The sequence below is a fragment of the Phaseolus vulgaris genome, chromosome 2, assembly GCF_000499845.2.
Source record: "Phaseolus vulgaris cultivar G19833 chromosome 2, P. vulgaris v2.0, whole genome shotgun sequence".
In the NCBI taxonomy this organism is placed as follows: domain Eukaryota; kingdom Viridiplantae; phylum Streptophyta; class Magnoliopsida; order Fabales; family Fabaceae; genus Phaseolus; species Phaseolus vulgaris.
The window spans coordinates 30189902-30261990 of NC_023758.2; the positions used below are offsets into that span (position 1 = coordinate 30189902).

Sequence of the window (72089 nt, forward strand, 5' to 3'; positions counted from 1 at the left end):
GCCAAACCTTTAGCTGCAATAAGGAACAAAAACGGAGCTAGCGAGTCACCCTGCCTGAGTCCCTTCTTTGGCAGAAATTCCTTAATCGGACTACCATTCACAAGAACTGACATTGAGGCTGATTCTAGACACCCCTTAATCTAATGAATCCATCTACTACAGTTTCCAACCCTTTTTAACATATAGTAAATGAACTCCCACCTCACAGAGTCATATGCCTTTTCAAAATCCACCTTAAAGAAAATGCCCCTATTCTTCTTTCTCTTCACCTCATCCAAAACTTCATTGGCTACTAACACGTTATCCAGCAAACCCCTTCCTTCAAGAAAAGTAGACTGCCAGACATCAATGACCTTACTAATCACCTTTTTCAACCGTATAGACAACGCTTTCGAAATGATTTTATACAGACATCCAACCAGCGAAATAGGTCTAAACTCACCAAGCTGTTGTGGATTTTCAACTTTAGGAATCAAACATAAGAAAGACGCATTTTGACCCCCTAGGCCATTTACCGTTAACCTCGAAATCTTTCACTGCTGCCATAAAGTCCATCTTAATGAAATCCCAACAAAACTTTATGAAACCCATATTAAAATCATCTGGCTCAAGACTTTTCGAACTATCACAACTCCACACTACTTCCCTAATTTCCTCTTCTGAAAAAACACCTACCAACTTCTGGTTATCTTCTCCAGAGATAGATTTAAATTTGATGTTGTCTAGCTTGAGCAAAAGCTCTTCATTTCTAACGAATCTGACTTCAAAGAATTCTCTGACCTTGTTTTTGACCTCATTCTTATTCTCACACCACTGACCATTCTCTAAGACTCCATGTAACTCGTTCTTAGCCCTCCTCCATTTAACTGACGTATGGAAAAACTTTGTATTGAGATCTCCTTGCTTCAACCACTTTTATCTTGCTTTTTTTTCCAAATCGCCTCTTGCTTGAAGAGATTTTTGTTAAGATCTGCTAAGAGAGACCTTTTTTCCTCCCTTTCGTACATATCGAGCTCATTTTCTTCATCTTTTATGTCCAACTCATTAATCCTCTTTTGCAACCCTTCACCTAGTTGATTCACATTCCCAAATATCTCTTTATTCCAAAATTTTAAATATGCTTTAAGTTTTTTCAGTTTTTCTTTGAAAATGTACATTCCACCACCTTGCACCTCATATCTGGGCCATCTTTCTCTTAGGAACACCTTAAACCTACTATCACTTTGCCAAACATCCAAACTCCTAAATGGTTTCGGGCCCCAGTCAACATACTCATCTTTAAGAATTATTGCGCAATGATCATAAACATATCTACTAAGAACGAAATGTTTACAATGCGGCCAAACATCACACATTCCTTTGACACTAGAAACCTGTCAAACCTGCTCTTCACTAACCTGTTTGGTTTATACCAAGTAAACTTTCTGTCACTCAACAGAATATCTACCAATTCAGCTTTCTCAATAAAGGCATTAAAGCCTTGTATTTCCCTATTATACTCGAATATTGACATCAAACTCTTCCTCTCCTCTTTTCTTCTGATAGAGTTAAAATCCCCCATAACACACCAAGCCTTAGATAATTGTGTCAACCTGTGAACACTAATCTCCTCCCAAACCAACATCTTCTCCCGCAACGAACCAGGGCAATATACATTCGCGATTATGACAAGAACCCCCAACCCGACCTTCCAAAGCCCCTCAATAATAGAAAAATTCCTACCATTAATAAACCTGGACATTTGAAAGCAATTTTTTCTCCATAGTGTAATAATCTCACCAGCACTATTGCTTACTCCGTTTTCAACCCAATCAACTTCATTAGATCCCCACATAAGAAAAACACTCTCCTTACTTAACTTAGAGCATTTTGTCTCTTGTATACACACTATATCTGTCTCCTTTTACATAAGCAATAATACAATAACTTTGAGGTGGATTTCACAATAAGGTTTCTCGTCGGGATTTTTTTTTCTAACTCAAAAAAATCATTGAATAAAATCGATGTGTTTAAATAGAAAAACTATAAAAGTTAGTCTTGATCATTATGAATAGAGACTAAAAAACTATAAGAAAGTTTAAATTTAAGGGGATTTGAGGTCACTTATGTTATGTTGTAAGAGTTGATTTGGAATCATGTTAAAGTTTGAATCTATGCTTGGCCAAGTTCTCAATTGAATGTTTTTTAAGCTATCCTTGTTGGGTTCCTTTGAAAACTCAAAAAGAGTGACCAATGTAAAGCTCTTCAAGAATCCAATATAAAAGAAGTAAAACACATTGATGTCAAATTTTATTTTTTAAGAGATCAATTGGAATAATTAACTTAAAGTTTTGACAAAGTGATGAGCCAACCTATTTACTAAACCTCTCAGGTTTCAGTTTTTGGAAAGTTGCTAGGAGTTTGCGCTCTTTAAAATATTAAACTATTGAAAAGGATATTCAATACGTAATGGTTTCTGTCCTTTAAAATAAACAAAGGAAAAAAGGATTTTTTTTCGCAATGATTCGCTTCTATTGTTGCTTTTATTTTATTGTTGTTAGTGAAGGTTTAATTGTGTGTGTTGAGATACTTTATCATCTCTTTTTGAACTTTGTTTTCGAATATTTGACCTAAAACGTTGACAATTGTTGTATATGCCACTTCCTACCAAATTTTTGTAAAGGAAAACAGACATTATTGTGTTTCCACAAATCCAAATAAATAATCAAATATCCAAATTTAAATATTGGGATTGGATTCCAAATCTATATTTTTATAAAATAAATTTGAATTAAGTTTTAAATTCAAATTCATATTTTTTAAAAAATAATATAATATGTAAAAAGTTTTAATATTATGTAAATATTAAGGAAATATAATAAAATTATAATTTAATAATACCAAAAATTAAAAATAACATAATATTATATAAATTCTTAACATTCAAAATACACCATCTATGATACTTCACTTAAATTTAAAAATATTATATCCATTTATTATTTTTATTCCACTTTTTATTATTATTTTTTTAATTAGATGGAGGGATAATGCATGCCAAAGCTTAATAATACTGGAGTAAATAAAATTCAAAAACGTGTATAGAAAGTGATCACTACAACAAAATAATTGATTCTATAATGACCAAATTAAAAATTATTTTGGATACTTAAAAAAAATTGTTTTTAAATTAGTTTCAATGATGGTTAAATAGTTTTATCTAATTAACTACCAAGGTTTTAACTACTAATTATTTAGTTTCTAAATTTATAAAAAAACATTGATAACTAATTAAATACTAATATAAAAACTATTTATAAAAAAAATTATTCTTCAAAATGGTTTTTAATTTGTTAAGTATAATAACTAATCAATGATTTTTTTAGTGGATATTTTGCCATAAATGATAGAGAGAGAAATGACGTTCATGGATTAGATTTTGGAAAATCCCAACTCAAATTCAATCTAATCCAAATTTTTAGTCTTAGATTCTAAATTCAAATTTATATTTTCTAAAAAATAATTTAGATTTTTATAAATTCAAATCTAAATATTTGGATTAGATCACATTTTATAAAAGAAAAATTTATTGGATTTTATATCCAAATGTATATTTTCTAAAAAAATTTAACATAATGTTAATATATAAAAAATTAAATATTTTATAAATATTAAGAAAATGTAATAAAATTATAATTTAATATTACTAAAAATTAAATATATTTTCAAATGCCTTATATTTTAAATTATATAATGTGTAATTAATATTTGTAATTAATTTTATAGTATAGTGTATATGAAAATATATTTTGAATTCAAAATTAATTTTTTGAGTTTCAGAATTTGCATACAATTTCTAATTAATTTTTCTATTTTCCATTAAATAAAAAATAATTTTCTCTTTTGAACTATGCATTCCAAAAATACATTTCCATTTCAAATTCTGAAATCCCAAAATTTAAATAACTGAATCCAAAAGTTTATTTTCTTTTTGCAGGTTGCATCTCAAATACGTATTGTTCTCGAAGAATTGTGTGATTGAAGTATGCCAATATTCATCGCTCCCTCTATCAAATTACGTGCCCCAATCTAACGCCATGAGCCATGAGATTGTGGAAAGAAAGTTTAGAAGTATAAAATAGAAAATTTAATTTTTTTAATTTCTAAATTCTGTATAATTGAAATATGACGAAAAAGTGTTTGAAGGAAAAGCACAAATGAAAAGAAGTGTTGTCATAGAGACTGCTTCCAAAAGTTTAGATTGAAAATTTATATTTTCTAATTTCTAAAATTTATATAAACATAATAGAATTTTGATTTGAAAATATTAGAAATTATGAATTAAAATTAAAATTAAATTTAAATCAAAGAAATTTTAATGCATTAGAAACAGTAAAAAATAAGCCGTTTGATTCAATCACATCTTTTGTCCACCCTAAGATATGCGTTCTACAAAATTATGTATATGTTTGAGAAGAATGAAAGAAAAAATGGCTATTAAAAAATTTGTTGATATTTTGGAATTATTAAAATAGTTAATTCTTATTTTTAAGTGATTAGAAATATTTAGTGTTCCTCGAATAATATTTGTAAATACAAATAAGAAAAATGACAACAACAAAAAAAGAACAGTGGATTTTCCTGTGAAAAAAGCAAAGGAGATGGTTTGACTATTGACCCGTGTCAAATTGAGTGCGAAATTGTTACTACCAAATAACGTAAAACAAACTGTCACTGCGCTTTGGTGGGGGTGGGTGAGTATCTTGAATATGAAAAGGTAAAGACCAAGAAAAAGCTTAAACTACAAAAAAAAAAAAAAAAATAGCTTGTTGAGGCCATGCAAACAAAAGGAATGAGAAATTGTTTATTAATAGAATGGAACTATCTAGTGTTCCTTCCAAATTATCACACTTGAAAACAGAAAAAGATACATATCATAAAGAGTATTCAGTAACTACCAAGTTTAAAAACATAAAATAATAAAAGAGAAATAACTTACAGAAATCAGAAATCATAGAACAACAACAATGGAACACTTATGCTTTGGGGGCTATGTAGTCTGACGTCTAATTCCTGCCCTAAAGCTGAGTTCCCAACCACTGTTTGATAACCGAAACCTAATCTGGAAAATTATGAAGCCACAGATAAAGCAAATAACTGCTAAAACGCCTCCTGTGTATTTTAATAGCTTCTTTTCTGAATGCACTTTGTTGTGTCCCTTCATCCAACTGCACATAATTCAAAACCAAACTAAAGATGACAAACGTTTTTATTATATATCACAATATCAATTCAATATATTAAATTAATATAACTTATTTTATATAATAAACACTTACTTTTTGTCATCTTCACACACACAATTATATAAAAACATATTTGAAGACTGTATCGGTGCCGCGTTATATATATTTACACGTCAAACAGGAAAAATTAAGAAGAGGACATAAGATACATTTTTTTTTTAATTCTGAAATATTAACACCTTGTACCCATTTTTTTTTTCGAATATATTAACATAAGACAATTTTTTTTTGGGATATGTTAAGATACATGCACTTCACATACTAATAACACCACTTCACAGCCCCAAGTCATTTGAAAGCGAAAATAATTACCTTTTCGATGTGTAACAGAAAGTTACAGAATAATTTGAAGATGATGAGCAAGGGAAGGAGTTTTGATTATCGAGAGTGTAGATGCTCGAGCATGGTTCAGTTCGGCAAGAGCTACTTTTGCACGCTACGGTCAGTCCGTTCCATATTACACTGAGCTTCATCGGACACGCGTTCGTCAAGCAACCCGTCGCCGAGCAATTTCGACCACTGGCACTCACCGTCACGGGAAAATTGAACCCACCCACAAGGATGATGTTGTATAAGTTGAGACCGCTGCCGTCGAACACTACCACAGTAACTGGGGCCGGGATTCCGCCTGCGCATTCTACCCTCGAGGTACCGGTGGTAGAGAACAGTGCGCTTCCGTTGGCGGGTAAAAAAGCAGCCCACACCGTGTATGAACACTCATTCCGGATGGTTAAAGTGGCTGAGTCTAGACCTGTGACAGGGAACCAATTTTAGACAAAAAGAAAAGGTAGGAATATAATATATATGAGACATATAAGTAATATATAAATCAGTATGTACCTAATGGCAATAGAAAGAGAAAAAAAACAATGCAACTTGATGAAACCATTGTTGATCTGAGTGGAAGGTGGAAAAAGAAATGAGGAGGAGGAAGGAAGTCTGGCAGCAAGGTAGAGTTTGAGAAAAAAGGAAGTTGATCGACGAGAGATGAGAGGGATGTTTTATAGGGAATAACAAGGATAAAAAATATAAAAACAACACCTTTACTTTTTACTTGGGTGATGGTTCTGATAAAAAAACAAAAGAAATTTAACTCCTTTGAATGCGCAGGTAATTGAATCTTGTCTCTCCCATCCCTTTCACCATGTTAACACTAGTTGTCAAAGGAGATTGACTTACTTTTTAGGGTCAAATGGATCTATTTTTCATTATATAATTTATCGAATAATCCATATTTTCTCTTTATTTTTTCTAACTTATATACCTAAATATAGACTAACTCTTTTCTGTGAAAAATATAGTACCTATAGAATATAAATATAAGACTTGCTAATATTTTTGCGAAGCAATTTTTATTGACATTGCTAACCTTACTATTACATGTTGTGCTCTCTTTTTTCAATTCAAAATCCTTCCATAATTATTATTATTTTTATCAAAAAATTTCAAATACAATCCAATAAATATTAATTATTTATAAAAAGTTATAATTTTATTAATTTTGAAAACAAATTAAATTTTTTACATTTTACGTGTATATTTCTATTAAGGAGATTTTTTCTTCTTTTATATTTTTATATTATAGATATTAATATTTATTGTAATTGTAGGGTGGAGAGATAGTTAAAATATAGAAACTCTATTCTTATATCTTAATTATTTATAAATTTATTTGATACATTATAAGAAATTAAAAATTAATTTAATTAGTTATTATAGTAACTAAATTGGAAATATTTTGAAGATTAAAAAATAATTGGTGTAAATTAGTTTCTATTATCTTTAAATAGTTTTTAAATTAATACGTAATTAGACACCAAATTTTTGCTAGTTTAGGGTTTAGGGTTTAGGGTTTACAGGTCATGTGATATTATTTATATGTAATATTTTGTAAAAAAAAAAAAAATTACCCTAGAAAAATTAATATTTAAAGTAATAATATAAAAATTGTAAGGGTTAGAAAAGTAAGTTAAACATTAAAATTAAAGTCTATGTAAAGTACTTGTTACTTATAAAATAAACATAAACTAAATATTACTTATCTTTTTCTAGCTATTAATATTTTAAAAAATAGCAGTACTCAACACCTCATTTTCTAACACGTCTCTCGACAAAAATAAAAAGAAATTTTTTATTGTGTAATGAAGAGAAACACAACAAGACAATAAATTATAAAAAATACGAAAACAGTTATACTTTGAAACTTCTTTCTTTGCCTTGTAGAAAAGATTTGGGAATAGTCAAGATTTGGAAAGAAAATTATGATACTACCTTTGAAACTAAAACCAACTGAAAAGATAATAAGAAAACGATTCTCACACGGGCACCCTCAGTCACATAGATCTCCACTTTGAGGTGACTAACTCACCACTTTTAACTTACTTGGGGATAAAAAAAAGTGACAAATAATTATTTTAGTCCAGTAACAATTTAGCCTCCCATGATTTTTATTTAAACAAAGAAGAGAGAGAAGTGTCTAGAAGAACGGTGCCTTGTATAGGTTTTAATTACAATAAAAAAAACAAGATTGGGAATTAGCCACAACGCACGTGGTGCCCCAAACTAAAGTGTGCTGCTGCTCCAACTCTTTTGATAGAAGTTCTTTAAACTTAAATAATATTATTCATATGAACGCTCTTATTTATATATCTTCTTACAATTTGCATTGGAGAAATTAATAATGCTTAATGTTCTTATAATTTATGTAAGACTTAATTTATATAAGGCTGAATATCTCTTTTAAGTTTTTTATCTCTTTATTCCTTTAATCACTTTTTTCGTATATGTTCGGATGAAGTATATGTAAAAACAGTTTAACGCGTGTTTATTAAGTTTATAAATTTAAAATTAAAATTGTTATTATCTTTTATCATAATCTTCTTTATTTTTATATATATATATATATATATATATATATATATATATATTTTATTGAACCTTGTATTGTGTAAGGATAAATGTTAATCTAATGATCCCTTAATTATATTTATATTCTTTAATTAGACTTAATATATTTAATCTGCAAATTAACACGGAGAGTTTGGTCAAAAGACCGTATTGCGGTATAAGGTGATTAAAGTATTCATATAAGATTAATTGTAGGAGTTAGAAAATTAAGTTAATCAAACACTGCATTAAAGCCATTTTCATAAAATTGGAAGAGTGAAAGTATTTTTATTTTAAAGTAATAATTTTTGTTTATTATTTCGGCATTGAAATTCATAATTATGTATATTCTTTTTTTTTTCGAAATTCTATAATAAATAGCTTGAAGCTATTGAATTTATCGTAAACCTTAAAAATGTTAAAAAAATTATATAGGTGGACACCTTTCCACTTTATTTTCTGGAATAGACCTATTCACTAAAGCGTAAGGGAATTCGGTTTTTCGAAAACCAAATTTTGCAACTGCATTTTACGTTTTCGGTTTAAAAAAGAATTCTAGGAGAATGAAGAACTGCACCAAAAAAAAAACGAAAATCCCAGATACTATTCCAGAAAAAAATTCTAAAAATATATATAAAAGGTTTGAAAAGTTATCAAACTGAAGACGATTTCTTCCAGCACCTTCGTATATTCTTCTGCAACCTCTATATAAAACTAAAAATATTTTTTTTATCTTTCTTCTATCATTCCATTGACTAGTTTTGGAATTATGTAATCTTGATACACTTTTAAAAATAAATTTTTGAATTATTATATAATTCATAAGTTGAAAAAAACTTTCACATTTGTAATCTATAAATTAATCATGCATTTAAAAATATGTAATTCAAAAACTAATTACGAATTTAAAAAAATATTTTTAGAATATAATCCAAAAATATTATAGAGGAATATTTTTTTTAAATACGAAAAGTTATTCAGGCTAAAGAATAACATATGCAAGTGAATGAATAAATAGTCCAAACTGAAAACACTGATTTGAGCCGAGTTTACCCATGAAATGGGTTATATCTGGGCTTTTATTAATTACACTTCTCCTATTGGCTATTTACACCACTTTCCTTTATTATTTTTTAAACTCTAAACCCTATTGTATTCCCCAATTCTGATTGTTTCTCTTGATGCTTACCAATTTTCTATATTCTCTCTATTGAAGATACACAATATTTACCTTAATTTTGTTCCAATGTGATTTTATTGAATTTATTTTTTTCTAAAAAATATTTTTGTTAAATTCTTCATTCAGTATGCATAGAAATAACTTGATTTTTTTTATTCATTTTAGAAAAAATAAATAAATTGAAAGCTACTTCTGACAGCGATTCTAGAAAAATACTTTTTGAAATGTTTAGAAAAGTGTTTTTGTGAAATTATTCCAAAAAGTTATTTTTCATATTATTTAGTTGGTAGTTTGTTTCTGCACCCCAATAATATTATACAAAGACCAAAATGTCCCTATTATTTTTAAAAATCTTGAAATGTACTTGTATTTATTTATTTATTGTATTTCGGATTATGAAATCTGGAAAAAAATTTGGATCGACGCTTCCAATAAAATTTTGGATCCACTGATCCATAATTCAAAATATGCATTTCAAATTTAGAAATTCATAATTCAAAAAAAACATTTCAAATCTACCAATATGTAACAAAAATATATGCATTCCAGATTCAGAAATTCATAATTCAAAAAAAGTATTCTAGATCCATCAATCCGTAATAGAAATTAGGCTTCTGAATTCAGTAATATAGAAATCAACCATTTATGCAAAATTTGTTTATAGAACACCCTCTCATCTAGAAAAAAAAATGATACAGTTGTAGATTAATGAATCCGTAACATACTCTCAGATTCTCGATTTTTGGTAACCACAAAAATACCATAACCATCAATCCTCATAAAAAAAAACTTTAATTCTTAGCTTTTGAAGCAGCCAAGCAAAGATGATAAAAGATGACGATTTTAAAGTATAATACAAAACTATTGTACAAGAATCTCCTCATCACTCAACCATGAACCTTTGCGTTTTGAGTAATTATTCATATATTTCACAGTTAGCAAGCTGGGTTAATGTTAGTTGTGTAAAGTGGATAAGATAATGCAAGCTATGAGAACAATCATAAGAAGCTTCAGCACACAAAGCTTTATATTATTTGTTAGCATTTTTCCATGTTAAAGGCTAGGAAAGCTGCGTTAAATTTAAATCTAATGTATTGTTTGTAAAGAAATACTGTTCACAGAAAATTATATCCCACTTAAAGATATACTATTATATTGTTTTAAAAGTGTATATTTTCATATAGTTATAATAAATCAGTAACATGTTGGGTATCAGATACTAAGCAACTTCCAAACATAAACAAGTTGAACACTAGAATTCTAGTGAATACAAAATTACCATGTAAGAAAACACATATAGAGTAAGAAAAGATGGAGATAATCCCCATAAATGTTATTGGTACATACAAGAATAAACTCACTAATTACAAAAATTAAAGTAAACAAGCTCAAATTGGAATGAGAAAATTATCAACAACGAATTACATATACACCCTAGTTAAATTTGTGTTTATATAGAATAGTTATAATACACTAACTCAGTTCAAACAGTGAAAAAATAATTTTTGTCCCCCACACTCTTCTGACAATATTTCTATGATTAAAGTTCTTTATTCTAATTATACATATTAAATTTATTGGATTTGTTATCTGCTTTCTTTTTTTTCTTATTCTTATTTATTGGATTTGTTATCTCCTCTGTTGAGACGATTAATTTGCGTGTAAAATTATATATTTATAAGTGATTGAATAATAGTTCAGATTTAATAAAATCAACAAACTTTTGTTAATATAAATTTTAAATGATTATGATTTAATTTTAAGAAATGAACTTATAATGATAAGATTTGAACTCATTATATATTAGATATTATGAAACAATTTGAGAATCCTTTCTAATAGTCTTGTGTCGAATTGAAGTTCTCTGTAATTTAATTACAGAGTTATTAAAATTAATGGAAATCAGATATCGTTTTGCGCACTAGTGACTTTACTTACTTTCCTTTCATTTTTATTTATTTATTTTTACTAAAGGGAAAATATGCATGTTACCCTGGATCCAACTCTTGTTTTGTCCAAATATGTATACAATTGGATCCATTCAAGTAAGAAATGAGAAGGTTCCCTTGAATAGGGCAAATTCTTCCTCCACCCAACATTTTTTAACATGCATCCAACACAATTTTAAATTTTTTTGAAAATGTCTTTTATTCTAAAAATGAAAATCTATAATTAAAAGTAATACATTCCAGAAAAATAAATCTGGAATAAAATATTGTGTTCCAGAAATAAAAACCCTGAAACAAAGTTAAATTCCATTCCAGATACAAAATCTATGATAAAAAAAAATTCATTATGGAAAAAAAATCCAGAAAGATATTATGGAAAAGGAGGTCAGGAATGTATTTTCATATTCTATTTATTTAAGGGTATTTTCGTCATTTCTACTGAAATTGTTGCATTGATATGGTGCAGAAAGCATTGCCTTTGAATAGTGAGCCTTTGGTTACTTCTTTTCAAACCCAACTAATACGCCCATAAGTTCAAATCCAATCCACCTTATTGTCGCAGTTCTCTTTGTATCAGAAGTTCAACCCCATATTATCATGCACCGTTCTCTAATTTTACATGATTTTCTTGTAATAACATTCTAATCAATTAAAAATAAATTTATGAATAAATGTTAAATTAAGTTTTAATCTACGTCCTGAAGAATTATATAACTTTAATTGGTAAATTACGTTGAAAAAGTGTTGTTTTTTTTACAGTAAAAAATTATTACTAAAGAAAATATTAAAATCCATTTCTGAAAATTTTGATTGAGTTCGTTCGTCTTTGATACAAAAACTCCTAATTTCATTCCTAAGAATCACATTAGTTCTTCTTCATTGTTCAATAACTAACTTGATGAAAATTTGCAACTTTTTAGATAAGAAAAAGTGATCTATGTAATTTAAGAGACTAACGTGAAAATGTGATAGTAATTGTTTAAGGCAAGAAAATAAAAATATTCTTTAAAAAAAACAAATTGTATAATATACTAAAGTTGAAAAAAAATAAACAAATGAATAAAAGTAATTTTTAATATATTAGCTACTTGTTGATTACTAATAGCTTGGTTGGTGGTTAATAATACAAGGCCCTTTGATTAATTACATTTAATAATTGGATGAGAGTTCTTGTAAAATTAATTTTATGTAACTTGAAAAGAAAGCAAAGGAAGTTTGATGAGAAGCTTATGGAGTGAAGAGTTTGTGAAAGTACGTTTCCAGCGGTATATCAAGCACAATTTAATGTCCATTAAAAATATTCTCTTATATTAGTAGCTTTTCTACTTCGATGGACCATCTTATTAGTGTAGCATTTTTAAGAACAATCTCTATCTATGATTCCTATACCCTCATTTTTCCCAATCTTATGAATCAAACATAGCCACAACTCAATGTCCTATATAACTTTTTATTTTACTTTTTATTTCATTTCATTATTTTTCATTTACTTTTCACTGCCATCCCATTCAAATCGTAGTAATACTTCGTTTTGATGTTGTTTCTTTGTTCTTTTAAGCAAAAAAATAATGTTATATTATCCTTTTTTTTAAATTAGTTTAATATTTACAAAGTAAGTGTATGCAAAACAGTATATTTAATATATTTAAAATAAATTAATATTTATTAACATCGTTTTCTATCTAAAATATTAAAGGGTATCTATCAAGCCTCTTTCTACAACTTACAGATAAGATAATGGAATAGAGGATGTATCTCTAACTTATTTTTACTTTATAAATAACTAAAGATTTTTTTTTAAATCTAGTAAACTAAATATGGCATCAATCTTTTGTAAAGTAAACATGCAATGGAAACTAGAGTGCATATTATTATTACTTGACAAAAGTGTAACACTATGTAAAATTATTGAATTATTGATAAGGATAAATTTATAACGTATAAATTAGTATATATTAGATATAATATATATAACATCAAAATGTCCTAGAACTATTTAGTAAATTTAAAGTTGGTTTGCTTGTATAACATCAAAATGTCTTAGAAGTATTTAGTAATTTAAAGTTGGTTTGCTTGTACACAACCATCACTTGCAAGAGAATATACTCTTGTATTAAGTACAATCATAATAATTTATACACAATAAACAAGATGATTAAAAAAAACTCAAAATAAAATAATAATGAATAAGAAATTTTATCACATATACAAATATTTTCATATTTTATTCGTTATACACATGTAAAGATAATGTATATGAATAAAAGAACTCATTTAATACATATCCATGAATGATTAAATTTCAAACATATTTTGAAAGACTTCTAAAATGTTATGATAAATAAGTTCTACTAAAGACTAACATTTAGATATTTTAAACCTACCAAACCTTAGTTGACATTTGTTCTTCATATTATACTATTTGTTAACAAGTCAAATGTACACATGTTACCAATATAAAGTAAGTCTCCCTTACCTTCTCATCATCAAAAAATTTATCTACATGAGTAAACAACAATAAAATCAGAATACCTCTTAACAGAACCACCAAAGACTTAATATCATTCCGAGTAAGTAATTAGATTATAACCAATCAAATCAAGATTATCCATTTAAGATCAAACATTATCTATATATGTATATAAGTCATGCATCATGATCCATCACCCATGAAAAAGTCATCCAAAAATGGCATGTGTCATACATAAGTCCAATGCATCTTAATGTCAATTATATATATATATATATATATATATATATATATATAATTTTATTAATAATAAAAATTATTTTAGATACCAATAATTTTTTAATCTCTAAAGTAATATATAATTTAGTTACTACAGTGATTAACTATTTTTTTGTATTTGGAGTTATTTTTGTTTAATTATTTTCTTGTAATGTCACATTGTCACATGAGTGATAGCAAAAATCGGAGTTGGAACATTTCAAAATTATAATGTTATTTTTTGAAAATATAATATTTAAAATTATAATTTTTTAGATAATTTAAATATTTTTATTTTTCCAAAGATATTATAAGGCAAAAAAACAATAGTAAAAAAATAAAATTAAAAAATTTTATTTAAAAGGCAAAAAATAATTAATGCAAATCTCTACAGAGATAAAGGAAGAAATGAAAAATAATAATGTAATTTAATAATTTTTTAATAGTGTAATTTATTTTAACATTTATTCATAAAATATTTTTAGATATTAATAAGAAAAAAATATTTTCTTTCTTTTAATTAATTAATTTTAGTATTAAAAAAATATTATAGTAGTGATATAAAGTAAGAGATATTATATAATAAAAATTTGACAAGCGTGCATGGGAGTGAGAAAGGTGTATCGTATTTGTGAAAGCCAGGAGGAGGGAAGAGAGAGCATAGCGTAGCATAGAATAGGGAAATTCAAAGTAGGTCATTATCACACTTTGTAGTTTCGAGAAACCCTTTTCTATCTTCACCTTCTTTCTATTCTCAAACCATACCCCTCCTCATATCACTCTCATCTCAACATTTTTACTATCAAATCCCACACTCTACACTATCCTCTCTTTTTTCTTTTCTTTTCACTAAAGATTCATAAAAATGAAATATTTCTAAATATAATTAATTAAAAATTATATGTGAGATGTTAAGGCTGGAATGTCCAAAATATTAATCCAACCTCGTCTTTAAAATACATAAATTTTATATTTTGAAGTTCAACTGGGAGAAAAACATACAATTTAACCAAATCAATTATATGTTTGATTGGAGGGGTCAAGATGAAAGAAAAGAAAAAAATCAATTTTTTTTACTTATTTTTTGTTTACTTTCTTATTATTTTATGTTAAATCAGATACTTTATATTTTATTTTTGCCATTTTTATTTCTTTTGTTTCCATTAATTATTGTTTTTTATAGTTATTTTATGGAGTGCAGAATTTGGCAGATAAGAGATTGAAGCAGTGACGACAAAACAGTGGTGACGGCAGAATGCGGAGCTTTTGTTATGTTTTCTGTTCTGATAGAGTATAAGAGATGAAGAGATACCATAGCTTCCACATTTTTGAATGACGCAAAGGTAGAAGAACAGAAAAATGTTTAATTAAATTCTCACTTTTATACTTCAGTTTTAGTTTTTATTTGATTTTTTAAATCTTTTTTCAATCTTTGTTGTCCATTTTTTTACTTAACTCAATCATAATAATATTTAATATCGATGCCATCATTACGGTGACATAATCTAGTTACACGTTAGGGAAGTAGTCGTTAACTTCTTTATGATATTATCAATTATGAGTGTTGCAGTTTTGATTGTATTAAAACTTCATATGTGTTTATTTAATATGAAATGTTAAAGATGTGGATGAATACGAGTATTAGTTTGGAGATGAGAGGAGAATTAAATGATGATTAAGTTGAAAATGATAGTAGCAATTTGTGTATGTATGGCATACCATAAATACTGAAACATGTCAAATTGCAAATTGACTGACAATGACATTTATACTCTGAATTCTTGTCTCCCACCTTAGTCATTCGTTATTAATAGAAACACCTGTTTCTGCCCCTGTTGCGCTTGCACTTCCCCAAAACACACAATTTCAATTTAATTTTGTTAACAATTTTCATGCTTAAGAAAGTGTGATTGAAGTAAGATTTGGCAATGAGGTATCTTGTTGATCTGGCAAAAGATACTTGGAAGGGGATATGGTCATAGGGTGGGGGCATTATTCATGAAACGCGTTCTCTTTCTCTGTCTCCAGTGTTCTACAGAGGGCAGAATGGGAAACAAGGGGTACATTTCATATCAAAAGCTCTGTCATACAGATACAAATACAAACACCAAATTCTTGTCATTATTGTTTTCTTGCTACAGTCTCATGTTATGATGTAAATTACCAACCATTTACACTTACTAATTAAAATATAATTGGACTCTTTTTTATCTATGATAGTTGAAACTCACTCAAAATATATAAATATCAAAGATGATTAAGGGTTTGAGGTAATTTTTTTTCTCAAACTCACTTGCATTAGATTAAACTTACTTGCATTAGACTAAATTGATCATCGGAGTGGTTTTGGAGATTTACCTCAGTTAAAAATTGTAAACTGAAGATAAAAAAAATGTCCTTACAAGAGGAACTAGAAAAGATGTAGTTATTTTGGATATTTTTTTTTTCTAAATGTTGATTATTTTCCCATCTTATATTTAAAGATGTATGTACAAGTTTTTGGGAATGTTGCGTGTGAAACCTAAGATGACAGTACGAAGTAGGAGAAATTGTTAAGAGTTTTGTTGCGTTTTTACCTCTCCTGTAATATTTGTTTACGAGGGAGTAAAAAGTGATGAAGTGAACAAGTGAAATTGTTTATCTTCGATGGGTAAAAATAATTGAAAAGTGTGATAATTTTTATATCAGTAATTTTATATGATATTTATTAACTTTTAATTATTGAATTTTATTATTACTATAGTCATATTTGATTATGCAGCCTTCTATTTATTAGAAGTTAGTTTAAACTTGAGTTATGGTAAAACAAACAATTTAATGGGTTTTGTATGTTATATTAAATGTAATTTTTCACCTTTTACTTTACAAAATTACGAAGAAACACATCCTACTTACATCATCTAAAAGACTATATAACGATATATATATATATATATATATATATATATATATATATATATCATATTAAATGTTAGTTTTAAAAAGTTATAAAAATTTTAATGATAAAAAATAATTAATTATTATATTATTAAATTAGACACTATTTTAGAAAAAAAATTATTAGTATTTAAATTTTGAGTGATATATATTTGAATATGTTAATGTGTGGTGATAATGGAATTTTATATACTTGCTATATTTATAATATTATTTTTTAAATTTAAATAATTTATCATTTGCTCATTGTTTGTATTATATAGTAACGTATTATGATTGTAATGTTTACATTAAGTAGATTAAGTAGATATGAAAGGGAGTTTGGAAGATGTGAATGTACAAAATTAGTATAATATTTTTTTTTTTTACTTTATCTTATTTTATATTATAATATTTTTTAATTAAGAAGAATGTCTTTCAACTAGAGTATTTAATTTAGTTAGAAACAATTATTTTTAATTAAGATGTTGTTCTTCTCGATCAATTCATCTTCTTTTTCCTTATATATAATAGCGTTCTTCCTACTTCATCTTATATTTGGTATTATTTTGAGCTATATTCCAAAATTAATTACAATCTCTCATATTCAGTCAATCTTCTTAATTAACTTCATTCTTTCTTTATGAGAAGTATATGAGACATTTTTTCATCAATTAGGTATCGCTTTAAACCTTATTATTAGACTTGGCTCATGACCTCACAGTCCCACAACCTTAGACATAAGCTATTGAGACTGATAAGTTCATAACCATTAATTCCAGATAACAGCATTAAGACAATTTTACCACATGATTGAGTTTGATTCATGACTTCACAATTCTATAATTTCAAACATAAACTAATGAGACTAATAAGTTCATAAACATTAACTTCAAAAATTGATATTGAGACTGTTTCACTGTATGATTGGTTCGATCCACATAGAGAGAAAGAGAAAAAAGTGTAAAATAATTAGGATGAAAATTAATTTAAGAATTAATTATAAAAATGAAATCCATTCATACATATTATAGTATATTCTTTCCTTATAAGTGAATCGATATGTTATCTTTTATTTTTATGTTATTATAACTGAAGACATATGTTTCTTTTTGCTTTTATGTTGTGGTAATTATAAGTGTATAGATTGTAGGTGAATAACTTGAGAAGTTAGGACGGAGTGATTTTTGATTCATGATATATTTACTATATACCTTTTGTAATCCTGTGGTACGTCCGATAAAGTTTACGTATTCATGCACCTAAAAATTTGTACTTTTTAAACTCGTTTATTTTTAAAAAATCAATAAGGAAATAATGCTAAGGAAAAGCTGGTTCGTAATCAACTTTTATCTGACTCTAGATTTGTTCTTCTTTAGGAATGCTTACTGCACTTCACTTTGTTCTTTCTCCGAAAATCCTCATTTTTATGCTCCTTTTGATGAGCAACGACCTAGAAAAGGGAAATATATAAGAAATGATTCGAAAAAATATTATTTGATTGAAAAAATAATTGTATTTGTTATTAATGTTTTTAATATTACTTTATATTTTTTTATTATTATGTTAAAAAGAGAAAAAAAAAACACATTATATTATCCCATAATCAAATTTGAATTTCACATAATACATCATCAATAAAAAAAATATACTTGGATTAAAATTTAAACAATACAATCAATTAAAAGAACAACATAATTCGTTATGCATTTGATCATATTTCACTGTTAGTTTACTTTATCATTAAAAAAAATATTAAATAAAAACTAAATTTAGAAATTAAAATAATTAATTATTATTTAATTAAATTAAAATCCATTTTATAAAAAAAAATATTAATATTTAAAATATTTTTTATTATTAAAAAAATATAAAATATTTTTTTAAATTAGTAATTAATTATTAGTTCTCAACATTTTAACTACTTATTACTTTATATTTTAAATTAATCTCTATAAATATTTTAAATACTAATTTAAAATCTAAAATCTTAATTATTAATAACTAATTTATATAAAAAAAATTATATGCTCATTCTCACCATTCATCTCCTTCTAAAACCACTGTTACAGTGTGCTTTGCATATGAAGAAGACTGGAGAAGGGACACGCTACTCTTTTTGGTTCGGGTGGGAGTGTAAAAAGAAGAAAAGAAAAAGAAAAGTGAAAATTTAATTCTTTCTATACATTAAAAGTGAGTTAAAAGTAAATAAAAATGAGATGAAAGTTTTTAGGTAATTAAAATGTAAAAAAATGTAAAATTTAATTATTTACTGAAATATCTTGTACTATTTATATATTTGTGAAGAAATTTTTAATTAAAAAAATATTTAGTAATTAATTTTTACAACCAATATAATTATATAAAAACAAAACATTTATAATGATAATCAGTAGCATATTTATTGAGAAATAAATATAATAATCATACCTAAAACATGAAATTTGATTGATAAACACATTGAAATAATAAATTACAAAAATAAAAATAAATGAGTTCGATAAAAAATAATTGATAATTGATTAACTAAAAAAAATTATAACTAGAAGAATGGATAATTGATTAAGTGAAAACTCATTAATCAACTATACTACAATAAGCACTAAAAAAATCATTCAATAAAAATCAATTTTAGAAACAAAAATAATTAATTGTTATATTGACTAAATTAATGACTATTTTAAAAATTAAAATAATTTTTTGATTTTTAAATTAGTTTCTATTATTGATAAATAGTTTTTAAATTAATATTTAATTAGCTACCAAACTTTTAACTACCGATTATTTATATTCTAAATTTGGTAGGAAAAACCTTAGGACCTAATTAGATACTAATTTAAAAACTATTTATCAATAATAAAAATTAGTTTAGAAACTAATAATTTTTTAGTTTTTAAAATATCTCTAATTTAGTCAATACAACAACTAATAATTTTTGGTATTTAAAATTAGTTTCTATTTAATAATTTTCTTGTAATGAAATAATTGATTAATTTTAAAACTCATAATCAATATTTTATTTAAGAGTATTTTGATAATTTATTATGTTATTTAATTAATTTAAATTTGTTATCTTTTAAATTAATCAAATCTATTTAAAACTTTCCACTTACTTTTTTATTTAGAATATGGGAAGGTTGAAAAAGATTGTGTTTAGATTAAATGAAGGTTGGAAAAGATAAGAAAAACTGTATATTGAAAAAAATGAGATTATTTAATTCAGGGAAGAGTAATTAGAGAAAAATTTGTATAAAATTTAATTTAGGTGATAAATGAATTTGATTGAATGTTAATAGATTTAGAGAATAATTTATACACCTATTCTATGTTTTATTTAATTGATAATATTATTAGTATTTTATTATTATTTGATATGAAAGTCGACTATATATAAACTGTAATCACACCCGTTCTAATCTGAAAGAAAGTGTAACTTCATATCTTGTATTAGCATTTTTCACGCTCTTCAGAAACAAACACTTCATTTTTTGTTTACTTTTATTTCCATTTCCATCTCCACTCCAATTCAATTATAGCCAAGTGATGAAATAATTAATTATGTAATTTTTTTGATGAATCGCAGTTTTGTTTCTTGTGTTGTTGGTGGTTTTGTGGAAAAAGATTTTGTATTGTGATGACAGACAGTTAGGTTTTTGTCACTGTATTCTAAATGACGGGCTAAAAGGAGGGAGTCTCCACCACTGTGCTTGTGATTGAGGTTGAAGACAAAGTTGAGGTGACATGTGCTGCAGTTCTAAATCATGCATATACTTTATAGCTTTTCAACTTTCTACTCATCTCATTTCAAAGGATAAGATCTCCCTTCACTTCTCAAAATCATTATAAATCATTTATAATTTTAGTGATGTTAGTAATTGTAATTGAATTCTATTCTTTTTCTGATAAAAAAAATTAGAATTACATCTTTGTATACTTGAGAGGTCTAAGGGACATAATAAGAACTTTATAAATTAAAATCATAAATTAGGATACTCAAAAACCCAAAAGTGCAATGATTTCATTAACTTTTTTTAATGTTAGCAGTAAAATCTAAAACATATCACCCTCCTCTTTTATTACTTAAAATTTACTAAAAAATAAAAAAAATCATGATTGTTGAATTAGACTACCCTTAATTTGAAGTGTGAAAATGAATTGAAATAGATATATAAGCTCTTACCTGAGTACAATTTAAATAAATTAGGTTCGAGTTTAAGTGATATTCATTGAAGTGACTTTTTTTAGTTAGAGTCGAATTAGACAGATGATTTGGTTTCTAACCAAAAGATGTTCCAGAATTATCCAATTAAAGTTATTATAATTTGTCATTGATTTATATAAAAGATAATTATAACTAAACGAGATAGATTGTCGACATAGAAGGAAAATTTTTTACAACAAAAATTGGGCTCAATCAATAAGAAATGGTGCATGTTTAGCACTCATTTTAGACTATTAGGTTTCATTATCTATATGATTAATTAAAACTATGGTAGGGCTTAGGAGAGGGAGAATTTAGGTGAAAAGTGTAGTAAATGGAGGAAGATGAGAATGCATGCATGGTTGTGGTTAATTGTAGGGAAGGATATACGCAGACCTAGTTTCGAAATCCATAATCAAGCATGTCATGCCAAACTATACGTAATTATGCAACAACCTTGTGCTAGCTATATATATATATATATTAAATGCTCATTCCCTTCCTCATTTTATAGTTTTTGTTTTCTTCTCTTTTGCTGCTAGGGATTATATAGTTTCTCAACAACATTAAATAAATCCAAGGACGTTTACAAAATATTATTTATAAGACTTTAATGAATTAATGAAGATATTGCATTGACATCTCATAGTATATATATATATATATATATATATATATATATATATATAAATATAAATATATATAAATCTCATCTTATAAGTCAATTTTATAAGTTTGAGTTAGGTTTAAAGTTTAATTCTTAATATGATATCAGGGTCATTTCGAGTCTATCCTAATGAGTGTTTGTTGGGTTTACATCCATATATGGAATGTCTGAATTTCTAGTCGATGTGAAATCTATAACGCACCCCCTCACACCGAGACTGTCAACTTAATATGATATCAGAATCATTTAGAGTCTATCCTAATGAGTGTTTGTTGGATTTATCAGGTCACCGCTATCGGGCCGTTATCGAACCACCCATAATATGTAGTCTCACGCACGAGTTGACAGTCTCGACGTGAGGGGTGCATTATAAATTCCACATCGACTAGAGATTTAGACATTCCATATGTGATGTAAACCCCACCTTATAAGTTGATTTTATAAGGTTGAGTTAAGTTTAAAATACAATTCTTATGAATTTTTTTTGGTAAATTTTTTCTTTCTCCTTTTATTCAGAATTATATATATTCCATTTCAATTTTATCATATATTAAATAAAATTAGCTGGCGAGATAATCTGAATTTAATTAATGACTACTTAATAACGTAATGTAAGAGTAAAATTGAATGAAACACGATGAATTTGCTTTTACTTACAACATTTAACATATTTTAATTGTTGTGCAAGTAATTTTTAATAACAAAAAGCCTTTTGCAAATTTAAATGAACCCTACCAGGTCAATAATTTATGAATGTAATTGTTAAATAGTTATGAGAAAGGATAACATACCAATCTAATGTATATTTGGTTGAGTGTATTAAATTTATGCAATTATTTATCGAAACAATAAATACACACTGCTCTTATCTTTTTTAGTTCGATAATTAATTAATTTAGAACGTAGTTATCTACATTATTAAATAAATAAATGTAACAGTGTTTTTTTTATTACGCTATGATGTTTATAGAATTTGATAGCTGTTTTATGTTTGCAACTTATTAATAGTACATGACTATCTTATTTTATAAACTTAATATAACATTTAAATGACTCCACTTTTGTCTTACCATATACTCCATCAAGTCAATAATTTAGGTGGAAAAATATTAATTTTCACACGGGATGCCAAATGAATAGAGCCGTTTTAATTCTTGTTTTTTATATAATAATAATAATCTTTTTACATATGTAAATTATGATTTATTTTCACAAATATTAAATATTACCAAATTTTAAATCACACGGACTCTGAATATGTTTACTTTTATAATACTTATTTTAAAAGGCGTTCAAATAATAATTGGTAACTGATTCCGAATATAGTTATTTTTATACCAATAATGCATGAAAATTAACAGATATTTCTCTAATAAAGAAGTAAATAATTTAACAAAAAAGGTTACAATATATAACATATAACCTAATGACATTTTTAACAAATATTTTTTTAGTACACGAATAAGGTGAAACAAAAACTTTAATTCTCGTTTAGTCTCTATAATTATAAAAAAAAACATTTTACTTTTATATTTAAAAACACTTTAATTTTAGTTTTTACACATTATTTTAATATACTTTTGAATTGATATGAATGCGACTTAATATTTTTGAAGTTTGTATAACAATATTAGTGAAAATTTAAAATAGTAAATATAAAGATTAAAAGAGATGCTATAGATAATAATATTTTATAATTTTGATTTTATATGATTGAACTAGATTTAAAGTTCTTTTCTTATTATATTAAAATTATTTAAAATTTATCTTAATAAAAATTTATTAAATTTATCAATATCAGATTATTATTGTACCTAAAATTAAGATATATTTTAAATATATTTTTTAATAAAAATTAAGATATTTCTTTTACTATAAACTAAAAAATATAAAAGTAATTGGATAAATAGAGTACTAATTTGGAAGATATATTTTAGTGAGTTAAGTTGAAGAAATTGAGGCAAAATTTGAGTGTGGTGGGTAGAGCATTGGCAATGGCCATGTATCTGTCCTTCCTGAGTCGAATGGTACGTACAACCAGTAACAATATTGTTTATGTCAGTTTCTAGCTACCAACAGGACCTAACCCCCCATGTATCAGACAACTCCATGTGATGTTTAAATTCTTGCTTTTTCTTTTCTTTTCTTTTCCTTTCTTTTCACCCACAACCCAATATCAATTAACCAAATCTGCAAATGCATCAATCCACACTTCCACATATATGATCAACCTCACCCTACAGAACAGGAAAATAAGCTTAAAAACACAAACCAAACTAGGAGGAACAATTTCTGAGCGCCGCCACTGTAATAATTCAACACGATCCTAACACTTCCCATGAAATTGTACTCCTAAGCAGCTTTCAAAATTTTGGATGCTCTTTCTCTTCGGGTATATGGTAGTGTTTGATATTATTTTCCAGTTTTACAAGGTATGAAAATTTCATTGAGTAGTGGGATGGGAAATATGGGAAGATCCTAAAACTATAATTACTTTCTTCTCTGCCTTCATTCAAATCTCCAATCATAACGTTTACACGACCCAAAAACGCAACGTGATTTCATTCTCCTCTAGTCCCAGAATTGCATCATTTCTAGCAGTTTTAGGCAATAACTATTACTTGAGAGAAGTATCCTAAATAGCTGGCACAAGTTACCACCAAATCAAATGCCACTCCCATAAAAAAAGGAGAAATAATGTCATATAATATTTAATTTTTATTACCTCTTTTTTTTATTATGACATAATATAAACAATAAAAAAGAGAAAGGTAAATAGAAGAAAATATTGTTACACAAACTATTACATGAATTGGGAAGAAAACAAATGTATTTTATGAAGAATAAACTTGACCCCTATTATATAAATGAAGTTATATATTCTATCAACTCTCTCTTTTCTTTAAGTGCTGCATGTTTGATTTTTTGTTTTGTTTTTAATATCGGCTGTTATTTTTAAAGTTAACATCAATTTCCCTTTTATTATTTATATTTTTACTATTTATCTAATATTTAATTATTTACATAAATGTAGTCATTCTGATATAAAAATAAAAAATAAATAGAAAATCTCATAAATATTTTTATTAAGATAAAGAACATTTATTGTATGTATTAGTTTTTAAAAAAAATATTAAATGACATTTAAAAAAGAGCAGATGCAGCACTAATATTTTCTGGGAAATCATAAAAGCAATAGTTTTTCTTTTCACCAATTAAATATTTTTTATTTTGAAAAACCAACAGAGTATTAAATATTCTTTATAGCAACACTCCATTAGTATTTTAGCTAAATATTAATAAAAATTAATAATCATAATGCGAATATTTTGATAATAATTGTATAACTATAATATGTAGAATGTTTTCTGAATATGGATGGCCTTAAAAATGAGGAAGAATATGAGGCAAATGAGTATTAATAGGTTAATTGAAGTGAGTGAGTCCTTATAAGGTTTATTAATATGAATATGATAAGTTTATTAATTTGGATTATGGTGCATGTTGATTTAGGTGATTGAAGGAGGGAAAGAATGGGAATGGCAACAGTGGGGTTTCAAAAGTCTTGGGTTGTAGGACGATGGTGGTCCGAAGTGACTAGGTGTAGTAATTAAAATAGATGGGAAAAGTTGAGTTGGCATAAAGGTTAGTAATGTTCTTTTGAAAAGTAAGATATCTAAGAAAGCTAGATATTCATGCCTGCTTCGTAGAACACTGTATAATGCGATCAAGGACAGACAAAGAAGAAATTATCATTCTGTCATGCATGCACATTATGCAGGGTTGCTCCATACTCTTGCAGTAATTTACTGTACTCTATTAACCACAGATTACCTTCAAACTAATAAAAACATTGACGGGGAGAAGGGAGACATAACGTTCAACTTTTAAATATGTATGAAAAGTCATACCAATAGCATCAGAGTTTTTAACACATTGTTTCTATTTTTATTGCTCTTCGTCTAATCTACTTCGCATGTTCAAAAATATTGAACCCTATAATGATGAGAGGTAATATAATCATTATTAGCTTCTTCAGCCAAGGAAATCAAGTTAAGAGAGCTCCGTTAATATATGAATCAGATGATACACCATTCATTAATACTTGAGACAAAAGAATATGATTATTATAGATGTGTTTGAATATTAACTCACTTAAAAGGTATACTCATTTTTTTACAATTTTAATTGAATCCAATTAAGTCATAAGAAAAAAAAACTAATATCATACAAATTACGGAAACCGGCTAATTAATTGTATTAAATTTTACCATTTTTTTTAAATATTGGCTAATTGTATTAAATATTAAGCAAAATTATTGTTATGATGTAACCAAGTAAAAAGTTGTTAAAATTTTATTATATTTGAAAATATAATGTGATTTTTTTGCGTATAAATGAGATATGATGTACATTGTTATAGGATAATTAAGTGTAAAAAACAAAAACAAAAAATAAATTTTTGTGAACTTGTAAAATGTATCTCAGGGATGATGTCGCTCTTATAAATAATATTACTTGTACTTTATAAGGAAATTCAAAGATTGTATATAAGAATAAATAACTAAATATTATTTAAGACACATACTTAAGTAAAAGTATCTATTTATAAAAGCATATCCCAATACATTAATTACATTACTTAATCACTTTTGTTTTAAACTAGTCCGTGAAAAGTACCAATAATCCTGAAAAAATGGAATGAAAAGTCAGGTATTTCTAGATTTGTGTCATCGTTTTTGTCTTGCTTCTCTTGTATATCGATTATTGTGTTAGCATGCATGATTAAATCAATCACTTTCCCAATATCCCAACAAGAAATTAAAAAAAAATGAAAAAACTTCATCTACTTCACCATGTTGCCGTGTGCAATAACTCTTCACGCACCACCTCTATAAATAAGACCAAAACGCACCGATTTCAAGGCAGCATCAAACCAAAACCCCTCTTTCTCCCTTCACAAAATAATTCTACTATTATTAGTACTATTTTCAACATTTTCAAAAAAAGAAAAACCATGGAAGAAGCAATGAGGCGTCTCAACGGTGTGGCTCCGATTCTCGGATCCGACCCGAAAGAGTCAGCTGTCGGTGAAAACCCTAAACGGTCCACCGCAGTCAACAAGAGGACTTTAAGAGAAGACGGCAGCGGAGCCATGAGGTATCGTGGCGTGAGGCGCAGGCCGTGGGGACGTTACGCCGCCGAGATTAGAGACCCTCAGTCGAAGGAGCGACGATGGCTGGGAACCTTCGATACCGCGGAGGAAGCAGCCTGCGCCTACGACTGCGCCGCCAGAGCCATGCGCGGTCTCAAGGCACGCACTAACTTCGTGTACCCAACTTCTCCGCAAGCTTCTTCCGCCACCACCGAACACTTCTTTCATTCTTTTAATAATAACAACTTCATCAAACACTCTCCGTCACTACCCTTCACCAACCACCGTAGCCGCCACTCAACCGGTTCCGCCATGTGCTTTGACCACCCTAGCGCCGTTGACTTTTCCTATTCCAACCCGCGAAACCCTTCTTCCACACTCAATATGCTTCTCCTTCGCGACCTCATTAACTCTTCCTCAAACAACCCTTCTCTGCTTTCTTCTTCCACCCACAACTTCCACGACCAGTTCTACAACAAGGGTGCTTCTACTTTTTCGTCGTTACCAACTGTTTCTTCTTCTTCTTCGTCACCTCTTTTTCCTAGTTATTCGGTGAATTATCCTTTTGAAGGCTCTTCGTCTGTTAATGTGAACACCCTATGTGGAACTAATTTCACTGAAAAAGGTGATGATGATGATAGCGGGTCTGGATTTTTCTCTCGAGAGTCTTCGGATTCGGGATTGTTGGAAGAGATAGTTAACAAGTTCTTGCCCAAAACAAAGCCTAGTAAGTGCGAGAGTTTGCCAAAAATGGAGGTTTTTCGAAACCCTCAGGAGTCCCTTCTTCCTTCACTTATATCTGAATCAACACTTGTTTCCACCGTGCAATGCTCTGATGACACGAAGAAAGGGTTTCAGAAGAATGAGAGTTTCGGTGTTTCTTTCGATCATCAGGGTTTTCCCATGCAGAAATTTGACAGCTTTAATGGGTTTGATAGCGTGCAGGGTATGGCTCTGGGGAATGAACACACCATGGCGAATCATGCAGAGAATTGCATCGTTGAAGATGTTTTTCAGTACCAAGAGCTTCTTAATTCTTTTGCAATAAGGATGCAAAATGCTTAGTTTGTTTGTTTCTGATATTAGTTGTATATGTAGTCAGGTCCTTGAATCTGCCTCTTCGCAACTTTGGTTTGCTCTTTCAATTTGAAACTAATTAATCTTTAGGGTTTTGTTATTCCTTGGTTTTACAAGGTTAATTAGTTTGCTCTAGCTTACTTTGTAGTATGCCTCTATTATATCTATGGATAATTTGAAAGCTTTATATTTTATTTATTGGTATGTTGGAGCTGGACAATCTTGAAGTTTCTTCACTACTCTAAGTTTTGTTTTTTGTTATTCTACTCTGAGGATTGTAAAGTTAATGAAAAGTGGTTAATGAGCACGACGCACTCAAGAGTAAAGTTATCAATGTGTTTGTTTGCTACATGATCATAACTTATGCGTTGACCTTGGAACTAGAAAACTTTGTCTGATTACTTAAAACCTTTTTTCTGATTTGTATGGATCTGCTGTATATTCTTCCTTTTATTTGGAGAACATAGTAGTCTGGTTTCAATAATGCCTGTTTGTGTTGTCTTTTTCTTTAAAAGTGCTTGTTGCGTTCTGCTGTTTTGCTGTGACTTAAAAGAGAGAAAAAAGTGGTAGTAGAATTGGTTCTTCTGGGAAAAAGTGTAGCACTGAAGCTTCTCATTCAACCAAAAAGCAATAGCAGCCAGGGTGAGGATTTTTGGTTACAGGACAACACACGGTGTAAATTGTGTAGAAGGTTTATACACATATGGACATATACAACTTTGGTACTAGCACTAAAAACAAAATAAATACTAGAAGAATGAAGTTCCTGTAACCACAATCTTGTGCAAGTTTCCGGTTAGGAATCACAGGGCATTAAATGTTCTACTACCTTCGTGCAATGCTACCTTAGACGTATGGGCCAAGTTGTCTCAGAAACTTTGATAAATGGGGAATAAAGATGACATTAATTTATTATAGTTGATGGATCTCTGACTTGATTGATGAGATTTTGGTGGAAATAATTCTCTTACTTCACAATCTTGTTAACATCTTGTAACTTTCAAAAAATAAATAAAATAGTATTGTATTCGATGAAAATTACTCATTAATTTTTATAATTTGTAAAGAATGTTAGTCTACTTTTACAAAAATATCTTTATTGAGGACGGTACAAAAATATCCAAATAATTTTTGGTGGTATAAATTTTAATTAAATTTAATATTATATAAAAAATAAACTTTAAATTTAATTCAATTTTATAAAATTAACTTATGTATTATCATATTATTTTCTAACATTTGAAGCAATAATAATGAGTAATTAAAGTCAATAAAGGTGTTATAAAGTGTAGGAAGGGCTTAAATCATCATCATCAAATATAAAATAATATTAACTACTTTTATAAAAAGGAAAGAACGAAAAATACATTATATTCTACTTTCATCATAAATAAATAAAGAAAAACACATTCATTTCCAAGCTTTACAAATAAAAATCAATATAATAATTAAAGTATTTGTTTTTCAAGTCTTTTATTATATTTTGTATCGATTTAATACACATTTACTACAAATTGTCATGCGCATTTCCTAATATTAGTTAAAAAATGTATATTTAATTCTAATTCTGAAATTTTGATACTGAAATGTATTAGTAATTAGCATTTATGAGTGGTGAAAGAGAAAGAAGAGAATGTTATTGGGGTGAAGGGTTGTGGCTACTATGTTAATTGAATGACATTGATGTAGGGTTTTAACTTGATTAAAATGGCATAATTGTCTAAGTAGGGTTTAGGACCAGCATAGAAAAAAGTAAAGTTGAGTTGTGGAAATTAGTAAAAATGAATTAGTTAGCTGGGGACTTGGTTATGAATAAGGGTTATGTGGAGGTCCGTGTGATTTTTATTTTGATTGGGAAACAAGAAAAGCAAGCGTGTTACGATATCTAATATTGAATTCCAGAACAAAGTTGCTCAAATTTATTACCATTTCAAACAACTGCTTGCAGATTCAGAGGAGTTAAGACTTCCTCTCTTTCTCAACATATTGTTCTTCAATGAGTTACCAACTTATCTTCCCAAAAATATTTCACATATTTTCTTCCAGTGCTTTAAAATGTTTCACAATATTTATTAGTTTAAATAATATCTAATTATTTTACTTTCTAAAATTAATTTCTATTTAATAATTTTCTTTTGTAGTGTATGTTCCTACTAGGGAGATAACATCTAGAGAACTATTGAAGCCTTCTTCTCCTTCCTTCGGTCGGTCAGGTTGCTGGGTGATGAACTGAGATTCTTCTCGTCCTCCTGCTTCTCCTTCTGCACTCGGTCTCGGGTGAACACCGGATGGTGGGGTTACCTGCGAAGGCACTCCGACACTCAAGTCATAAAGCAGGTGATCAGTACTCTGGTAGGTAAACAATAATAAATGACATACCTTTCTCCTTGGGATGTGTGCTATTTATATTATTCTAATGGGCTTACCTTATTGATTCTGATTAGCGAAGTGAATCTCGCTTAGGGTTGTATTACCTAATCCTTAATGACGGATTAACTTCACTGACCTTGGTTTGAGCGTTAACGGTAGTATGGATCGGTCGGCCGACCGTGATTCTACTCGTCTTGGGCGAGCTTACTTGTCTCGGTCGGCCACTCTCAGGACACGACCAAAATTATCGGTACTCAGTCAGATTCTCCTGGTTCGGTTAGGTGGACTAGGTCTCAGACAACCAAGTGGGTCTCGATCAGGGAGTCCACGTGCCGGTCTTGCCCATACCGGTACAGTGTAATTATAAATAAGTGAGATAAATTGACGTTTCTGGTTTCAAATATGTTATTATATAAATTTTGATAATTTTATATTTTTGGTTAATGATATAACTATATTAAGTTCATTAATAGAATAATATATAAGAAGATATAATAGAAGATAATTGAGTTATTATCTTTATTTTTTAAGTGATTATTTAATTTTTTAATAATAATAATAATAATTTATTTATTAGATATTTGATTATATAAAAATATAGTTTAAATAATTTATAATTTAATTTTTACTGATATTAGATTTGGCTTCATTTGAATATCATTCTCTTTCTAGCCTCTTTTTATTAATATATATGTAAATTTTTTATATTTATTGAACTCTTTAGTTTTCATGATTCTGTCATACATACATTATAAAAAAATTATTAAATAAAAATTAATTTTAGAGATAAAAATAATTAGTTACTATATTAACTAAATTAAATATTATTTTAAATATTAAGAAAATTATTGATATTTAAAGTAATTTCTATTATTCATAAAATTTATTATATAGTTCTCGAATGGGGTTGAAACTAAGAGAACGATTGTCCTTCTCATCGGTTGGATGGTTTATGCTACTCAAACGATCCCTTCATACTTTCTTCACTCCTTTGTTCTTTGTTTTCGTGAACTCTAAACTCGGATGGTACCTGCAGAATACACTCTGACGTTCAAGTAAGATTTTGATACTCGATGCAATTAGTATTGAATGATGATATACCTGATTTTCTGTGCTATTTATATGATTATTATGGATCCTTTATTATTGGATTGAATTAAAGATTTAGATCATAATTAAGAATATATTATCTAGTATTTAATTATTAATTAAATACTAGATAATATATATATATATATATATATATATATATATATATATATAGTATAACCTCTCCCATCTGGAACTGTGACCAGTTCTTTCAAATGCTAATTAAATTAAACAACTTTGTTCCCGAATTCAATAGAAGATATCGTAATGGACTTAGTTTTCTTGTTTGCGAATCAACAGTGTTACACTAACTACCTCCTCCTCACACTTCTTCACTGTAAGTTCCACATAATTCATTCACAACTTCAACCTTCCTAGTATATGCTGTGCTCCTAAACCCTATTTATTTTAATAATCAGAATTTAATTAACAGGATTACATCATCAATAATATAAAAATAAATACAAATTTATGTTTATAGATTCAAATTTTATGTTGTTGTACAGTTTAATTTTTTATTTTCTTCATTCTTAAAAAAATTAATTTTTAAACTAAACATTTTAAATTTATTACTTTTTTTTTATTTTGTAAAAAAGAATTTTTTATTCATTAATTATATTTCTAACTATTTTAAATATTAAAAATATTTATTTCTTAATGCATTCAAAATTAAAATTATAAAAAAAATTAATTTATTATTTATTTATTTATTTTTGAAATGGTGCTAGATAGGGAAATAAAAAATAAAAGAGTGTTAAATAGGGAAATAAAAACAAAAGGGCGCTAGATAGGAAAATAAAAACAAAAGGTATTAGATGGGGTAAATTCCCTAGCACCATTTACACTTTATTTCCCTAACTAACACTCTTTTGTTTTTATTTCCCTATCTAACACTTTTTTTTTATTTTCCTATCTAGCACCCTTTTATTTTTTATTTTCCTATCTAGCACCATTTAAAAAATAAATTAAAAAATAATAAATTCCTTTTTTTTTGATAATTTTAATTTTGAATGCATTAAAAAATAAATATTTTTAATATTTAAAATAGTTAGAAATATAATTAATGAATAAAGAAATGTGTTTTTACAAAATAAAAAAAAGTAATAAATTTAAAATGTTTAGTTTAAAAATTATTTTTTTAAGAATGAATAAAATAAAAAATTAAACTCTACAACAACATAAAAGTTGAATATATAAACATAAATTAGTATTTATTTTTATTATTATTGATGATGTAATTATATTAATTTCAAGTAAAAAGTACGGGACATAATTATAAAAAAACAAAGTTAAATAAAGACTGATATGGACATAAAAGAACAACATGATCGGAAAAAAAATGTTCATAATGTCAAACACTAAGACACACATAAAGAATATGTCCCAACATTACTGGATTGTGCACTTTTCGTCATTAATTATGTTTCATTTCGCATAAACTATTTAATATACCATTGAAGAAAATATTAAATGAATTATCATCTTTTATTTATTTTCTTTTTTATGATCAACATATACTTATTTAGTATCATCTTATATCTCTTATATTTATCTTATTTGGATTTATTTTTATATCTTTTATCTTTATCTTAATTTGTTTTGCCTTTATTTTATATCTTTTATGTTTTTAGTTATTATTTTTTTTCTACCATTCTTTTTTTTTTATTGTTGCTGTTTTTATTTTCTAGACTTTTTTTTTTCATTTTTTGCTTCTCATTTTTAAGCATTAAGTGTAACATTTGCATTAGTTTTTTTTTAGGATTTTGCATTTAGGATAGACACTTCAATATTACTTGTGTATCCACTATTAATTAATACTAATTGACTTTGGTTTTTTTGTAATTATGTCATGTATTTTTTACTTGAAATTAACATGATTACATCATTAATAATAATAAAAATAAATAGTAATTTATGTTTATAGATTCAACTTTTATGTTGTTGTAGGGTTTAATTTTTTATTTTCTTCATTCTTAAAAAAAATAATTTTAAACTAAACATTTTATTTTATTTTATTTTATTTTATAAAAAATCATTTCTTTATTCATTAATTATATTTCTAACTATTTTAAACATTAAAAATATTTATTTTTTAATGCATTCAAAATTAAAATTATCAAAAAATAAATAAATTATTATTTATTTATTTATTTTTGAAATGGTGCTAGATAGGGAAATAAAAAATAAAAGGGTGCTAGATAGGGAAATAAAAACAAAAGGGTGCTAGATAGGGAAATAAAAACAAAAGAGTGCTTGTTAGGGAAATAAAAGTCTAAATGGTACTAGATAGGAAATTTACCCGTTAGAAGGGGAAATAAAAGTGTAAATAGTGCTAGATAGGGAATTTACCCACAACATTTCCTATTTTTATTAACATTTTTCAGTTATATTTACTTAAAATAATATAATACATAAATTTCAATTATTATAATAATAATTTTTTATATAAATATCATTATAGATAAAATAAAAATAAAATTATGACATTTTTAAAAAATAAATGTTACAATAAATGAATTTAAACTAATGTATACACTATAAAGAAAATCATGAAATAAAAACCAATTTTTAGAGAACAAAATAATTAGTTATAATATTAACTAAATTAGAGACCATTTTAGAAATAAATAAAAAAAATATTTTTAAATTAGTTTATATTATTGTTAAATAGTTTCTAAATTGGTATCTAATTAGCTACCAATGTTTTAACTACAAATTATTTAGATTCTAAATTTAGTAGCAAAAACCTTAGTTGTTAATTAGATACCAATTTAGAAACCATTTAACAATAATAGAAACTAATTTTAAAGACAAAAAATAATTAATTGCTATAGTGATTAAATTAGTGATATTTTAGAGACTAAAAAAAAATAGTTTCTAAATTAGTTTTTTCTATTGTAAATGGTTTCTAAATTGATATCTAATTAGCAACCAAAGTTTTTCCTACTAAATTTGGAATCTAAATAATTGGTAGTTAAAACTTGGTAGCTAATTTGATATCAATTTAAAAATTATTTAAACAATAATAAAAATTAATTTAGAAAAAAAATATGGTAGTTTAGTTTTGTCTTCTTTATAGTTTTAATAGTAGATTTGTTGGTACTTTGCTTCTAATGATGTACATGTACAGCCATTTATTTATTTATTTTGAAGATAGAGGTTGTGATTTCCGTTTGAATAAAAACAAAACACAGGTATATTTATCATGCAGAATTTGTTGCTGGTTTTTCCGGCATAACCGACCAGAGAACTGGGTGAAGTGAGAAATAATTAATGGGGAGAAAAGGATGAGAGCAATTACCTAGGAATGATGAACACTTAATTAATACGAACCCATCTTAATTGTGCATCAATCTGTTTAGGAATGTTTATCATGTATCTATAGATCTATCTATCTATCTGCAATCTGCACATGCAGTATGGTCATGTACGTATCTTTCCACCTTTCACGTAATAAATTTCTCCATCGGCCATCGGGCCATGTACATCAATTTTCTAATTTCTTCACTCATTCCACCTTTCACGTATATATTTATTGCCCTAACATACTCTTCTTGTCTTACACTAGATATTTTTCCAATCGTTTTACAAGAATTAAGAAATTTAGTTACTCAACGTTGGTTTCACAGTTACTTAAGAAATTTAGGTACGTTATTACTCTTGTTCTTAGATCTTAATTTTAAGATCCCATCATGCATATTTAATAAAAGTTTCTTCTAAGTTCGAAACTTTAAATTTAAAAGATTTGTAAAGGAAATATTTTTAGTATACTATTTCAAGCTTCTTTAGGTCTGAATAAGTTGAGAGACGACATTTTACTACACAATTTGTTTCCTTTATAATATTCTCCATTTCGATCTATGATGGAGGAATTACAGACAAAAGAATTAATGAAATCACTGTTGTTGTCTTTGACTACATGTATTATTATATGGCTAAAATAAATTGTTCTCCTACATGAATTTTAAATTTGAGTTCAGTGAAGTGTCACTTTAATTCCTCAAAATGTCTATGTTAAACCAATTTTTTTAAAATATTTTATCTATATAGATATCCTTTTTTATAGTTTTCTCAATTGTCAAAATATAAGTTGGTTTTGATTTCTAAAGGTTATGAATATGAATTGTTGATCTTTCTTTCTTATATTTCCAAAAATATAAAAATAAACGTAAGTATAAGTTGGTAAAAGACCTATTATTTTTATATTATCCTACACGAAAAAATAAACAATTTCATTTTCTTTTATATTTAATTTTTTTATTTATCCAAATAAAATAATTGGGTATTTATATTAGTTCGTCATTAATTAAAATTAAATAATTTATCTCTTTTAACGAAAAAATTTCTATGCACATAGTAAAAAATCAAATAGAAGTACCACTTAAAAAATCAAACTACGGCCAACACACAACTAATTTAAAAATAAAAAATAATTAATCATTAAAAATTAAATATTAATTTATAAATTAAATAATTATTGATATTTAAAATAGTTTTTCTTATTAATAAAAATTTATAAAATAATTTTTAAATTAATATTTAACATTAATTATCAAATTTTTAACTACTTTAAATTTTAAATTAACTTTTAATTAAATTAGTGATTAATTTAAAATCTAAATAATTATTAATTAAAATTTTAATATTTAATATTGATATCAATTTGAAACTATTTTCTAAATGAATTTGAAAACTATTTTGTAAATGAATTGATACTCCGTAATTTTTTGTAGTGAGTAATCTTGTTTAATTATTTTGTGAATAAAGACAAAGTGGTGAGTTTTGAATAAGAGTTCGTACGTAGTCATTGAATAGAAATAGATATGAAGGCAATGATTCCTTTCGTATATGAGACTCCTCCGAAGTAACTTGAATCTGAGACAGATAAGGTAGCTCACAATCATCCAACAACAATTATTGGCAATTCAATAATATCATATGTGCCTCAGAGACTGTCTAACATTCAATACCAACACGTCGTTCAAGTTTCGTATATCTGAATTGAAACATTCAATTCTTCATTTAAAGTTCAGAACTTGTTTTCTTTACAAACTCTACTTGCATATTAACATTCACTCCTCAGCATCATGAATAAAGTCATTGTCATTTTCTTATTTTTATTTTCCTCTTAAATAAAAAAAGAAAGTTATTCTTAAAGAAGATACATCAGTGAAAAAAAACTTATTTCGATACTACATTTAAGGCGTTTTTATGGTATGACACTATATTTTAGAACGTGGTGTCATTTTTTAAATTAAATTTATCTAAGAGAACGATTATTTAGTAAAACCACATTCTTACAACAAAATGTTTGGTGTAAGAAGACGGCTATAAGGTAAAGCCGCCCTCTTAGAAGAAAGTGTTTCGTTTAAGCGGGCAACTTTATCTCATAGCCGTCTTCTTACACCAAACACTTTGTTTTAAGAAGACAGTTTTACCAAATAGCCGTCCTCTTATACTCTTTTTATTACCCTAACTCAGAGTGCGCTAGTTACGCTTTCATACTTCCTTTATCTATCGCCGCTTTGTTTTCTCTTATGCTCTTTGCTTCTTCTTCGTTTTTCTCGAGCCATTGTCTTCTTCGAGTCATTGTGTTAGTTTCTTTCGAGCTCTATGCTTCTTCTTCACCATTGCCTTTTGTTTTTTTTTTCTCTTATTTGTTTCTTTTCTCCCATTGTTGTGAAGGTTCTTCACTATCCTACTTTCATTGCCTTGTACGTTGTTCTTTGGGTTTTTGTTGTTCCTCCATTCAGTTCTTCATTGCTGTCGTTCGCTGCCACCGTCGTTGCCGTTAGCCTATCGCTACCGTTATCGCCGCTCTTCACCACCACCGTTTCCTCTTTATAGATTTCTATTTTAACCTAACAACTAACATAATATAATTTAATAATAATGCATATATTAATTATAAATTAATAATTAATATAGGGAGGTGTAAAAGGGTGATTTTTACCCTAGTCACCCTCTTTGTTTGAATCTAAGAAGGCGGCTAAATAGTTACATTCTTTGCTTTTGGACAAAAGACTATATGCTGATCAAAGACGACTAAAAAATCACCGTTTTACAGTTAAAATAGTCGTCGTTTTTAAGTTTTTTACGTCAGTGATAATAATAACGTGGTATATGAAAGTATGTGTTTTTGAACTATGTTGTTATGAAGTATCTGTTTTATGGAATGAAAGTGCAGATTCAATAATAAAGGAAATTAAACTCACTGATTTTTTTAAACCAAAGAATATCATGGTTTTCTACCACCAAAATCAAACGTACCAGAATACTGTGCAGAAATATATAGTCACCCCAAACCAATTTCTTGAAATCTCAATAGCCTGAAGAGGAAATTTTGCATTTAAACAATATTAGGTAGAGGTCCTGCAGTGCACTTCTCTGCAAAAAAAACCACGTGCTGATCAGACAAAAGTTTTCTTACTTATCATGCGTGAGTTTAAATGTGCAAGTATCTTATGTCGATAGATACGAATATTATTTAGAAGGTTCACAAGATTCCAAAAGTTTTATCACAAACCATTCATCTCACGAAATTATATGCAGAATGTACCATGTACGTCCATAGAGTGAATTAAACATACTTGTTCAGCTTAAAGCTGGAAGGAAATTAGGGTCTTAAGAAAGAAGATATTTTTGTGTGTTGTTGTGACTCTTTTTCTTATGTTTTACTTGTTGATTTAAAAAATCTGATGGAATTTGTTGGTTAGGAATTATAAATGTTGAAACATTTCTGAAATGTATTATTTTATTTTATAATATATTTTTTTTGATTTTATCTAAACATTCACACTGCAATCAAAGTTTTCAATATTTTAAAATAAATATTTTTGTTCATTTTCTCTATATTTGGTTAGTCTTTGTCTCAGCACACTTAAAATAAAAAATTGAGTACGAAAAAAGATTCATAAGTTTATTATTTTAAGATTTTTGATAGAAAATAGTATCATGATCTTATGGGTATGATTCACGATTCATGAGATACAATACTTTTTTAATGAAACTTAATATATAAATAAAAATTTTATTTAAAATTTAAAGATACATGTGTACTCACGTTTTGTTTTTCACTCTAAAAATGTATTATTATACTTTTTACTTGTATTTCCTCATTTTTTTTATTAGCAATAACAAATATATAAAATCGAATTACTTCAGGGGTGGAATAATCCATGTACAAGAGAGATATACTCCAACTTCTCTCCAAACCAAACAATTAAAAACCTAAAATACATCAAATAACCAAACTCATACATTTTAAAGGTTCCAAACACCAACTGGAAAAGGAGACCGAAGCAGTGCGAGATTTTGCAGAAATCCAGGACCAAACCTTTGTTTGCATCAAAATACAAATTTCAGACGCGTCAGCCACACCCCTATTAAAAATAATAGAATTCCTATGATTCCAGATTTCCCCCACAACCCCAACCCAAATTGTATTCTACACTTTATTTATCGAGTCAGAGGACGTATTCATCTTGAAATGGGCAAAGTTTGACATAGGGTCATTGTGAGATACGTACGACACTCCTAGCCACTCAAGCAAAACTGCAGTCGAAAAACAAGTGGCGATAGGACTCTTCCTCCTTCCCACACAGACAACACAAAGAGCTTTCAACCAACACCCCTCGTCTTTCCAAATTGACCCCAGTAGCAATCTTATTCTTCATCACCCTCCAAGATGTAAATAAAGTTGAAGGTACGGCTTTACAACTCCATAACTTACTAAAAACCGGAGAACGATCCGCCTCACAATCCCTCCTAACCAGGGAATAAGCGGAGTTAACAGAAAACATCTAATCGCCCCCTCCCTTCCACACCCACCTATCCGCCTCACCCAATCCCAGCCTCACCTCAATTAAAGCTGACTTAACTGATCCACCAAAGGCTTCTCGCAATCGAAAAAAGGTCTGTGCCAGGCTAAATGCCACCCCCACAAGCCATCAGATCAAGACCCAAGCTCAGCCACCCTAACATTTTTGGTCGAACATATAGAAAACAATCTCGGAAATACACTCTTTAACTCACCACATCCAAGCCACATGTCCTCCCAGAAAGAAATGTCCTTTTTGTCACCGACTTTCCACATGATCCCATCTTCAAAACTTTTGCCCCATCCCTTCGAAGCCCAAACCTCTTTCAAATCTTTCCACCAAAGGGAGCTCCTGGTACCATTACCCTCCTCTCTCAAGCTTCTCCAACCACCATACTTAGAGATGAGAACCTCCTTCCAAAGTCCATCCTTATCTGACCCCAGTCTCCAAATCAATTTCCGTAACAGAGTCAAGTTAAAAAGGTTTAAATCAATAACACTTAGTCCCCCAAATTTGCAAGGCTTACACATCACTTTCCAAAAAACCCAAGCTAATGAAAGTTCTTTTGAATCCTTACCAATTTATCACCACCCCGAAAGGCAATCTAAACAAGGACATATATTTGCTTGTGGTTTTCACCAGAATTTCTCCGTAGTTATCTTTGTCACATATATAATTCCTTGTGTTCTTTTGGATTTATTTATGCCTAAGATCATTCTCATTCGGTAAGATCTTGATCATGCTTTTGTTTTATGAGAAAGGAACTTCTAATTTTGGAATTATTTGGTACATTTGCTTTTTATTTCTATTTTATCATTCTTATTAAAATTACTTTTAAGACATTTGGGAATATGTTTTAGAAAATTAAAGTTTTTTTATTTTTACTTTTTGTTTGTTAACTAATCTACCCTTAATTCAAAATACGGAAATATCATTTTATTAAAAGAGTAGGTATTTTTTCTAAATTATTTTTTATTTATATTTATTGGAGATTGCGTTCAAAATTAAACAGAGATATTTCATAAATTATATACCTAGATAAATAATAGTTTCTCCAGACAAACATTCCATTCCATGCACAATAACAGTAAAAACTATTCAGTAATTATTTGATCATTAATTTGGCAACTCAAAGACTTCTTTAACCATCCTCCTTGAGCCTTCTTGCTTGTAAAATTCTTCTAGAAACTCAGAAAAACGATAACTTGTGTATCTGGGAGGGTGTTCATCATCTATCAACTCCTCAATTGGCCCAATTATAGTCTCCAAATTGGGCCCATAAAACATTGCCATCGACACCCGTGGACCCAATTTGTTCGTAACGGCCCTGTGATGTACACTTCTGAATCTTCCGTTGCTCAGAACCTACACATTATATCACTCAAACTTTATACTTCACCCTTTACATTTCTTAAGTGCTGTTCCTCAAATTTATACAAGTTCATCACATTGCAAAGAACACCAAATAGACCAAGCTTAATAAATAACTTAAAAATATAAATATTTACGTAGAATTAGTTATATATTCTATTTTTGCACTCACTTTTTATGCAGCATTGAAGTTCTTAAAATAAGATGTTAAAATACAAAAACAAACAGAAATACTAATTGGATAGAATAAACAACATACTAATTATCACTAAAATTTAAAAAAAAAATCTAATTTACACCTAGAGTTAAGGTTTTATGAACATAAACAAACTTCAACAAAATATTCATTCAATCACAAAAGCTTTAACATTAAAATATTTTTATAATATAGTAATATCAATGGCCAACTAGGCACTTGGATCCTCTGGTGCAGCAGCATTGGTTTATTAAAAAGAGAAATGATAGTTTCCCAACTACATGAATTTAGATATAAATATATATAATAAAAGATAAATTTATAATTAAATAATATGAAAAAATATTAAAATAATATAAATATATATAATAAAAGATAAATTTATAATTAAATAATATGAAAAAAAATTAAAATAATAATATTGAAGTGGTATAATGGTATAAAAAATATGGATGTCCATTCCTCTATTAAAAATGAGAGTATAAAAAGTTTGATTATATAATCAATCATGAAAGGATAACATGTTGATGAACGTACATCCACATGGTGGAGACAATGGTTTCCAGCTGCAGGGCCTCTAGTTTGTTTGTACTTTCTATTGACAGTGACAAATGCAGAACTGTTAAATATTTTGCAAATGTGCATCTAATCTTCTCTCAAACAGCATTAAAAATTATAAATGAAGAACTTAAATAAATTAATCTCTGGCTGCAACAGTTACAATAAAAAAGAGAGAATCTATGGGAAAAGCACAGCAATAATACCTGAATTTGATCTCCCAAGTTGATTACAAATGCATTAGGAATAGCAGGTACAGCAATCCATTTGCCATCTTTGATCACTTGGAGACCAGAAACCTGTGATTGCAAAATAACTGTGAGAACATTGACATCAGTGTGCACAGGGAGACCCAAGGTCAGCTCTGGGTCTGGACATGGTGGATAAAAATTGGCTTGTGCTCTTAGTCTAGGCTCATCACCCAATATCTTCACCAAGCAATCTTCTTCTATTCCAAGCCCTGTTGATATCAAACCAAGCACCCTTCTAACCAATGAACCAATCTCTCTTGCATATTCACTGAAAGCCTCCCTGTGTACAACAATAAACATATTTCATTAACTTAAAAAGATAGACAAACTACTATAGCATATCATAATTGGTAACTAATGTTGTAGTGAAAGAGGAAATTGCTGTTCACCCATATTGAATCCCTATTTCTTGTGGCAGAAGATGAGTGAGATCCTCAATAGGGTACCAGGAATGACTGAAACATTCACTCCACATCTTCACCTTTTCTCCACCCTCCACCTTGGAGGTAATAATTGTAAAGTTTTGTGGTCTTGGTATGATCTGTTGTGTAGAGCTGTTTTCTTTTCTCTGGAGGCAAATTAAAAAGGTCAGTAATTGCTGAAACCATTTTGTTGCAAACCTGTTCAGGAACCCCATGGTTCACAATCTGAAAGAACCCATATTCCTCACAGGCACGTGATATCTTTTGAACCACCAGAGATGATGAAGAGTCGTCATCATTACAACTGCGATCGCTCAAATCAATTACGGGAATTGAGTCCAGAGAAGTAACCTCTGAAAGTTGTGGCCTTTTATCTTCTGGAAGGATAAATTTAGGAGATAGGGAAAGGAGAGGAGCAGAATCATCGGCTAACTGAAAGGAGTTCATCTTCTCCGAGAAACTTCAAATTAAGGAAGTTCAAATAGCAAAGAAAGAAGATTTTATATCCCAGAAAAAAGGTTCACTTTCTTTCGAAAACAACACTTTATACTTCTTTAATTTTTAATTCAATGTTGTGTATGTTTAATGAAAAAAAAAACACAACGGTCCCCAGGGGTGAAATTGTCATTTGTACTAAATAGCATTTCTATTTAGTATACATGGATATTAACGTAGTCAGATAAAAAAGGGAAGAAAAAGAGTTCCTTGATAGTCACATCCGCATCCAAATAGCATAATTAATTAGAATGAAAGGAACTTCTCAAACACTTTTAGGATCTAGAGAACGGTTGCTCTTGTCTTCACTTTTGGTCGGTCACTGATGTTTCAAATTCTGTTACGCCTTCCTCCTCTCGATCGTCTGGCTCCACAGGCGGGGATGGTACTTGCAGAAGACACTCCAACGCTCAAGTCAGTCGGGGTGTTAACACTCGGGTGTTAGAGTACTGTAGATAATGACGTACATTTCTTCTTGAAATACGTGTTATTTATATTATCTTAATGAGCCTTCATTGGTGGCCGAATTAGGGAATTGGTTTGTGTTTAGGGTTGATTCTTAACTATGGATTAACCCTGTTGACTTGGTCAACCTTTGACTCAACATCAAGGATCGGTCGGTCATGTCTTGTCACGTGGCCTTCTCACTGGTTTAGGTGGTTACTTGGTCCAAGTGCTGACCGACTCACTGAGTCATCCGGTCGTACTAGTACAGTTGTCCCCAGACTCGAGAGCTGGTACAACCAAAGAGTCTGAGAACTGCGACCCGGTCGGTGGCGTAATGATGGGTAAAGTGACTGGAGAAGACGCCTGAGCGGGTGATGTGCATTTATGAGGGGTTTTTTTTGGATGTCAAACGATATGGGTCGTTGGATAAAGTAGATCTAACGGTTGAGATCTTGTGACGATTAGGATTCTGAGACATCTTCGGGCTATAAATAAGGGTTGGGAACAATGGCTTCTCACGCGTTCTGATATTCATTGAGCTCCTATACCCAAGCGAATCCGAGCGATTTGTGCTCCATTTCTCGTCCATCTTAAGGTTAGTCATGTCTACCCGCTTGCATCCTACTTCTTCTTCTTCTCCCGCTCGGTCTCCTCTTTTTGAACCCCCTCATGTTCATCTTCTTCTTCTTCTTTCAGTTCTTCCTCCGACAACGTTATCTTAGGCGGGGAAATTTAGATCGTTGCCCGACGAATGGACGAAGTGAGGGGTGATGATGTTACTCGTCGGACCGGTCGAGCTCGTCTGAGCGATCGCGCCTTCATGGGGCCCCTTCTTGGGTCGACCCCAAGGTGTGTGAGATTGCGTTTGTGTTTCATACGAACGCCTCAGTGGTTGAGTTCTTGGATAAGGTTCTAGTCTTAAAGGCTTTGGCCGAGGATTCCTTATTGTCGTTTGGCCTTGTTTGCTAGACGACCGAGTGTATAGGGAATGGTCATCTACCGAACCCCCTTTCTTTTTTATGTACAATTGTTTGTTTTCAAATTTACATGTGTTCCTTCCTTTTGATGCGTTTACGGAGAGCGTCCTTCGGGCGCTTAAGGTGGCGTCGAGTCAACTGCACCCCAATACGTGGGCATCCATGCAGGCTTTCCGCATGGTGTGCCAGATGTTCGAGTGTGTCCTCTTTCCTCTTGTTTTTGCAATTCTATGCCTCTCACCCTTCTGAGCTGGTCGGCTGGCATTCTTTGGTCAGTCGGGCGGGTAGTGTGTTGTTCAAGACTTTCTCAGCCTCCTATAAGAACTTCAAAGAAAAGTTCTTTAAGGTGTTCGTGGAGCCGACGAGCACGCGCTACTTTTTCGATGAGGTCGGACAACCGAGATTCCCTTTGTTTTGGATGAGGAGTTCTTCAAAGATAAAGGATTGGCCACGCCCGGTCAATCCAAGAGAAGGCGAGCGAGAGGTTTTCGCTTTGTTCGATAGCCTTCCGAAGAAGCTTCCTACTTAACCACTGATGTCCTTATACACAGAGACCGATCGCAAGGCGACCTTCGAGGGTATGTTTGACATCCTTAGTCTTTCGGTCGTTTACTCTATGCTTTTAACTAACATTGTTTTTGTTTCAATGATTGCAAAGAGAGAGATACCGCGTATGCTGACAATTTTTAAAGACAAGCGAAGGAGAAAATGGGGGCTGTTGGAACTGGGCCCCCTCCTGCTGAGATCACCCGAGTGGGTTCTTCATCCAAGAACCCCAAGAAGAGGGCAAGGGAGAGCAACAACACCGTCCAAACCTTTCGAGCGATGCCGACCCCTCCTCCAAGTGGAATGGTTGCCCGTGCTGGATCGCCACCAACCGACGAGTTCAACCGTCCTATTCCAACGACGGTCGTCATACCTGTGGAGGTCGTCCAAGAGTCGTACTTGACGCTACTGGGGGCGATTCGTGCTTTATGAGGGCAATGAAATTTAACTTGCCACCCCCTGATGACTTTTTACGGCAAGTGCACCGCGTTTGTCAGAAGTAATAATTGTCCCTAAGGACGGATATCGATCCCACAAGGAACAGTGAATTATCAAGTACAATAATCGCTAAATATAAAACAAAACAATTAAAAGTGTATTGAAAGTGGTTGGGTTGGCGATGATCAATAAGAAAACAGACAAAGAATTAGTTGTTTCAATTGGAAAAATAGGGATTAGGTTTCATCTCTCTCACTCTCATGTATTTTGATTAGCATGTCAATATTAAGTTCTTTAATTGAAATTGATGCCCGTATAAAAGTCATTTATATCGATTCCTCGCATATAAAATCCTTAAGAATGTTCCCTAACTATCGATCCCTCGCATACTTATAAGAACAACTTAGAACGAAACTCAGACGTTTAATAGCAATTAACATTTCAAGTCTATTCCTAACACTCAAATATGTTAAGTATTGTTGTTTAGGTCCGAACCCTAAAAATACCTCCCGGTCAGATTTAAGATTCTCAATTTGTCACGGAAAATTAAAAGTAAAACAACAATACCAATAATCAATCAAGAACTGAATATTAATATATAAAATATCACCTCAATACATAAGAGTTTGAGCAGATTACTCCCAATCTCAAAGGGTAGAATTAGCCACGCATACTTCTATCACCTTCCATTCTCCCAATTAGGTTACAATTCACTCTATGGTGTTTTCCTCTCAATCTGGCACACTAAGGTTGAGCCTCTAGCCCTCTATTTATCCTAGTTTTCTAGGGTTAGGTTGTTTATTGTGTCGCGCTAATGGGCTAAATGATAAAACATAAAAAAGGCTCAATCTTTCTTTGCATCTTTTTCCATTCTAGAACCTTCTATCTTTATCTTTTTAGCTCAAATCATTCATCTTGAATCCAAATCTCCAATATTCCTTAGAAATCTGCAATTAACACCAAATTTGGGAATAAAATACTCCTATTCAAATAAAGATCATAAAAAATGTAAAAATATAAAAAGGTATAAATTCATAAATTAGGGATTATTTTATATGTAAATTAGCAATAAATCCTCATAAGTGTCTATATTTTAATATGAAATATTACTGAAATTAGACACTTATCACTCTCCCCAACTTAGAATTTTGTTTGTCCTCAAGCAAAGTAAATGAATATATTTGAATTTAAATATCAAACAGCTTAATTCACTAAACAACATATCAAATTAAAAACTTATGATGTTTCCAAATTCAAATATAGAAAATTATAGACACAATCAATTTCCAGGATCAAATCAAAACAAATAAATGACAATTCATCAAGGAATATCTTCTCATATGCTCACGGGTAAGTGTTTCTCTCTATTTTCACTGAATCATAACAAATCACAGTTGCTTTTTAGGAGGTATGAAAAAATCATCCCTAACATATTTTAACCAAGGTGGTGTTGAAATAGGAACCTTGGGTAATGAAAAAGATAAAGAAGAAGAAGACCTTGGAGGGTCCATTTGAGGTATAACACGAGTCAACATGATGGATTTAGAGGAGAAAATGGTGTGACTCGGTGTAGTACTTACTTCTTTTTCTTTCTCATTTTCTCTTTTAGTTTTCATTTTTATTTGGTCCTCATGAACCTCTTTGGGAGAGAGGGGTTTTAATATAACCTTGCGCCCTAGGAAGGAAAAAGACATTGTATTGGATAGGCCATCATGTAAAACATGTCTATCATATTGCCAAGGCCTTCCTAAAAGAAGATGAGAAGCTTCCATGGGCACAACATCACATAAAACCTCATCTTTATACTTTCCTATAGCAAAGTTAATGAGGACTTGTTTATTCACCATGATTTCACCTACTTCACTAAGCCATTGTAATTTGTAGGGCTTGGTATGAGAGATAGTGGATAAGGCTAACTTCTCCACAACTCTTGTACTAGCCACATTAGTGCAACTTCCTCCATCAATAATCAAGGAACATAACTTGTTGTTGATAAGACATCGGGTGTGAAAATTAGTTTCTCTTTGAGTATCATTCAAAGATTTTGGAATTGTGCCCAACATACGTCTTACCATCAATAAGTCACCTTCACAAGGACTTTCACTCCCATTTTCACTTGATGGTCTAGAAGGTGAAGAATGCCTAGATGAATTGGAATCATGCTCACTAACTACAATGCCTTCATTCATGTACATACTTCGTTTAGAAGGGCAATTAGCAGCAATGTGACCATATCCCAAACATTTAAAACACTTTTGACTAGACGATTTAATTGGGGATTTAGGCCTAGAAGTAGATGGCGTAGGATCCTTGGGTTTGAAAGAAGAATCTTTGGAAGGATGTTTAGAAAAAGAATTTTTGTTTCTCCAAGACTTGGAGTAGTATCCATCATTGGAAGCATTTTTGAAAGAGTTTTTCTTAGCAAGTTGGGCTTCCACCTTCATTGCAAGATGAACTAAAGAGCCCAATGATGAATACTCTTGTAATTCAACAAAGTCTTGAATATCCTTCCTAAGACCACTCACAAACCTAGCAATCATAGCTTCCTCACCTTCCTCTAATTCAATTTTAAGCACAAACGTTTCTAGCTCTTTATAATATTCATCCACATTTAGCGTGCCTTGTTGAAACCGTTGGAGTCTCAACATGAGGTCTTTCCTAAAATGTGGGGGCACAAACCTAGCGCGCATATGATCCTTTAAAGAGTTCCAAGAGTCCACGGGAGGACCCTTGTGATAGATAATGTCCTTTACAATTCCATGCCACCATTTCATGGCATAATCACTAAACTCTAGGGTGGCTAGCTTGAGCTTATGCTCATCTTGGATCTCATGGATCTCAAAAATTTGTTCACACTTAGCCTCCCAATCTAAATATACATTAGGATCACTTGAGCCATTGAAACAAGGAAGCTTGACCGAAGGTAGCCTAGCCTTTGCATCTTGGTAGTAGCCATTGCCATAGTGAGGTCTCTCCCCTTGGTTGTGATGTCTATGTCCAAGGAATTGGGGTGGAGTTCTCCTTCTCCTATGGTCCTCTTCACGGCCTATGTCATTGGAAGAACCTTTTGTTGAAGGTCTATGTGAATGATGCCCATCATGGATAGAAGGAGATGGTCTAGCTTGTTGGACCTCCATCTTTTGCATTTTCTCTTCCAAGCGTCTAATAGTTCTTTGTGCTTCATGTAATTCACCAAGGATTGAAGCTTTGGAAGGAGAATTCTGCTTGTATGATGCATCACTTGAAAATCCAGCCATTTGTAATTAAAAACAGCAAACACACAAAAACAGCAAATAAGTTAAGAAACAAAATTAGCAAAAACAGTGAGTGTTTTAAGCAAAATGCCGAAGTGAATTGAGGCTGAAAAAAGAGATCACTCTCAAAGAAATAATGTTCTTGCACCAATCTGATCTTGAGGCCTTGGAATCCTCAAATGAAATATGTCAAAGCAAGCACACCAATCTCAAGAGCAACCACCACAAAACCAATGAAACAATAAAGACAAACAAGAAAAGGTATAAGCAAGGAAAGGTAATTGCAAAAGGAATACTATATGTAAGACAAACTCAAAGAGTAAGAATGAAAGATAATCAAGAAAATAAAAAACTCAATGAGAAAAGTAGGCACACAAAAGAATACTTAAGAAAAAGTTCTAGAGTAGATGAAGAAAACAAAAAAAAAATTAGCTACTGGAATTTTTTTTTTAAAAGGCAAACTGTGCTTGATATTCACTGATTTAACTGGAATGATGTAGAGCGAACTGGATTATGAAATTTAAACCACAGAAACTTCAAGATGTTAACTCAATAATGGCACTGGAATCAATTAAAAACAGTAAGCCAATTGAGAGAAATAAATTTTTCAAAATCGCTGCCAGATTACCGTATTTTTTTCGGCAGAAATGTACACTTTTTTTATTTTATTTATCATTTTTTGTGTACTTCGTATTTTTGAATGATTCTTTTTTCTAATCTTTTCTAACACTTTGAATATCACAAATCCAGAATTTCAGAATTTTCCAGTGAGTAAATCAATTGAAATAAGAAAAAACAGTAAACACTTTTTTTCAGAAACAGAGGAATCCTAATAGGAACAAAAAACAGAATTATGAACTAGCAAATACATAATGGAAAATGATGTATTGGAACTTGTATAGGTCTAGAATACAAGTATGAACTCAATTCTAAAAAGAAAATGCACAAAGGATCAACATCAATTCAGAAAATTATATGACACCAAAGCAAGAAACAATCAAAGCAATAAAAGTACTACTAGAAGTAATGACAATTATGGAATAACATGACTAAGACAAAACTTGACATGATTACAAAATTAAAAGACTCATCACAAATTTTAACAACAAGTGAAAGGAAGCTTAAGGTAAACTCTAGGAAGGATAATGCCATTCCAAAAGAGCAACCATACTCATAAGAATTATGAGTGCCATAAACCTTTTCACAAGCACTTGGTGTAAAAGAAAAAAACAGCAAGAAAACTCAATTAAAATTCTAAAACAGAAACTTAAATTGCAAGAAAATTAAAGAGCTCTTGAAATAAAGTGCACACAACTCAACAATTAAACAAGAAGAACCTAAGACTCATGATACCACATGATGTGATTCCACTAGCCATATAGAGAATGATTCTTGACCTTCTTAGGAATCACCTTGAGTTGGACATTATAGAGGCACTTTTCTTAGAGTTGGATCATTTGTTCTAAGACAAGAACTCACCAAAAACTAGTACCAAATTCCAAACTCATTTGGGTGAACCAATTTTAGTCAAATTGAACCAAAAAAGAAGAGAAACTAAAAGGAACAACAGAATTGAAATTAAAAGGCAAGAACAGAACATAGGTGCTGGAAAAACAGAAAAACCAAACCAAAAAAAAAAACTCAAGAACACAAGACAACATGAACATTTGAAAGAGAAGAAAGGAAGGAGAAGAGAGTGCTCATGAAGATGGAAGAATGTTGGATGATCTCGCCACTAGAAGTGTGGAATGCTACTAGATAAGAGTGATGCCGCCACTTGAGGACTCCATTGATCCATCAAGATAAGACTAGAGAAGAAGGCTCCAAAAGCTCTTCAAAGTTCACTCAAAATTTGAGTAGAGTTTTCTTAGATTAATTCCAATCTGAATTTTACAAAGGAAGCACCTCTATTTATAGCCTAAGGTGCTGAAAAAATAGGTGGGAAATTTCAAATAAACTCATTTGAAATTCCCACCAAAAACAAGTCACATGGGAGGTGTGACCTTTTTCTACTATGACACCTCCCAAAAACTACACCTACACCTATCTACTAATACACCCCCCCTAAGACTCTTAACTAAAGACTAAAAGATGCTTTAACAATAGAGGTTTCTAATGTTTCCCTCTAAGCACCTTTCTAAACAATATTTATTTAAAACTTGGCTTTGCCCTTCATGGGATGGTCTTTGGGCTTTTGTGGGCTTTGGCCTTCTTGGGCTTGGGCTTGGGCTTTATCTTTTGCAAAGATTAACAAGAAAAACTTTAAATGTGAAGGCGAATGATCTTGTTCTTCATTATAAAAAGCCACATTTAGTTGATTCTCATCACTTTTCATTTCATCTTCAAATCACAAACATATTAGAAACATGAATCTTGAGGTCTTTTACAGGGTTGTAATGAGGCTGGGCTTCCAAAAAATATTGGTTTTTCTTAGATAACAAAATGCACATCTTAAAGAAGAAGAACATACCTACAATTCAATTATAGAAAACATATATGTTATCTAATTACCACTTTCTTTCTATATCACCTTTTTCCTCATTTTCTTTCTTTTTATGATTTTCATGAAATTTTTCTATCTTTCTTTTCTATTTCTTTTTCTTCTTCTGTTTCTGTTTCTTTTTTTTTTTGTTTTTTTTTGTTTTCAATAATAGGAAAAGATTCTTTTTATTTTCAACTTTTTGAACTTTCAAAATCAGAACCAACCATTCCCTTTTCTATATGTATTGCATCTATGTTCTCCTTCCTTAGACATGCTAAAGGGTAGAAAATTATATCAATAAAGGTTAAGGTGCAATATTAACAGAAAATTTCTTGGCCCAAAGGGGATATAAAAAAAAATGGAATTCTAATATAAAGGTTGACTTTTTGGCCCTGTCTCCTAATTAACACAAACAAATGCCTCAATCATCTTCATGATCTTTTCTGATGCAACAAAAATAAAAATTAAGCAACCACAATTGTCAATTCATCAGTAAAACCCTCAAAACTGTTTAAAGTTCACACACTCACTTGGTTTAAATGGTCTCATTCCTTTTTGTCTTGTCATTATCTGTCCTAATCAATCATCCTGTTAAATTTTCATGTATCATAATTTTAACTACATTTGAATAGGGATTCAATCATATTTTCTTTTCTAACATGTGTCTAATTCATCTCACTATTTAATATTTAAACACAAATTCTTTTTTCCACAATTCAAAATTAATATTCTAGTTCTTTTTTTTATTTGAGAAAAATAAACTAGAAAACAAACAAATTAAAACTGGAAATTTATTCAAGAAAGATAATTCAAAACCTAAAACTAACAAACTAACAAAAACAACAAATTTATTCAAAATACAAAATAAGCAACTAAAACAAACTAAAAAAATAAGCAAATAAGCAAAAAACAAAATAACCGAAAAATAAAATAAATAAAATAAGAAAAAAAATTCAAATAACTGAAAAGAAAAGAGAATTAGAAAGATAAAACCATTTTTTTGCTCAATCCTCTCTTCTTAAGAAGTCATCCAGCTTTTTGTTAAAATCTTTATCTACCGTGTTGCTTCATTTGTTGGATCTGCCCCCATGAATAATAGAACCTGTCCCTAGGTCAAAAATACATAACCTGCAAAATGATTAGGAGGCATATAGGATTTTTTTTTTTATTATTATTTACTTTTTTTAATTTTTAATTTTAAATAAAATCAGCAAAGGTAATAAAACAACATAAAACTAAAATGTGGGCTAGGTTGCCTCCTAGTAAGCGCTCGTTTCATCTAGCTTGACGCCGGTTTATTTCAAGATAGACAACTTTCTTTGTTGCATCATGTTGTATGCATTCTTCCTTGTTACAAGAACATCTTCAACCACACCATAAGGATCTTTGATGGATCTGTCTGCCAACTGCATCTTAGTGGATTGAACCTCCAAATCGCCTAAATACATTGCAACCTTGTCCACAGATAAAGCACCCATAGACACGGGAAGATTAAAACCTCCTAAGTTCTTGGAATTTTGAAGCAAGTCCCTTTGAGTCATGACACTGCATCTAACCTCCATCTCTCTATTTCTCTCTTCAATATAGCTCCTATTCTTCAGAAATCTCTCAAATGTTGAATCTTGCTTCAGATTTCCTGCAAAATAATTCCTAGGGAGCAATTTGTCAAAGAATTTTATGTCCTTCTCTGTTTTTGAAGGAGGATGAGGATATGATAAATTTTTTTCAAGAACACTTCTCTCCTTATTTTTATTTTTTTCTTCCTCACTTCTTTTCATTTCTCTCTCTAACTCCTCAGTCTCATCTTCTTTTTCAGCTATTACCTTATTGCAATGCTCTTTTGGGTTGGTTTGGTTGTCAACTGAAAACTGACCACTTTGTATTTCTTCAAATTGTTTGGCCACTTTTCCCATTTGGATTTCTATATTCCTGATCGTTGCCATGATATTTTCTTCCATTATCACAAGCTTTGTTAGGGCTTCTTCAACTTTACTCATTCTTTCAAGCATGAATGGATCCTCAACTTCAGGTGAATTGTTCAGATAAGAACAGTGACCATTAGGATGATAACCTCCACAAAAATCACACATGATTGATTGATTCTGGCTTTGAGATGAATGCACAACATATAACTGTTGGGGTAATTTAGCCATTTGTGCGGTTAGTTGCCCAATCTGCTGTGTCAGAATTTTATTTTGAGCTAAGAGTGCATCTTCTAACAACCCTTCCTTTTGAGTATTTTGTCTATCATGTTGGGATTGATAATCAGTTGACGCCAATGCAACAATAATCCTTATCGCTTGTTCTACATCAAGAGCCATCATTGTGACGCCAGCTCCAACATCTAGGAGCATCTTTGTGTCAGATCTGAGACCGGAGAGAAATATGCTCAGTTGAGCAATATCTTCAAATCCATGATTTGGGCATTTTCTAAGTATCATTTTAAATCTTTCCAATCTCTCACAGAATGATTCATCTGCTCCTTGTCTGAACACAGAAATTTCAGACTTTTCTTTGATGTAGAGAGAAATTGGAAAAAATCTTTGCAGAAATTTTTCCTCTACATCCTTCCAACTAGTGAGACTCTGATTTGGAAGTGATATGAGCCAATCCTTAGCCTTTCCTGCCAATGACAAAGAAAACAAACGCATATAAGCATTTTCAAGATCGCTTGATTGAAAGCCCATTGTTCCTACCAATTCATAAAATGTAGACAAATGTGAACATGGATCCTCATGATCCATTGCTTTGAATTGATGAGTAACGATGAGAGTGAGAAAATTAGGATTTATTTTCAAGGCCTTAGCGGTTGCAGGTATTGCGATACTAGAATAATGCCTTGGTCCTTGGTACATGACATAATCTCCAAGTGTCCTCTTAGGAGGTGGTGTTTGTTCTTCTATCATGTTGCTTTCACCCTAAAACATATTAGTGGAGAAAAAAAAAACAGAGTATATATATATTTTTTTAAATATCAAAATAAATAAAAATTGAAGATAAAAATAAAAACAAATTAAAATAAATCTGCAAAAGAAAATAAAAATAACACAAAAACAAAATAAAATAAAACACTAAAATAACCCTAAGAGAAAAATAACAAAAATATACAGAAAAAAAATAAAATAAAAAAATAAAAATAAAAACGTACATAAAATAAAAACTAAAAACAAGGGAAAAGAAAATGAATAAATAAAAAATATAAAACAAAAATAAATAAAAACTTAAAAATACAATATACTAACGTACTTAAAATAACAAATAAATAATATGAATAAAATAAAAACAAAATAAAATAAAAAAAATAAAACAGAAGATTATAATTGTAAAAAACTAACCAACTTATTTAAAAGATGCTAGCTAACATAAAAATAAAAACTAAATGATAAATAATTAAAACAAATAAATAAAAACTACCTAAACCTAAATAAAACTACGTAAACTAATCCTAAAATAAAATAAAATAAAATATAATAAAACAAAACAAAACAAAATAAAAATAAACTAAAATAAATAACGTAAAGAAAAGAAAAGAAAATAATATAAAAACAACAACTTTCTTTTTTAAAAGAGCAAATCTATAATAAAATCAAATTAAATCTAATTTTAATAAAATAAACAAAATCAAAAAAAATCAAAAAAAATCAAAAAAATTAAAATATTTACAATATTTAGGAAATTATACTCAACAAATTAAACCTTTCCCCGGCAACGGCGCCAAAAACTTGATGACTTTTTACAGTAAGTGCACCGTGTTTGTCAGAAGTAATAATTGTCCCTAAAGACGGATATCGATCCCACAAGGAACAGTGAATTATCAAGTACAATAATCGCTAAATATAAAACAAAAAAATTAAAAGTGTATTGAAAGTGGTTGGGTTGACGATGATTAATAAGAAAACAGACAAAGAATTAGTTGTTTCAATTGGAAAAATAGGGATTAGGTTTCATCTCTCTCACTCTCATGTATTTTGATTAGCATGTCAATATTAAGTTCTTTAATTGAAATTGATGCCCGTATAAAATTCATTTATATCGATTCCTCGCATATAAAATCCTTAAGAATGTTCCCTAACTATCGATCCCTCGCATACTTATAAGAACAACTTAGAACGAAGCTCAGACGTTTAATAGCAATTAACATTTCAAGTCTATTCCTAGCACTCAAATATGTTAAGTATTGTTGTTTAGGTCCGAGCCCTAAAAATACCTCCCGGAGATTTAAGATTCTCAATTTGTCACGGAAAATTAAATGTAAAACAACAATTCCAATAATCAATCAAGAACTAAATATTAATATATAAAATATCACCTCAATACATAAGAGTTTGAGCAGATTACTCCCAATCTCAAAGGGTAGAATTAGCCACGCATACTTCTATCACCTTCTATTCTCCCAATTGGGTTACAATTCACTCTGTGGTGTTTTCCTCTCAATCTGGCACACTAAGGTTGAGCCTCTAGCCCTCTATTTATCCTAGTTTTCTAGGGTTAGGTTGTTTATTGTGTCGCGCTAATTGGCTAAATGATAAAACATAAAAAAGGCTCAATCTTTCTTTGCATCTTTTTCCATTCTGGAACCTTCTATCTTTATTTTTTTAGCTCAAATCATTCATCTTTAATCCAAATCTCCAATATTCCTTAGAAATCTGCAATTAACACCAAATTTGGGAATAAAATACTTTTATTCAAATAAAGATCATAAAAAATGTAAAAATGTAAAAAGGTATAAATTCATAAATTAGGGATTATTTTATATGTAAATTAGCAATAAATTCTCATAAGTGCCTATATTTTAATATGAAATATTATTGAAATTAGACATTTATCACCCCCAGCCTCGAAGAGCTTATCGGGTCAGTCCCCGAGGACGATCTCCTTGACGATAGTGTCGAGATGATTTGTCGTGGCCTGATACTGACCCGTCGAGGAGTTAAGGCTTGCAGGCGGCGCATCGAGGACTTGTCGTGCCTCGAACACCAACTTCAGGAGGCGTCCAACAACCTGAAGCAGGTCGTTGATTCGAACACAGCCTATGAAAAGAAGTTATGTTTGCAGGCTGCTGAGCTCGGGCTTGGTGTGGCTCGGGTGGCCGAGGTGGAAAAGGCCGATGCTGAAAAGGCGGTCGCGATAGCTCAGTTACGAAAGGTGCTGGAGGAGGTCGAGCGCAAGGGGACACTTCTGGAGGGGGAGGCCGCTTAGGTGGCAGAGGCCGAGGTGTTGAAGACCATGGAGGATACCATGGTCTTAATAACCCAGAGCTTCGACCTGGCCGTTCGACAGGTTGGGGTGTTGTATGGCGGGCCTCCACCTTCTGGTCAATTTGACTAAGAGATGGAGGTCTTCAACAGCCGACTGATCCCTTGCAGGAGAGGTCCATAGCCTTCAGAATGCCGACTAACCTACCCCGAGCGAACATGTTGAAGACTAGGGCTTAGGCTTTTTTTTTCATTCGTCTTGTTCCCTTGAGGCCAGAGTGTGGCATCCACCCTTACTAACGAATAAAATCGGTCGCCTTTGAATTTCAATACTTTGTCTTTTCTTTCGGTCGGTGTGAGCATGAGTTAATAATAACTTAACTTAACGAATGCAATCAGTGTAAATTTGATGCAATCGGTCGCTTGGAGGTAAGTTGCTTAACGAAATTGTAAAGCGCGTCTTATTTAGACAAGTTAAATTGTGCGGTCAGTGTAGCTAGCGATATCAGGATGGATCGATACGCTTGTGTGGGTATCGGAAGGGAATGTCGATTAGGGTTTAGGGATTAGGGCTACATCCTAGCCGAACGGTGGTGACAAGATGTTGGGAGGGTATGTCGGTTGAGGCTTCATTCTGGTCAACACTTGCTCTTTTGATTTCGGGAGGGAATGCCGGTTAGGACTACATCCTGACCGAACCATGCGTGAGGAGTGTCGGGAGGGTATACCGGTTAAAGCTTCATCCTGGCCAACACTTTTGGTTTTGATTATGGGAAAAAATGACGGTTAAGGCTACATCTTGGTCGAACCATGGGTGAGGAGTGTCGGGAGGGTATGCCGGTTAGGGCTTTATCCTAACTGACACTTATGGTTTTGGTTTCGGAAGGAAATGCCGGTTAGGGCTACATCTTGGCCGAACCGTGACTTTTATGTTGATTTTATGATTTGAACTTTGTTTGACGAAAATGTTTCTTTAAAATCTCTTTGACCACTGGTACTACCGGACGAGGAAAGAGTGCGTGAATTTTATTCATTGTTCAGCAAAAATAAAATTTGATGTGCGTGACATTCCACGTCTTTGGTATAATTTTTCTTGATAACCACTCAAGGTGGTACGCTCCCCCTTCTCGGATCCGAAACGGTCATTCCCAGTTTAACGAGAACTTGCCATCCGACTTCCTGGTGTTGCTTCGCATCCTCCAAACGAGGTCACCCTTGTGGAAGCTTCTGAGCCGAACCTTCGTGTTGTATCTTCTTGCTGCTCGAAGCTTGCATGCCGCTTCACGGATTTTGCTTTTGTCGTGTAGCTCGTTGATGAGGACGAGCCCGACCGACAAGCTTTCCTTATAGAGGGATAAATCGAAAAAATTGCCGCCTGATGGATGGTTTGCCTACTTCCGTTGGGATCATGGCCTCGGTGTCGTACGTGAGGTTGTACGACGTTTCTTGTGTTATGGTTTGGGGGGTGCATCGGTACGCCCAGAGGACTTCGAGTAGCTCCTCATTCCACCTTCCTTTCGTTGTGCCGAGCCTCTTCTTCAACTTATTTAAGAGGACTTTGTTGGCCGCCTTTGCTTGGCCGTTCGTTTGTGGGTGTTTGACCGAGCTCGTGATTGATTTGATGTCGATGTCATCGTAAAAGGTATGTAGCCCTTGGTAAATGAAATGTCGGCCATTATCAAATACGATGTGTTCGACACTCCAAATCGATACACAATGTTCTTCCATACAAAGTTCTGGACATTCCTGGCAGATATGGCGGCGAGAGGCTCGACCTTTATCCATTTCGTGAAATAGTCCACAACGACTAATAAATGTTTCGTTTGTTCTGTACCAGGTGAAAAAAAACCGATAATGCCCATCCCTCATATGGCGAACGCCCATGGCAACGTCATGTTGTGGAGTTCCTCTGGTTTTAAATGATGAAGTGGGTTGAACTCTTAACACTTTAGACACTTCTTCACATACTCTGCACAATCACCTTGAACAGTCGACCAATAATATCCTGCTCGGATAACCTTGGTTGCCATTGTTCGGGCCCCAAAATGGTTATCGCACGCTCCATCGTGAATCTCTTACAATACATATTCGATTTGCTCTTTGGTGAGGCATTTTAGGAGCGGCGTTGGTACAGATCTTGGTCGATCATGGTGTATCAGGCGCACTGCAGTCTAATCGCTTTCTCACTGCCTGGTTTGTAGGTTTCATACTTTAGATATTAGATGATTGGGCTCATCCAAGTATCGACTTCGGTGACGACCAGGCATTCGACCTCTCCCACACTCGGTTGCTTCAGATGGACCTGAATGACCGATCGGTGGTGGCTTTACTTCTTAGTGGATGCAAGGCGAGACAACGCGTCTACCTGCTCGTTATTCTGCCAGGGTATATGCTCGATAATGACTTTATCGAACTTGGCAATGGAGTTGCTGATCGTATGGTAGTAGCGTTGGAGGAGGGGCACCCTCACCTCGAATTCGCCTTTGTCTTAACTGACTACCAACTAGGAGTCGCTTTTACATGTGACCCGCCCTGAAATTATGGGCTAAATTGAGGTCGACAAGGATGACATCATATTTGGCCTGGTTGGTTGTTACTTTGAAGGCAAACTGTAGTGCTTGCTCAATCAGCAGGTCGCCCGGTCCTTCAAGAACGACACATGCGCGCACGAGATTTTGTTGGATGATCCATCAACATGTAGCGTCCATGTCGTAGGGGCATCAGGCTGTGGTGGCAACTCTGCTGAGAAGTCCGCCAAACAGTGGGATTTGACGGCACCTCTCGGTTCGTAACGAATGTCAAATTCTTAGAGTTTGACCGACCATCCTATCATTCGACCTGCAAGATCGGATTTAGCCAGTATTTTATATATGGGATAATTAGTCTTTACCGTAATGACGTGATTTTGAAAGTATGACTGCATCCTCCTCCCTGTTAGGACTAGTGCTAATGTCACCTTTTTTATCATCTGGTATCTTACTTCGGTCGCGTGGAGCGTGCGGCTGACAAGGTACATTGTGTGTTCTTCATTGTTAATGTCTTGTACGAGGGCGACGCTGACCGCCTCTTCTGATACAGCCACGTAGACCACAATTCGCAGATCAGGTCTTGGCTTTTGAATGACGATTGGTGATGACAAAAACTTCTTGAGCTGGGTGAAGATGTTTTCACATGCCTCGTTCCAGCTGAACTATGCAGTTTTGCGAAGTATTTGTGCCATGGGTCTCATGCGTTCAGGCGGGGGACGAACCTAGACAATGCAGTCAACCGACCGAGTAGCTCGTCCTTTGCTTCTAGTCTCGGCTCGACCTCTCTTGGATCGAGGTCGACCATGGCGACCGTGTGCTCGGCCGGCTGCACATGTCTTAGGGGAGACCTTCCTCGTCCAAGCATTTTGCGCTTGGGTGAGTAACTGTTGGTGACCTTCTACTGAGTGGCTCCATTCGCAGGCTTTCTACATAACACTCTCTTGCTATCTTTTGATCCACGTGAATGGTTAAAATGTCACCCGACAAAGAGGGGAACTTCATTGCGAGGTGTAGGTTGGAGACAATCGCCCCAAGCTTGTTAAGGGATGACCATCCGAGAAGGATATTATACGAGGTATTGGCCTCAATAACCAAATACCTTATCCTTAGGGTTTTGCTGGCCTTGTTGAGGCCGAAGGTGGTGTACAACTCGATGTATCCTTTTGTTCCAACTCGCCCTCCAGAGAAGCCGACCACGTGATCGTCGTAAGGCATCATTTCCTCTATTGGAATCCTCATGGCATTTAAGGTCTTCCAGTGGAGGATGTCAACCGAGCTTACCTTATCTACCAGGGTCTTCATGATGGTGAAGTTATCCATGTCGATCGATATCACCATTAGATCATCTTGGGAGGGGTCTACCCCTTTGAAGTCATCGTCTGTAAATGTTATGGGTGACATCCTTTGTTGAACCAAGTGGTGTTCAAGCTTTGAAGAATCCAAACCCTTTGAAGGATGTTGAAGGCTTGGCTGTGCTTGCTGTTGTTGAGCTGTCTTAGATAGGATCTGGGGTAGATTGTTTATGTAATCCACTCTTGATTGAATCCAAAGCATAAGTAGTCTCAATCTTTTTAAAAGAAAAGTGTTTTTCAAACTAAGTGAAAAACAATCGATTGTTTTGTCGAAACAACCGATTGTTTTATATTTAGGTGTTTTTAGAAAAGGTTGAAAACAGTTTTTCAAATGGTTGAGTTGTTAAAACTAAAACAACCGATTGATTCGTGGAAACAACCGACTGTTTGTTTTGGCACCATAACAGAAAAGTTGTTTTAAGCTTTGACTGAGCTTTAAATGTTTTAACTGATTACACTCCAGTCTTTAATGCTTTGACCAATCTTTTAAATGTAATGAATAAGTTTGTTAAGATTTGATAACAAACAATATCTTTGAATATATTCAAAAAACCAGATTTGAGTAATAAGATTTTAACACAAGTTTTGAGTTTTTCAAAGAGTTGAGATTGCTTAGAGATTGAGATTGATCAAAGAGTGTGAGATAGGATTTCTGCTTGTATTGATTTCAGATTTTCTTCTGTAACAAATGTAATTCTTGTATTTGTTGAACAAGTTTCTTCTGTGTGTTTGCTGAGAAGTGTTGTGTGTTCTTGAGGGAATCAAGATCAGCATTCTTAGTGTTGGTGTGTTGGCCAAGAGAAGTGTGTGTCTTGAGGGGATCAAGCTCACTTTCTTGGTTGTGGTGTAAGTGATCTAGGTTTGATTGCTTAGTGGAATTCCTCAGTGGTTTCTGAGAAGACTCGATGTAGCTATGAGTTTAGATTGAACCAGTATAAACATCTGTGTGCATTCTCTCTATCCTTAACTCTTTAAATTCAATTTTGATATTTGTATACTGGTATAAACAACCGATTGTTTCTGCGAAACAACCGATTGTTTTTATGGTGCTGTGCTTTTAGCTTTGTGTTTTGGCAAACTGAATTCTTTATCAACTGAATCTGGAAGAAAGTTCATTCAAGGCTTAAAATTTTTTGAAATCTCTTTTTAAACCATTCACCCCCCTCTAGTTTAAAGCCACATTCTAACAATTGGCATCAAGAGCTTGGTTCTTGAAAGTTATTCAAGTTGATCCACAAATCTTTTTTCTATGGCTGGAAAACAATCTTTTGAGGAAGGTGCTTCAATCTACAAACCACCTTTATTTTGTGGATTGAATTACAAGTATTGGGAAGCCAAAATGAAAATCTTTGTGGAATCTATTGATCAAGGAATTTGGGATTCAATTGAGAATGGTCCTTACATTCCAAAGTTTAAAAAGAATGATTATTTCATTACAAAACCTTGGTCTCAATGGACTAATGATGAATGTAAAATGGCCAAGCTTGATTGTTCTGCTCAAAACATAATAGCTTCTGCATTTGATACTAATGAGTTTTTCAGGGTATTAAAATGCAAAACTGCTAAAGAGATATGGGACACACTCAAGGTTGTTCATAGAAACAATGAACCAAAGGAGGCAAGGTCAAAGAGTCAAGTAAGAAGGAAAAGAAGGCAAAACAAGAAAAGCCTCAACCTCTGCTTCATGGCCAGAAAGGAAGATGACTCAAATAGTGTAAGTTCATCTAACTCATCAAACTCTGAAAATTATGGTCAATTGCTTCAAGCCTTTCAAGAAACGCATGAAGAAGCCAACCGATTGGCCCTCTTGAACAATCGGTTAAAAGAAAAGAATAGCTGGCTTGAAAACAGAGTCAAATCACAGGAAGAGGAATTAGAAAATTCAAACACAGATTTTGAAAACCTTGTAATTATTTACACAAACTCCTCTTGCATGTGTGATGCTCTAGTTTGTGAAAATTGCGAAAATCTTGAAGAGAAGGTCCACTATCTTGTTAAAACTGTGGATAATCTTTCAAAAGGCCAATCCAACTTTGAGAATGTCTTGGCATCTCAAAACTGTGTTTTTGGAAAAGTTGGATTGGGTTTTAACCCACAAAACAAACAAGATAGATTTTCAAAATCATTTTCGAAAATGCCAGAAAAACAATCGATTGGACCATCGAAACAACCGATTGTTACATAGTTCTATTGCATGAAAAGAGGCCATTCTGTGAGGTTTTGTAAAATTAGAAAATATGATGTTCCTAGGGGCTTTATTGAGTGGATTCCTAAGTGCAGTAAAGGTTCTATTGATAAGTGTAAACCAAATGGACCCACATTCATAACGGGACCAAATCTTTGTACTTGAAAATCTTCTTTGTAGGAAATCTTAAAGGAGAGCAAACAACAATGGTACTTGGACAGTGGATGCTCCAAGCACATGACAGGGGACAAATCAAAGTTCCTGAGCATCTCCTTTAAGCAAGAAAATTATGTCACCTATGGAGATAACAACAAGGGAAGGAGTCTTGGGAAAGGATCCATAGGAGACAAAGACATCTTGGTCATCCATGATGTGCTCTATGTAGAAGGTCTAAAGCACAATCTACTGAGCATTAGCCAACTATGTGACAAGGGATATTAAGTGATGTTCAAATCAAACACATGTGAAATTTGTCTACCCAACACCAAAGAGGTAATGTTGGTAGGTAAAAGAGTCAATAATGTGCATCTTCTAGATATCTCTTCACCATGTTCTATTGGATGTCTTCTATCCAAGCAAGATGAATCTTGGCTTTGGCATAGAAGAATTGCTCATATTCACATGAATCACTTGAACAAGCTAATTTCAAGGGATCTTGTGATTGGGCTACCAAAGCTCAAGTTTGAGAAGGATCACATTTGTGAAGCTTGCCAAAAAGGGAAACAAGTGAAAAGCTCTTTTAAAATAAAAAAATGTTGTTTCCTCTTTAAAACCCCTTGAGCTACTTCACATGGATCTATTTGGTCCCTCAAGAACTATGAGCCTTGGTGGAAATTATTATGCTCTTGTTATTGTTGATGACTTTTCCAGGTTCACTTGGACTCTTTTCTTGGAATCAAAGAGTGATGCCTTTGCTGCATTCAAGAAGCTAGAAAGAAGGCTGCAAAACACAAAGAACTACAACATAGGCTCAATTAGAAGTGATCATGGAGGAGAATTTCAAAATGAGAAGTTTAGTAAGTTCTATGAGAAGATGGGGATCCTGCACAATTTCTCTGCACCAAGAACTCCACAACAGAATGGTGTGGTAGAGAGGAAGAACAGGTCTCTTGAAGAGCTAGCAAGGACAATGCTTAGTGAATCATCTCTTCCTAAGTACTTTTGGACGGATGCAGTGAGCACTTTGTGTTATGTGATGAAAGATTGTTCATTAGGCCTATACTAAAGAAGACTCCATATGAACTCTTCAATGGAAGGAATCCTAACATCAACCATCTCAGAGTTTTTGGGTGCAGTTGCTTCGTTCTCAACAATGAAAAAGAAAACTTGAGAAAGTTTGATGAGAAAGCGGATCTTGGCATCTTCATAGGGTATTCTCTCACAAGTCATGCATACAGAATCTACAACAAGAGGTTGATGGCTGTAGAAGAATCAGTTCACGTTGTCTTATCCAAATTCCGAAGACCAGTGTTGAAGAAGATGAATAGAGCATCAGTTTGGAGAAGCTGGAAATTTGTGCAGAAAAACAACCGGTTGATTCGCAGAAACAACCGATTGAAATTCTGCAACATTGTGAGCTGCCTAAAGAGTGGAGGATTCCTAGAGATCTGTCAATGAAAAACATCATAGGGCAAATAAAGGAAGGTGTTTCCACACGTAGCTCCATCTCAAACTTCTGCAGGCACATAACTTTCGTCTCTCAAATTGAGTCAAAGTCAATTGATGAAGCTCTCAAGGATGAGAAATGGGTTGAAGCTATGCATGAGGAGTTGAATCAGTTTGCAAGGAATGAGGTATGGTTTCTTGTCCCTTGAACTGATGAAATGAACATTATTGGTTCGAAATGGGTTTTCAGGAACAAGGTAGATGAAGATGGCATGATCACAAGGAACAAAGCAAGGCTAGTTGCCAAGGGCTACAATCAAGAGGAGGGCATAGATTATGGTGAAACCTTTGCTCTTGTTGTTAGATTGGAGGATGTGAGGCTGCTGCTGGCATTTGCTTGTATGAGTGGTTTCAAACTCTTCCAAATCGATGTCAAGAGTGTCTTCTTAAATGGCTACATCAATGAGGAAGTTTATGTGGATCAACCACCGGGCTTTGAAGATCATAAACATCCCAACCATGTCTTCAAGTTGAAGAAAGCTTTGTATGGACTGAAGCAAACTCCAAGGCAGTGGTATGAGAGGCTTAGCAACTTTCTGCTATTTCATGGTTATGAAAGGAGAATGGTAGACAAGACTCTCTTCATCAAAAAGTCAAATTCAGAAATAATTCTTGTGCAAATCTATGTTGATGACATCATCTTTGGTGCTACACAAGATAGGTTGTGTGAAGAATTTCTGGCTGCAATGAAAGGTGAGTTTGAAATGTCTATGATGGAAAAATAGTCTTTCTTTCTTTGATTGCAGGTTAAGCAAACAAAGGATGAGATCTTTCTATGTCAATCAAAATATTGCAAAGAGATTCTCAAGAAATTTGAAATGGAGAGTTGCAAAGAAGCAAGCACTCCAATGCCATCAAGCTGCTACATGGATGTTGATTCTGCTGGAAAGAGTGTAGATCAAACCAAATATAAAGGATTAATTGGCTCCTTGCTATATCTAACACCTAGTAGGCTGGACATCATGTTTGCGGTGTGTCTATGTGTTAGATATCAAACAAATCCTAAAGAGTCACACTTCAAAGCTGCAAAAAGAATTCTGAAATTGTTCTCGAACTAGGTTGGGGACTGGGAGAACTATTGTCTTCAAATTTCACTCGGTCGGTCGTATCTTACTTCCTCCTTCGGTTCTTCTCGCTGGATGACTCCTCAGGCGGGTGGGGTACCTGCAGATGGCACTCCAACGCTCAAGTCAGTGGGGTATCGTATTCGGCTGGCTAGAATATTGTAGATAAATGGCGTACCTTCTTCCTTGGAATGCGTGATATTTATATTACCTTGATGGGCCCTCGCTGTTGGGCCGGATTCGGAGGTTGTTTAGCGATTAGGGCTGGATTAGGCCGTTCCTTAACCGTGGGTTAGCCTTTGCTAATTGGGTCAACGGTTTGACTTGAGCACCTTATGCCGGTCGGCCACATATGACACGTGGTCGACCTCATACCTAAGTATGGTCTTGACGCATGGGTTGACCGGGTCAGTAGACCGGTCGGCCATCTCGGTACAGTTGCCTCCCAGGCTCGAGAGGTGGTACAACCGAAGAGTCTGAAGAGTGGGCCTCGGGCGGATTGTGTAATGATGAATGAAGTGATGTTTGGGGGCGTCTGAGCGATTGACATGACGCGCATTAATGAGGGGTTTTTCTGGGCGCGAAGCGATGCGAACCGTTGGATCAAACGAATCCAACGGTTGGGGTTCTTGTGACGTTTGGGATTCCGAGGCCCTCCTGGGCTATAAATAGGGGCTAGGAATAGTAGCGTTCCACGCGTTATCTTTGCTTGAGCTCCGACACCTCGAATCAATCTGACTGCCCTTTGTTGCTTTCCTCGTTCGTTCTCAAGGTTAGTCATGTCTGCTCTTGCCGAGTCTCCCCCTGCTTGCTCGTCTTCTTCTTCGTCTTCTTCCTCCTCTTCTTCTTCTTCTTCTTCTTCTGGCCAGGCTTCCCCGGTCAAGGATGTGGAGAGGGTCTCTTCTCCAGGCTTGGTGAGGGAAGACGCTGGTAATGCGTCGGATCGTTCAGCCCCTTTTGAGGGGCCGCGACCCAATGTGGGGCCGGCCTGGGTAGATCCCCGGGTATGTGAGGTGTCGTCCTCTTTTCTTACCGACGCTTCTGTTGCCGAATTTTTGGATGAGGTTCCTGTTTTGAAGGCTTCAACCGAGGAATCTCTGTTGGCGTTCGGCCCTTACTCTTTAGGAGATCGTGTGTATAGGGAGCGGTCATCTACCGCGCCCCCCTTTTTCTTCATGTATGGTTGTCTTTTTGCGGACCTGTATGTCTCTCTCCCCTTTGATGCCTTTACGACCGGGGTTCTGAAGGAGCTGAACGTGGCTCCGACTCAGCTTCATCCCAACTCGTGGGCGTCGATGCAAGCGTTTCGCATTGTTTGTCGGACGTTTGGGTTGCGCCCTCTTCCCTCCTGTTTTCTTCATTTTTATTCATCGTACCCGGCCAAGCTTGCCAGTTGACAATCACTGGTCAGCCGGGCGGGTAGCGTGTTGTTTAAGCCCTTCACGGCCTCTTATAAGAACTTCAAGGAGAAGTTCTTTAAAGTGTACGTGGAGCCGGCCGGGACATGTTATTTTTTTGACGAGGTTGGCCGGTCTCGTTTCCCTCTTTTTTGGTCGAGGAGTCCGACGAAGATAACGGATTGGCCGAGGCCGGCGCATCCGAGCGAGCATGAGCGGCTCGTTTTTGCTTTATTTGATAGTCTCCCCAGGAAGCTCCCCGCACGACCGCTCATGTCGCTGTACAATGCGACCGATCCTGCACTTAGTCTTGTTATTTTCTGCGCTTTGTTCTGACTGACCGTTCTTTGTTTGGTTTGTAGAAATCGCAAAGAGAGAGATCCCCCAAGTTGTTGGGATGTTGCACTCGTTCAAGAACAAGCTGAACGAGAAGAGGGGGGCCACCAGTGCTAGGCCCCGGGCGGAGGAGGGTGGCCCCTCCAAGAAGCGTGGCCGCGAGGGCGGTAATATTGCCCGAACCGTTCGGGCGGCGGGTCAGATGCCCACTCCCCCTCCAGCACGGTCCGCTAGGCCGACTCCCCCCTACTGACGATTTCAACCGCCCAATTCCGACGGGGGTGGCGGTGCCTTTGGCCTCATCGAGTGGATCGACGCTCGCGCTGATTGGAGAAGACCGGTTCTTCTCAAGGGCAGTGAGCTTCAAACTGCCCTCCAACATCGAGGGGGAGATCCGGTCGGTCCCCGATGACGACCTCCTGGACGGCGGCATCGAGATGATCTGCCGGGGTCTATATTTGGCCCGCCGGGGTGCGGAAGCTCGGAGGAGCCGAGTCGAGGACATATCGCGCCTCGAGCACGATCTCCAGGAGGCCGGGCACAACCTAAAGCAGGTCGTGGAGGCCAACACAACTTAGGAAAAGAAGTTGCGTGCGCAAGCGGCCGAGCTGGAGCTGCGTCAGAATAGGTTGGCCGAGCTGGAGAAGGCCGACGCCGACAAAGCTGCGGAGGTTATTCTCCTTCGCAAGGCATTGGAGGCGGCCGACCGTCGGGCCACCTTAAGGGAGGAGGAAGCTGCGGGCGGCGGAGGCTGAAGTTTTGAAGACCATGGAGGACACCATGGTGCTCATTGGTCAGAGCTTCGATCTTGCCGTCCGGCAGGCCGAGGTGCTGTATGGCAGTCCACCTCCTTCTGGTCAATTCGACCAAGACATGGAAGTTGTGGATGGCCGTTTGGTCCCTGCAGCGGCCGGTCCTCCTCCTGTTGAAGAAGTTGAAGCTGATCCCTCTAATGAGGTGTTGAATATCGTAGATTAGGCGGTCAGCTTTAATTTTGGACCCTTGGGGCCGGGGTGTGGCCCTCACCTATCTTCGTTTAATACAAGTTTCTTTTGTTTCTGCATTTTCTTGTGCGAACGAGCCTTTATGAGCCGAATGGGTTGGAATGGTTAAACTTAAATCGTAAAATTGACAAAGTAAAAATAACTAGCGACCGGTTGGTAGATGAAATCGATTGAGTAACTTGTGATAAGTAAAATCAACCACGTGATTGTAACGGACTTTGGTAAGTCGGCCGTCCTTTAGCGAATTCGATTGTTTAGTTTAGGCGAACTTGTGCCGATCGTTGTGCATGCCGGTTAGGCCTCGGGGGGCATGCCGGTTAAGGCTACGTCCTGGCCGAATGGGTTCGGGAGGGTATGCCGATTAAGGCTACATCCTGGCCGAGTGGGTTCGGGAGGGTATGCCGATTAAGGCTACATCTTGGCCGAAATGAGTACGGGTTCGGGAGGGTATGCCGGTTGAGGCTACATCCTGGCCGAACCGTGCGTGTGACGGGAGGGTATGTCGGTTAGGGCTACATCCTGGCCGAATCATTTGTGTCGTTTGCTGTATACACTTATGTACGAAACGCCTCGTTAAAACCTCTCCGACCGATGGATCGGCCGGGCGAGGAAAGAGTGCGTATATTTTATTCATGTTTTTAGCTGAAATAAAACTTTAGGTGCGTGGCATTCCACGTCCTAGGTGTTCCAAGTGATAGGCTCCCCCTTCTCCCACTTCTCGGATTCGGAACGGTCCCTCCCAATTTGATGAGAACTTGCCGTCCGACTTCCTAGCGTTGTTGCGCATTCTTCAGACGAGGTCACCTTGTTGAAAGCTTCTGGGCTGGACTTTTGAGTTGTATCTCCTTGCCGCTCGGAGCTTGCATGCCGCTTCTCGTATCTTGCTTTTATCTCGAAGCTCATTCAAGAGGTTGAGGCCGACCGCCAGACTTTCCTTGTTGAGGGATAAGTCGAAGAGTTGGCGTCGGATGGATGGCTCCCCGACTTCTACTGGTATCATGGCCTCGGTGCCGTACGTGAGGCTGTAAGGGGTTTCTTGTGTGGTGGATTGTGGGGTGCAGCGGTATGCCCATAAGACCTCGGGCAGCTCCTCCGTCCACCTTCCCTTGGCAGTGCCGAGCCTCTTCCTTAGCTCGTTCAACAGAACCTTGTTGGCCGCTTCAGCTTGTCCGTTCGTCTGTGGGTGCTCAACGGAGCTTGTGAGGGATTTGATGTCGAGGTCGTCGTAGAAAGTCATGAGGCCTTGATCGATGAACTGTTGGCCGTTATCGGACACTATCGAATGTGGTATGCCGAACCGGCATACTATGTTTTTCCACACGAAGTTTTGGACGTTTCGGGCGGTGATTGTGGCTAGTGGTTCGGCCTCGATCCACTTGGTGAAGTAATCTACCGCGACCAGCAGATGCTTTGTCTGGCCTTTGCCTGGTGAGAATGGGTCGATGATGTCCATTCCCCACATGGCGAACGACCAGGGTGATGTCATGCTGTGCAGTTCTTCTGGTTTTCGGTGGTGGAGGGGGCCAAACTCTTGGCATTTTTGGCATTTCTTAACGTAGTCAGCGCTGTCTCTGTGGACGGTCGGCCAATAATACCCTGCGCGGATTATTTTGGCTACCATCGTTCGAGCTCCGGAGTGGCTTCCGCATGCCCCTTCGTGGATTTCTTGCAGCACGTATTGGGATTGTTCCTTGGTGAGGCACTTTAGGAGTGGCGTTGAGTACCCCCTTCGGTATAGGTTCTGGCCGATCATGGTGTACCTGGCGCATTGCCGTCTGATGTTCTTCTCTTCCCCCGGTTGGCATATCCCGTGCTCCAAGTACTGAGTGATTGGGGTCATCCATGTGTGGGTCTCGGTGATTGTCATGCACTCGGCGTCACCTACACTTGGTTGTGCTAGTCGCACCTGGACGACCGATCGGTGGTGGCTTTGTTTTTTCGTAGATGCCAGGCGAGAGAGTGCATCGGCACGTTCGTTTTCCTCCCGTGGTATGTGTTGGACCGCCACCGTGTCGAATTTGGTCATGACGTTACGGACGGTGTGGTAATATCGTTGGAGGAGGGGCTCCTTGACTTCGAATTCTCCTTTGATTTGACCGACGACCAACTGGGAGTCGCTCTTGCATGCAACCTCCCGCGCACCTAGGTCATTTGCTAAGTTGAGGCCGACCAGTATGGCCTCGTATTCTGCTTGGTTGTTTGTTGCTTTGAAGGAGAACTGGAGGGCTTGCTCAATCAGCAAGTCCCCAGGCCCTTCGAGGACGACCCCGGCTCCGCAGGTCGTTTTGTTGGAGGAGCCGTCCACGTAGAGGACCCATTTGGCTGAGGTCTCTGTGTTCCTGGGGAGCTCGGCTGCGAAATCCGCCAGGCATTGGGATTTAATGGCACCCCTTAGTTCGTACTTGATGTCGAACTCCGAAAGCTCGACCGACCACCCTATCATTCGTCCTGCAAGATCGGGTTTAGACAAGATTTTGTATATGGGATAGTTGGTCCTTACCTTGATTTCGTGGTTCTGGAAGTATGGGCGCATTCTCCTTGCTGTCAGCACCAGGGCTAGTGCCACCTTCTCTATCATTTGGTACCTGGTCTCGGCTGCATGGAGCGTCCGGCTGACAAAGTACACCGGGTGTTCTTCATGGTCCACCTCTTGGACGAGGGCGGCGCTGACCGCTTCCTCTGATACCGCTAGGTAGACCACTATAGGTAGGTCTAGGCGGGGCTTTTGGATGACGGCCGGCGAGGACAGGAATTCTTTGAGCTGACCGAAGATTTGCTCGCACTCCTCGTTCCAGCTAAATTTCGACGTTTTGCGAAGCATTGTGGCTATCGGCCTGATCCGTTCGGCGAGGCGGGGTACGAATTTGGAGAGTGCTGTCAATCGGCCGAGCAGGTGTTGAATTTCTTTCAAGTTTTTCGGGCTTCTCATCTCCGTTATGGCCTTGCAGTTGTCGGGGTTCGCTTCGATTCCTCTGTGGGTCAGCATAAAGCCGAGGAATTTGCCTTCTTCAACGTCGAACGCGCATTTCTCGGGGTTAAGGCGCATGTTGACCCTTCTTAAGGCGTCGAAGACTTCTTGTAGGTCTTTGATGTGCTGGCCGCACGAGTCGGACTTCACCACGATATCGTCCACGTACACCTCTACGCTTCGGCCGATCATCCCTTTGAAAATCTTGTCCATGAGTCTTTGGTAGGTAGCCCCGGCATTCTTCAGGCCGAACGGCATTACCTTGTAGAAGTAGTTTGCACCGTCCGTTGTGAAAGTCGTTTTACCTCTATCGCTGTGGTGCATGCTGATTTGGTTGTAGCCGGAGTAGGCGTCTAAAAAACTCAATATCTTGTGGCCGGCCGCTCCGTCTACGAGCCGGTCGATGTTGGGAAGGGGATATGAGTCCTTGGGGCACGCCTTGTTGAGGTCTTTATAGTCTACGCACATCCGCCATTTGCCGCTTGACTTTTTAACCATCACGACGTTGGCCAGCCAAGTGCAGTATCGTGCCTCGGCTATGAAGCCGGCTTTCAAGAGCTTCTCGGCCTCACTTCTGGCGGCCAGCCGCTTGTCCTCTCCATGGTTCCTTTTCTTTTGCGCAACCGGATGGGCTTCTTTATATACCAAGAGGCGATGGGTGATGATGTCCGGGTGGACTCCTGGTACATCGGTCGTCGTCCAGGTAAAGAGGTCTACGTTCCTTTTGAGGGTTTGGTGAACGAAGTCCGCATCGGCGGCGGCCATTGCCGTGCCTATGCTCGTATACCGATCCTCCCCGTCGAGTTCGGCTTGACGTAGCTCGTCCTTGGCTTCAAGTCTTGGCTCGACTTCCCTGGGATCCAAATCTGCCATGGTGATGCCCTTCTTTGGTTGGGGTGAGTGCCGGCGGGGGCTTCTTCCTCGGCCGGCTATCTTTCGCTTGGGCGAACGGCTGCCGCTGGACCCCTATTGTGTGGGCTCGACTCGCAGGCTTTCGGCGTAGCACTCTTGAGCGACCTTTTGATCTACATGTATGGTCAAAATGTCGCCTGAGAGGGAAGGGAACTTCATTGCTAGGTGGGGTATGGAGACGATCTCTCCAAGCTTGTTAAGGGACGACCTGCCGAGGAGGATGTTGTAGGACGTGTTGGCGTTTATGACCAGGTATCTGATCTTGAGGGTTTTGCTGGCCCCTTTCAGGCCGAACGTTGTGTACAACTCTATGTAACCCCTCGTCCTTACGCGCTCCCCTGAGAAGCCGACCACGTGGTCGTTGTAGGGCATCATTTCCTCTTCCAGTATTCTCATGGCTCTGAAGGTCTTCCAGTACAATATGTTGACCGAGCTCCCTTGATCCACGGGGGTCTTTTTGATCGTGAAGTTATCGATATCAACCGATATCACCATGGGGTCGTCCTGGGTCGGGTCTATCCCCTTGAAATCTTCGTCTGTGAAAGTGATTGGTGGCATTCTTGGTCGGGCGGAGACGAGATTTACTTGGTGGACGACGCGAAGGTGTTTCTTGCGTGCGCTGTTGGTACTGCCTCCGCCACCGAACCCCCCGGCTATGGTGTTAATCACCTCTCGGCCCCTGCGAGTGTCGGTTTGTGGGGGGTCGTCTCTTCGTCCCCGTCG

At 33.5% G+C, this 72089-nt stretch overlaps 3 protein-coding genes and 1 pseudogene across 3 annotated transcripts in view; 1 reads left to right on the top strand and 3 right to left on the bottom strand.

The window, feature by feature from the left end:
• The first annotated feature begins 26752 nt into the window (after positions 1-26752).
• Positions 26753-28242, top strand: LOC137809688 (ethylene-responsive transcription factor ESR2-like). The gene has a single exon (XM_068610784.1). It carries the CDS (start codon positions 26830-26832, stop codon positions 28030-28032), a length of 1203 nt encoding a protein of 400 aa, XP_068466885.1. The 5' UTR covers positions 26753-26829; the 3' UTR covers positions 28033-28242.
• A 12078-nt stretch (positions 28243-40320) lies between these two features.
• On the bottom strand, positions 40321-42663 carry LOC137811340 (protein DMR6-LIKE OXYGENASE 1-like; annotated as a pseudogene).
• Positions 42664-59320: 16657 nt separating this feature from the next.
• LOC137809350 (uncharacterized) lies at positions 59321-59884 on the bottom strand. Its single transcript, XM_068610474.1, has one exon. The coding sequence runs from the start codon at positions 59882-59884 to the stop codon at positions 59321-59323; it is 564 nt and encodes a 187-aa protein (XP_068466575.1).
• An 11536-nt stretch (positions 59885-71420) lies between these two features.
• LOC137809351 (uncharacterized) overlaps positions 71421-72089 on the bottom strand; it is a 1962-nt gene continuing 1293 nt past the window's right edge. Inside the window, exon 1 of the mRNA XM_068610476.1 lies at positions 71421-72089. This exon is cut by the window's right edge and continues 1293 nt beyond it. Coding sequence (XP_068466577.1) covers positions 71421-72089 — 669 coding nt within the window.

Coding starts and splice junctions, on each gene's coding strand:
- LOC137809350 (XM_068610474.1), bottom strand. CDS start 59,884: ATGTCACCCATAACATTTACAGACGATGACTTCAAAGGGGTAGACCCC.
- LOC137809688 (XM_068610784.1), top strand. CDS start 26,830: ATGGAAGAAGCAATGAGGCGTCTCAACGGTGTGGCTCCGATTCTCGGA.